This window comes from Triticum aestivum, chromosome 4B, assembly GCF_018294505.1.
Source record: "Triticum aestivum cultivar Chinese Spring chromosome 4B, IWGSC CS RefSeq v2.1, whole genome shotgun sequence".
Lineage (NCBI taxonomy): Eukaryota > Viridiplantae > Streptophyta > Magnoliopsida > Poales > Poaceae > Triticum > Triticum aestivum.
In genome coordinates, this window is record NC_057804.1 from 516,700,499 (window position 1) to 516,772,089 (window position 71,591).

Below are 71,591 nucleotides of genomic sequence, written 5' to 3' on the forward strand. Positions count from 1 at the left end.
CGAAGGCCAGTCTTCGGACGCCTTCTTTGGGGTTCCGGATAGATATCCTGTCCCGGCGATGCGCCATATTTCGGCTCCGCCCACTTGATATATCGACCCCTCATGCAAATGGGGTACGAGGCAGAATAATCTCTTCCACAACGCAAAATGGGCCTCGATGCCCAAGAACAGCTCGCAAAGGGCCACGAAGCCCGCGATATGCAGGATAGAGGCAGGCGTAAGATGATGAAGCTGGAGCCCATAGAACTCCAGGCGCCCCCGGAGAAATGGATGTATGGGAAATCCGAGTCCTCTTATTAGATAAGGGACGAAGCATACCCGCTCTCTTTTGGAGGGATTGGGGACGCTCTCCGCCTGCTTCCCGCCCTTGTAGGTGGTGAGTCCGGCTCGAACCGAAACCATGAAGGCTGGGGGAAGAAATCCCTCGGCTTGGAGCGTCACCAGCTCACTGTGCGGGACCGAGCATCTCCCCCAATCTCCTGGCTGAGGGCTGGGAGCGCCAGAGCAGGATCCGCGTCGACTATCCATGATGGAATGGATTTTTGGTCAGAGGCGCTCCGATGAATGCTCGTGGAAGGAGGACGATGTGATTCGGATCTAGATCCTCGCCTCTTTTTATAGGCAGCTTATTTGCGCAACTAGGGGGTAAAATGTAAAAATACCCTGGCCTTTCGCATTCGTACAACACGTGGAAGATGGCCATTATTGAACGTGGAAGCCGAGGAGCGCACCATTTATAAGAAGCCGGACACCATTCGGTGAGTACATGGAATTTGGAGAAGAACCCGCCTTGCAATGCCGAAGACAATATGCGCGCCGGACTCATCGTCATTGAAGCCTAGTTCGGGGGCTACTGAGGGAGTCCTGGACTAGGGGGTGTCTGGATAGCCGAACTATCATCGTTGGCCGGACTCCAAGACTATGAAGATACAAGATTGAAGACTTCGTCCCGTGTCCGGATGGGACTTTCCTTGGCGTGGAAGGCAAGGTTGGCGATATGGATATGTAGATCTCCTACCATTGTAACCGACTCTGTGTAACCCTAGCCCTCTCCGGTGTCTATATAAACCGGAGGGTTTTAGTCCGTAGGACAGACAACAATCATACCATAGGCTAGCTTCTAGGGTTTAGCCTCCTTGATCTCGTGGTAGATCTACTCTTGTACTACCCATATCATCAATATTAATCAAGCAGGAGTAGGGTTTTACCTCCATCGAGAGGGCCCGAACCTGGGTAAAAACATCGTGTCCCTTGTCTCCTGTTACCATCCGCCTAGACGCACAGTTCGGGACCCCCTATCCGAGATCCGCCGGTTTTGACACCGACAGAGATCTTCGGGAAGGATTGCATCTTGGATGATGAAGAGAGCACTCTCATTGAATTGATTATCCACGGCTTCTCGAGGGGTGAAGTTGCTTGGGTCATGGGGATAGAAACCTTCTTCAATGATTCTCCAAAGGTTAGTATTCACATGTTTTAAATGACGCTTGAAGCGATAAACCCAAGAATCAAAATCTTCATGTTTCTCATACTTAGGAGGAGTACCGGCATGATTTAAATGAGTAGAGGGAATCGGCCCTCCATAAATTGGAGGTTCCACATGGGCAAAGATGCCGGTGCCATTTTTACCACTAGAAAAAGGAGCTTTCTCACTAGTAGCTTCCCCTTTTTCGGGGTTAGCATCCGTCACCGTGTTGGCGGGATCACCCACTTTCACGGGTGCGGTGGAAAGTTTAAGCCCTTCTAAGAATTTGTTAAACATGTCCTTGACCTCGGTTGTCATGGAGGTTTTCAATGTGTCCAACGCCACATTGAATTCCTCACGTGAGATCGAGTTACCCCCATCTCCCGTAGATGATATCGGATTCGCACCGGAGTGCTCTCCCACATCATCTACGACGTCAACCATACTATTCAGACGGTAAAGTCCTTAAAAAGAGACGAGGCTCTGATACCAATTGAAAGTATCGATATGGTTGACTAGAGGGGGGGGATAGGCAACTAACAAATTTTAAGCTTTTCTTTAACAATTTAAACTTTGCAACAAAATAGGTTGTCTAGATGTGCAACTATGTGAGCAACCTATACGATGCAATAACAACTAACACATAAGCAAGCAAGGGATACAACACAAGTAGGCTTGCAAGAGTAAAGGCACGAAATAACCAAGAGTGGAGCCGGTGGAGACGAGGATGTGTTTCCGAAGTTCCTTCCTTTTAAGGGGAAGTACGTCTCCGTTAGAGCGGTGTGGAGGCACAATGCTCCCCAAGAAGCCACTAGGGCCACCGTATTCTCCTCAAGCCCTCACACAATGCGAGATGCCGTGATTCCACTATTGGTGCCCTTGAAGGCGGCTGTAAGTGTCAAAACCGTCGGATCTCGGGTAGGGGGTCCCGAACTGTGCGTCTAGGCGGATGGTAACAGGAGACAAGGGACACGATGTTTTTACCCAGGTTTGGGCCCTCTCGATGGAGGTAAAACCCTACTCCTGCTTGATTGATATTGATGATATGGGTAGTACAAGAGTGGATCTACCACGAGATCAAGGAGGCTAAACCTTAGAAGCTAGCCTATGGTATGATTGTTGTAATGGTTGTATGTCCTATGGACCTAAACCCTCCAGTTTATATAGACATCGGAGAGGGCTAGGGTTACACAGAGTCGGTTACAATGGTAGGAGATCCATATATCCGTATCGCCAAGCTTGCCTTCCACGCCAAGGAAAGTCCCATCCGGACACGGGACGAAGTCTTCAATCTTGTATCTTCATAGTCTTGGAGTCCGGCTGACGATGATAGTCCGGCTATCCGGACACCCCCTAGTCCAGGACTCCCTCAGTAGCCCCTGAACCAGGCTTCAATGACGATGAGTCCGGCGCGCATATTGTTCGGCATTGCAAGGCGGGTTCCTCCTCCGAATAATTCATAGAAGATTGTGAACACCAGGATAGTGTCCGGCTCTGCAAAATAAATTCCACATTCCACCGTAGAGAGAATAATATGTACACAAGTTCAATCTGCTGACGTATTTTGTGGCATGACGTCATACCACCACCAAGCCTTTACTTGAATCGTTTTTTATTATACCACCTCAGCGCGTTTAGCGAAGCGGTTTCCTTGGCACGTCTTGTCGAAGCAGAGATCGTGTTCCCCTTATTCCGGGATTCCCATCAATACGGACGTGGGTAACCCAACCGCGCCATTGATGGTGGCGCTTGGGAGATAAGCGAGTTTTACCAGGCCGGTGGGGACGCATAGTCTTCGTCCGCCTATATATAAGGGGATAAGGATCCACCTTTTACCTACGCCTTCTTCCTCCTTTGCTTATCCATCTCCGCGCACTCGAGCTCCAGCGCCCAAGTCCGCACATCTCGTCTCGACCTTCTCCAGCCATGTCTGGAGCTGGAGGCAAGTGGTTGGCCTCCTCCGTTACGGAGGAGCACATCGAAAAGCTGCGCGGCGCCGGATACCTTTCCAGCGACATCGCGCACCGGCTGCCCGACGAGGGGCAGCTCATCCCGACCCCCAGGCCCCATGAGAGGGTCGTATTCCTTCCCCACTTCCTCCGCGGACTGGGCTTCCCACTTCATCCCTTCGTCCGGGGGCTCATGTACTACTACGGCCTGGACTTCCACGATCTGGCGCCAAACTTCATCCTCAACATCTCGGCGTTTATCGTCGTGTGCGAGGCCTTCCTCTGCATCCGGCCCCACTTCGGCTTGTGGCTCAAGACCTTCAATGTCAAGCCGAAGGTGGTGAAGGGCGTCCAAGCGGAGTGCGGAGGCGCCATGGTGGGCAAAATACCCAACATCACCTGGCTCGAGGGGGCCTTCATGGAGTCCATCAAGGGATGGCAATCGGGGTGGTTCTACATCACCGAGCCGCGTGACCCTAAATGGGCAGCGGCCCCCGAGTTCAGATCTGGTATCCCTATGCAGCTCACCTCCTGGAAAGAGAAGGGCTTGCTAAGGGGAAGTTCGGAGGAGCTGACAGGACTCCAGTCCTGTCTCCAGACCTTGGTGAACAAGAAGCTTAGGCTTGTCAATGTGATCCAGGTCATGCTCGTCCGCCGGATTCTCCCCCGCCAATAGCGGGCCTTCAATTTGTGGGAGTTCGATCCGGCACAGCACCGGACCCTGAGCGGGCTCTTCGACACAACGTACGAAGCTGCCTGGAGGGTGCTGTTCAAGGGCGGAGAAGCCCCCGCATCCGCGACGGAAGACCGCGGATTCACCACCAAGCGCCCGGCCGGCGAGGTAAGCTTTGTTATCCTCTATGGGACACTTATTTTCTTTCATAGTTTAATTCTATGTGGGATTTGAAACCCCCAATGCCTTTGATAGGATTGGCAGAGGACGTCCGGACAGGTAGACTGTCCGGCTCCCCTTGCCGAAGACCCAGCGGACGCCCGTTTAACGGGGCAGCTAGTCCCGACACTTTATGTGGTGCCGGAGAAGAAGGCCAAGAAGAAGGCCACGGGAACTCGAAGAAGTTCCCGGCGCCAGGTGATATCGGACTCATCGTCCGATGGCTCCGAGGCGGACTCCTCCCCCGAAGACGAGGAGGAGAAAGAGGACTCTCTCCCAGAGGAGGGAGAGAGGAAGTGGAAGGCTTCCCCAACGGGGGAGGCCGAAGGGTCCAAGAGGGGAAGGACTCTTCCCCCGGACAGCTCCGCCAACACCAACGTTGGCGACGAAGAGTGGCCCTCAAGGGCCAGGCCTCCGGCAAGATCGTAAGTATCCAGATTCCTGAATGATTTATAATTTCTCTTTTGTGCCACATAGTGTCCTTCTAATGCCGCACACTACCTATAGTCCGGCCGATGATGATCTTCCCGCTTAATCGAGCGGGTCCTTGGCTCGGTCGGACGTGGATTCCATTCCGACCGCCTCCACCCCTCGTGATGCTAACGACGCCGAGGTGGGATCCCAGGAGGGGACCCATCAGGAGGAGGCTCCGGAGGTGCCGCAAGGCAGCCTCCCGGACTTTGCGCCGGACTCCATGCCGGAACCCGCAGTGGTTCCGGAGTCCGGCAGGTGGCCCCTTCGTAAGAAGGGCAAGACCGCGACGCCGGCAGCCTCCGTCCAACTGGAGGCACCGGACAACTTGTTGGAGGCGCTTAACGGCGCTTCCATCGAGGAAGAACACCGCACTATCATGAGTGCGGTGATTCAGAAGGTTCAGCTCGCCAAGAGCGGGCTGACCGAAGCCTGCAGTAGCCTTCTAACAGGCTTTGAGGTAAGAAGTTTAAAATATGTAATGTAATACCGCATAGACAGTAGCCCCTGATGCTCGGTTCGGTGTTCAGAAAGAAAAACCGGATTGAGGATCTAAAAAAGATATACGCAGGAGTGCTAAAAATTATGTCAATATGGGTTTGCAGGCTGCGCTGCTGACCTCTGCCGCACTGACTGCGGAGGTCGGTGCTTTGAAGCAGGACCTCGAGCGGTCCGAGCAAGAGCTCGGCCTTGCCAAGAAGCAGCTCGAGGACAAAGAAGGTGAGTAACACCACTTTTAAATTTGTACCTTACAGAAAAGGATTTTGGTTGCAATAGAAATAACAAGGATAACGTGGGTACTGAAGGGGCCACGAACAAGGTGGCGACCCTGAAGGAGGCCGTGTCCGCGGCCGAACGCAATGCGGCCGCGGAACGAGCGGAGCGAGAGAAGCAGGAGGCGCGGGTGGCGGAGGTGCGGCAAGAGCTCCAGGCTCTCATGGAAAAGCATGAGAGTTTGGAGCGCGACTCGAAGACTCGAGAGTCCGAGCTTGCCTCGGCTCTTGAAAGTGCCAAAGCCGCTAAGGCCGAGGCCCATAAGGCCCTCCAGGAGATTGAGGCGGTGAAGAAAATAGCGGCGGGTAAGGCATTTTTCATGCAAAGCAAGCATGTGAATGTAAATTACCTGTTACTTACCCGAATTCGGAGCTCTCCAGGGGCGTTTGCAGATCTGCCTCGCAGCGTGTCCGATGCCGCCGCATTCTACCGGGCCGAGGAGGGGAGCTCAACGGAGAAGGTCTTCTGGTCTCAGTACGCTGAGGCCGGACATCCGGTGCCCCCTAGCGACCAGCTGAAGCAGCTGGTCGAGCTCCACAAGGTAGCCGAGCAGGCCATGAAGGGCCTCATAGTCCGGCTGTGGCCTGGAGAGGCCATGCCTGGGAGCTACTTCGGCCTCGTGCGGCGGCTGGTGGATGCGTGCCCCTGGGTGGAAGTCATCAAGCGCTCCGCCTGCATTGAAGGTGCCCGTCGGGCCCTTGCCCGCGCAAAGGTGCACTGGGGCAGGCTGGATGCTGAGAGGCTTATCACGGACGCGCCGCCGGCGGGCAAGGAGTATCGTACGCCCGAAATGTACTATAAGAGTGTCCTGAAGGGTGCCCGCAAGATTGCGGATGAGTGCCCCAAAGATGTAATTATTGAGTAAACTCGCAATGTGTTATCCTGTGCGCTGAAAACTTTGTTCATATGCGCTAAGCAACGCTTATTGATTTAAAATATTACCTTCTGTGCGGCCGTTTATAAAATCTGAGAGATGGCAAGTCGTCGGCTTCAGCCCCCATGCCACGAGTGCTGGGGTGTTCGGGATAAACTTGAGCACTCTTGTTCCCATTTTTGGGTCCATCTAGGGAGGCGCTCAACACAACGAACAAGGCAACCGGACTTATAATGCTTGAACACTCTCACTTAGCCATAGAATTCTATAATTTTAAATTTCGGCGAAGCCCCTAGTATTCGGAAGACCGAGTTCGGGGCGCTATCCACGCCTGGGCCGGACACAGCCGGTTCCTCGCTCGAAGCGGCATAAGTCTTTAGGGACTCGAAAAGACCTCTCGAACAGCGACCAGTCTCTCGCCTTATCATGACAGTCAGTTTTAGCTTTCTCCACTGAGGCGCTCGCCCAGCTCAACCGGGGCGCAATCGCAGTGGTTCTCCCAGTGCTACCTTAGCCGACAGAACGGAACGTAAGGTACCAAAACATGGGAGCCGGGCAAACCCAACTATTGACCCAAGACATGATTCGGAGCCGATGCATATAATGATATAAGTTCAGGGTGCCGCACTTGTGAAAGTGTTCGGACTTGTCACACCATAATGCGGGGAACAGAAGCCCCTGGTGTATTCTGCCGTACCAAAATATACGGGTGCAAGATGTCATAAATGAACATATATGTAAAAAAAGGAATGCAATTATAGGCAAAAAGTGCTGCATTGTTTATTCAAGGAATTCTGCTATGAGTGCAGAACGATACAAATAGTGCGGTAAGCAAGAGATTGGACTAATTAAGCATGTCCCCCTCCAGGGGTGGGTTGCGGACTAGTGTATTTAACAAATTTAATGCTCATAATGGAGACCACCTGAGTGTTCGTCGTAGCCTTTGTCCCTCCCTGGCTGTTGCATCGTGAGTTCGGCAGATCTACTGCCGGACAGGACCTCTGGTGAACGGAGTCCTGTGGAAAAATAAAAAAGAAGAAAAAAAGAGTGACACACTTGGGAGCCCCTGGTGTGGTTAAGCCGCACTCTGGGCCTGTCGTGGTCGTGCCCCTCCCCCTATGCCCATGGTATCTCTAGGGCGTAATGATGTACGCGAAGAGCTGGTCTTGCAATCATGCAAGGGCTGGGGTTGGGGCCGCATTGCTACGCGTGCTCGGAACGTGCCAGGTGGTCTTGATTGATGTTACTCCGGGCGCGTTTGGCCATGTCCGGTCGTTTAACGGCCGGACTCGAAAATTGCCTCAAAAGGCTGCTCTGTACTTCTGCCGCGAGAGCCGCTGTGTGTTCCTCCGTTCGGAGGGAGTGTTCAGTATTTCCGTTGACCGTGATGACTCCACAAGGGCCTGGCATCTTGAGCTTGAGGTATGCATAATGCGGCACCGCGTTGAACTTTGCAAACGCGGTTCGTCCGAGCAGAGCGTGATAGCCGCTGCGGAACGGGACTATGTCGAAGATTAACTCCTCGCTTCGGAAATTATCCGGGGATCCGAAGACCACTTCCAGTGTGACTGAGCCTGTACAATTGGCCTCAACACCTGGTATGACGCCTTTGAAGGTCGTCTTTGTAGGTTTAATCCTTGAGGGGTCTATGCCCATCTTGCGCACTGTATCCTGATAAAGCAGGTTCAGGCTGCTGCCGCCGTCCATCAGGACTCTAGTGAGGTGAAATCCATCGACGATTGGGTCTAAGACCAATGCGGCGAACCCACCATGACGGATACTGGTAGGGTGGTCCCTTCGATCGAAAGTGATCGGGCAAGAGGACCATGGATTGAACTTCGGGGCGACTGGCTCCATCGCATATACGTCCCTAAGTGCACGCTTCCGCTCCCTCTTGGGTATATGGGTTGCGTATATCATGTTTACCGTCCGCACTTGTGGGGGAAACCCTTCTGTCCTCTACTGTTCGGCGGCCGAGTCTCTTCCTCGTCGTCGCTGTGCAGCCCCTTGTCATTGTTTTCGGCAATTAACTTGCCTGCCTGCTTGAATACCCAACAATCTCTGTTGGTGTGATTAGCTGGCTTTTCGGGGGTGCCATGTATCTGGCAAGAGCGGTCGAGTATTCGGTCCAAATTGGACGGACCCGGAGTAGTTCTTTTGAATGGCTTCTTCCGCTGACCGGGTTTAGAGCCTCTGAATCCGGCGTTGACTGCCGTATCCTCATTGTTATCGCCGTTAACGCGGCGTTTGTTTTTGTTTCGACGCGACCTGCCATTGTGGTCCTTAGTATCCGGACTGCCAGCATTTTTGCTGAGGTTGTTGCTGCGAGCTAGCCAGCTGTCCTCTCCCGCACAGAAGCGGGTCATGAGTGATGTGAGGGCTGCCATGGATTTCGGCTTTTCCTGTCCTAGGTGCCGGGCCAGCCACTCGTCGCGGATGTTATGTTTGAAGGCTGCGAGGGCCTCTGCATCCGGACAGTCGACGATTTGATTTTTCTTTGTTAAGAACCGTGTCCAGAACTGTCTGGCCGATTCGTCTGGCTGCTGAATTATGTGGCTTAGGTCATCGGCGTCTGGTGGTCGCACATATGTGCCCTGGAAGTTGTCGAGGAATGCGGCTTCCAGGTCCTCCCAACACCCAATTGACTCTGCGGGCAAGCTGTTAAGCCAATGCCGAGCTGGTCCTTTAAGCTTGAGTGGGAGATACTTGATGGCGTGGAGATCGTCGCCGCGGGCCATATGGATATGAAGGAGATAATCTTCGATCCAAACCGCGGGGTCTGTTGTGCCATCGTAGGATTCAATGTTCACGGGTTTAAACCCTTCAGGGATTTGATGATCCATTACTTCGTCAGTGAAGCATAGTGGGTGTGCGGCGCCTCTATATTGAGCAATATCACGACGTAGCTCAAGAGAGCGTTGTCTGCTGTGTTCGGCCCGGCCGGAGTTGCTGTATCCGGCGCGACGGTAGTCGTCGTGGGTCGTGGGGCGCCCACGTGATCCGTAGATAGATCTGGATTGTCTTGCCTTGTCCTCCAATATATCCCGCAAGTCCGGCGCATTCCCTCGTGGCTTCGTACTTTTCGAGCGGTGCCGGGGTACGGTCCTGATGGAGGGCCTAGATGCCTCTCTGTCGCGACCACGGGGTGGTCGGTCTGCCGTATTGTGCGCTGGTGATGAAGGTTTGTATGCTTCCTCCTCTAGTCGGGGGAGCAACTTGCGTTTTGGGTAGCTCTTGGAGGGGCGTTCGAGTTCATACTCTTCGGCCGCGAGGACCTCGGTCCATCTGTCGGCCAGCAGGTCTTGATCAGCTTGAAGCTGTTGCTGCTTTTTCTTTAGGCTATTTGCCGTGGCGATAAGCCTGCGTTTAAAACGCTCTTGTTCGACGGGATCCTCTGGCACGACGAATTCGTCGTCGTTGAGGCTTGCCTCGTCTCCGGAGGGAGGCATGTAGTTTTCATCCTCCTCGTCTGCCGCTCTCTCTCGAGGGCTGGCTTCCCCGTCCTCCTGTGCTGAATCTTGCTGGAGGGGGTTGTCTTCGGCACTCTCTGGGGTGTTATTATCTCCGGTGCCGGAATCTCCATTCTTATTGTGGCGGGATTTAGAGCGGCGCCGCAGACGTCGGCGCTTGGGCTGTTTCTTAGAAGAATCTGCCTCCGCTGCTTCTTCGCCGTCCCCATCCTTTGGGGTGTCCACCATGTATATGTCGTATGACGAGGTGGTCTTCCAGTGCCCTGTAGGCGCTGGTTCTTGATCGTCTCCGGCATCGTCATCCATACCGTCGATGTCTTCGGAGTCGTAGTCTAGCATGTTGGTTAGATCGTCGACAATGGCTACAAAGTGGGTGGTGGGTGGGGTTTGAATTTCTTCGTCGTCCGCATCCCAACCATCCTGACCGCAGTCTGGCCAGGGCTCTCCTGATAATGAGATATGCTTTAGCAAATTTAGGATGTCGCCAAAGGGTGAGTGCTGAAAGATGTCCGCGGCGGTGAACTCCATGATCGGCGCCCAATCGGATTCGATGGGCAGGGGTGCAGGAGGTTCGGAGTCCGGCGAGGAGTCCGGCGCCTCGGAGTCACGAGCTTTATAAGGGACAAGGTCAGTGTTCGGCTCCATCGCCGTAGAAGTTGCAGCTCCCGAGGCGGTGTCCAGCCACCTGTCCTCGATCTGCGTGGTCTGCTCCAAACCATGGGTCAGAGCGGACTCGTGTGCGGCCACCAGGGCACTGTCCGGCGGCAGAGCTAAATCGTGCCCATCGTGATAGCACGGCACGCTCGGCTGTGGCTCGAATCCGTCGAAGATCAAGTCTCCGTGGATGTCGGCCGTGAAGTTTAGGCTTCCAAATCTGACCCGATGTCCATGGGCATAGCTTTCGATCTGCTCCAGATGGCCAAGTGAATTGGCCCGCAGTGCAAAGCCACCGAATACGAAGATCTGTCCGGGGAGAAAAGTCTCACCCTGGACGGCGTTGTTGTTGATTGAAGAAGCCATCAAGCCTATCGGTGACGACACAAAGGAAGTCTCAATGAAAGCACCAATGTCGGTGTCAAAACCGGCGGATCTCGGTAGGGGGTCCCGAACTGTACGTCTAGGCGGATGGTAACAGGAGACAAGGGACACGATGTTTTTACCCAGGTTCGGGCCCTCTCGATAGAGGTAAAACCCTACTCCTGCTTGATTGATGTTGATGATATGGGTAGTACAAGAGTGGATCTACCACGAGATCAAGGAGGCTAAACCCTAGAAGCTAGCCTATGGTATGATTGTTGTAATGGTTGTATGTCCTACGGACCTAAACCCTCCGGTTTATATAGACACCGGAGAGGGCTAGGGTTACATAGAGTCGGTTACAATGGTAGAAGATCCATATATCCGTATCGCCAAGCTTGCCTTCCACGCCAAGGAAAGTCCCATCCGGACACGGGACGAAGTCTTCAATCTTGTATCTTCATAGTCTTGGAGTCCGGCCGATGATGATAGTCCGGCTATCCGGACACCCCCTAGTCCAGGACTCCCTCAGCGGCAACCGGACCTTTACAAACAAGGCTGGGGCAATCTCCACAACAATTGGAGGCTCCCAACGAAACCACAAAGCTTCACCACAATGGAATATGGCTTCGAGGTGACCTCAACCGTCTAGGGTGCTCAAGCACCCAAGAGTAACAAAATCCACACTAGAAAGTATGGGGGAAGCAAATATCCTTTTGTGGAAGTGTAGATCTAGGTCTCCTCCTTCAATCCCTAGCAAATCAACAAGTTTGAGTGGCTAGAGAGAGAGATCGGGCAAGAGAGCTTGAGAGCATTAATGGTGGAGTGAGAGAGGTAAGAGGTAAGAGTGGTAGGTGTAAGAACCACCTTATATAGCAACCCTAATAAATCCAACCGTTACTGCATTTTCAGTACTGCAGCGGTACAACCGCTCCTTGTCCCGGTACAACCGGGACTCACGATGTAACGGCAGAACCCTACCAGGCGGTACAACCGGGCCATCGGGCGGTAGTACCGGTTATTGGAAAATAACTGGACCAACCGCCCAGCCACCGCACAACTACCGCACCGAAACAGTACGGAGTCACCCTTGAGGGCGGTAGTTGGGCGGTGGAGGGCCGGTGCAACCGCTTGGCCTTGAGCGCTTGAGCGGCTAAGGTATGAGCGGAAGAACCGCTCGAACCTTCGGTTGTACCGGTTGATGAGGAACAACCGGACCAACCGGGCCACCACCGCCCAGCCACCGCATCAAAACAGAAGCCTGACCGGTACATGGGCGGTGCATGGCAGGAACAACCGCTCCTGGTTTTTGCAGAGCCTGGTGGCGGTACCACCGCCCGGAGGCAGCGGTACCACCGCTCGACAAAGACAGGGAAGCGCCAAGAGCCAGCGGTACAACCGCTCGGATGAGCGGTACAACCGCTGGGAAAACACAGCAAAGATTAAATCAAGAGGGAGGCACTCTCTCGACAAAAGAGGGGTGATGGAGGTGTACGTGAATGGATACCCCTATTCTTTCCAAAGTGGATTCCCTCTTGATAGTACGGGTTCCCTACGACCAAAGAGATAAAAAGCGTAGAGGATTCCGTCCTCAATCGTTTCCTTCGAGAGAGAACCACAAACCGATGTAAGCCTAATCATCGAGAACCTGAAACATTTAGCACAGGATTAGACCAACAAAGGGTTGTCATCATCATCCAAAACATAAAGTAGGGAAATGCCCTTTCAGGGTCGCTACATGATTAATCTCACAAACAATTAACCTGACTAGCCTCCGCCTTCACTGTTGAGTTTGCCTCGGTGAAGGCTTCAAAACAAGATCTCCTGTTGACATGTTTCAGTGAAGTTTTTTTTATTTTCATCATTTGCCAGATTATGTCACTGTACTTGTCATCTTAATAGAGAATGGTTTCATGAAGACTTGACACTAAGGGGCTACTGACGCGGGAACAAGGAGCAAAGGATGGGGCAGGCCTAGGAGATGAAGCACTAGAAGGAGGAGGAAGGCACTCATCGGCTCAGTCCACCTACCGTCCAACTTCTCGGGCCCGAGCTCCCTCAAGAGCTCGAGTGCAGATTAACCACCACATGAAACTTAAGAACCTGTCGTATATAAGGTGGACCGAGGGAGCCCCTTGGGTCAAGAAAAAGCCCTAGAAGCTTACTTGTCTTCCAAGAATCCCACCGCTCCGCTACCATAAAGGGTAGGTTGTACTACTTTAGGAAAGTCCTTGAAGGTGACCTCTGCCTCAAGGTCTCCGGCAACCACAATAATATCAAAAGGCAGAAGTAGAGTCTTTCTCCTCTCTGGAGGGCCGAACTAGGGTAAACTCACTGTGTCCTCGCCCTGACCCCTTGATCGAGTGTCATCTGTCCCTATCGAACAAACAACCGTCTCTCGATGACACAGTCGCACAGAAACACTAACATCTACATCTCAGCTAAAACCTTTATCTGGTCAAATGAGGTTTCGTAGAGCTGGAATTGATTGAGCCTTGGGTTTTTCTTGTTTCCTTCCTCTTTTCTTATTTCTTTTTTGGCTCTTTTGTACATATTTTATATTATTTAATGAAATTACTGTAAAACGATTGTTCTACGGTCCTTGCTTCAAAAAAAAAAAACCCGGAAGAAGTCCGTACAAACTTCGATGCTTCCTTACAGCCCAACTTTTGTAATAACTAAAACAGGGTAATGCTAACGCCTATCCCTCACTAGGTGATACTGTTTCCGTTTTAAGATATTTGAAGTGCTAAGTTTGTTTTAAGTCAAATTTTCGCAAGTTGACAAAATCTGGAGAACATTATACCAACATCTACTACACCAAATTAGCTTCATTAGATTCATCAAGTGTGTTTGGCTTTTGCGCCGGCTGTGTGGTTGCTCCCTTGGAAATGTAATCATTTTTGGCTCGCTTTCTCTAGGTTTGTAAATAACCATTGTACACCTTTTCTCCTTTTCCCATTTATATGAAATGGCAGAGCACCTGCCTTTCATGTGAAAAAGAATTCATCGTAACATATATTTTCATTCTATATATTTTTAATATTGTAGATATTTGAAAAAATAATATAAAATTGGTCAAACTTAAAATAGTTTGATCTAGGACAAACATAAAACTTCAATTATTTTAGAGCGGAGTGACTAAGTAGTTGATATGGCAAGCCACACATAGATTCCTGAGGCGCGTGTATGAATCTTTGCAGGTAAGGAAGGAACGTGGCAAGTCAGACTTCAAGTAGAAACACTGCCGAAGTTCCTAAACTTAGGCACATATAAAAAGGGCAGTGTGATACGCGCCGGTGCGCCGGCCGAAATTTCGGCCGGTCGCACCGCTCCCGTACGATTAGTTTAAGTTACAACCGCAGGATCTGCATGTAGCCTTTCGCTTCACTAACTGCTTCGTTAGAGTTATAAAAAAACTGCTTTGTTACGGAAACAAAGTAAAAGCCATGACGTTCCATCGCGTGTAGCCAGTAGCCTTAAGGCAGCAAGCTCGCCGGGCGTCCTGGCCGCTTGCCTTAACGCCTGTCGCCACCCTCATCGCCGATGCTCGCCCTCGTAACACCCGTCCTCACCGGTTCGAACAGTACGTCATCGCCCCTCGTAGCAATACTATGCCGCCTGACGTCTCTGTTATTGCAGCACCTAGCCATCATCGCCATAACACGTCCATCGAAGCACCACCGTACCGCCGGCCGCAGCTCTCAGCGTCACCACTCGCACCTCTGTTAGAAGCTTTTTCTCACGCCGTTGAAGCTTTTACGCACCCCGTCGTTGAAGCTTTTCCCTACACCGGTGAAGCTTTTATCCATGCCCGTTGAAGCTTTTTTTTTTTCGTCGACACTCGCTGCACGGGGTTGCACAAACGACGGCCACCAGTCAACGCCATGTAGCAAAAAACCTCACCGGTCGTAGCCAAAAACAACGACGGTTGCAGCAATAACCGTCGCCACCTCCCCGGGTCGCATCTCCGTCATGAATGGATGTAGCAAATTTCCTCGTCAGTTGTAGCAAAAGTAGAAGACGGTTGCAGCAAATCGTCGTCTCCACCGTTGCAGGTCGTAGCTCCGCCATGAGTGGATGTAGCAAAAATCGTCGCTGGTTCCAGCACGCCACAACGCTAGTTCCAGCACACAACCACTATGGTCGTAGCATGCAGCACCCCGCCGCCCCTCGAGCTTGCAGTGCCATGACAGTGTGATCATGGCCATGGTCGCACGGTCATAGCACCGCTGACAAACGGATGAAGCTTCGCCGAGCTGCGGTTGCAACTCCTTTTCCCATCCCATGTCGGAGTTCAGCGAGCGATTGTGAAGATGAAGGTTGAAGAAGACCGGGGGTGCCTCCTCACACGAGGAAGATATGAGAAAGGGTGAGGACGAGATGGGAAACAGCTCGTGATGGGTCAAGGGGACTTGGTGGGTCAAGAAAGAAAAACAACGAACGCAAAACGTGGATCGGGAGACTTGTCCCAGTTAGATTGCTGCGCGATGGAGCAGCGGGCGTGCGTCCGGCCGAAGCTTCGGCCGGTCCGCCGGCACGCAACGTTTTCCATATGAAAATTCACGAGGCACGTGTATGGATCCGTGCAGGTAAGGAAGGAATATGCAGTTCAATTTGCCAAAATTAGACGCTAGACAGGCAACAAGAAACACTGCTGAAGTTCCTAAAACCTCCCCGCTCCTCTAAAACTCTGTCGGCACTCAGCAGTTTGCAGCTGACCGCTCAACAGAGTGAGCAGAATACAGAACCATGGTTAAACACTCTCGTACTTACCTCAAAAGCGTCGTCTACCGCTCACTCGGATGCAATCCAGAAAGGTAGTGACACGTAAATGAATAAGCAAGTAGTACGAATACGAAATGGTATGCAGCTCTCGCTCTTCCTAAGATTCACTGCCGTCGTCTCCGGGCACCCGGAGTGCGAGGGCCAGGCAGAGAGGCACGACGGCGTAGGCCCCGAGCTTGAGCAGCTCCTCTGTGTCCTTGGAGATGGCGCCGATGCGGGACCAGTCGCCGCTGTACCTGCAAGCCAACGAGACTTCGTTTATCTATGATCCGTGCGAGCCGGCCGACGTGATGTGAGTTCACGTACCCGGCGTCGACGAAGCCGAGGGCGAAGAGAACCGCGCCGGCGCGCAGGAGCGCGGTCTTGCTGGGGAGCGCGCCGGCGAGGGCGTTCTTGGCGCTGCCCCCACTTGACTCTGCATCCTGGGGGGGCTTCTTTGCGCTGCTGCGCGGGCGGAGGAGGTGCTGGCGCCTGCCGCGGTGTGGCGGCGTGGCCGTGCGCGGAGAGGCGACCGTCCTGGCGCCGTGGCCGGCGCAGGAGCGCAGCATTGCTCTGCTTGTTGTGCGCTCTGTTTGCTCAGGTTTCTTTCTCGTCCACACGTGTGTTAGCGTCGAGAGGTGGAGCTGGATCTGACTGTGAACGCTTTCGAGAGTCTGGCTGGCTGGCAGCCCCGCATGAAAAGTACTCAGCTCCTTTGTATGACCTGCTGATTTGTTGCAGCAGCTGAAGTGAGATAATAATGCTTTCTTTAGCTTGTATGGCCCACAGGTTATTATTTTATGCATTGGATACAGGAACCTGGCAAATGAATCGACGAGCAGAGAACCAACTCGATCCGACGCTCACAAGTAAACTGAAGTAAAAATGATTTAAAAAATTGAAGTAAAAAATGATTTAAAAAATTGAAGCATATCTTACACAAAAAGAATAGCTAAAGCAAGGACCATATACCCCATAGCATACAACACGTTACCATATCATACACACCCAACGCACGATACAACGATGCTAAAGAACAGCTACACTACTCAAATCACTCCAAACAATCAAAAGATGGCAACCAACAAGAGTACTCCTTGAAGTCGTCAAAGTCCTCCATCGTGACCAAGTCCCCGCCAAACGAACCGTGAACTCCAAGGAAGCGCCTTCGGGAAGGTACGACACGAAACACCGCCATTGTCTGATCCAAAGGATCATTATTTTCACACGAAGCAACATGAAGACCAGAGAATAGCTGCAACAACGGCGTCTTCATGAAGGAGACGACGCCCACGAACGCTGCCGACACCAGTCTGGCCAAAGCCAAACATGGTTTATCCACCGGCGAGCACTCTCAGCCTCTCAACCAAGGTACGACTAGTCGCAAGGACACAGTCGTACCACCACCATCGAAAGCAGAACACCGACCACCATGCCGCCCGCATGGCCATGGTAAAGCGTGAGCTCCGTCATGAGCACTTAATAAAACAAAGGAAAAGAATAGAACATACCTCCATCTTTATATAAATATCCCACCACCAGGGTCGCCACCCTAGCCTCCGAGGTCACCCCCCAACCGCCGCCACAACACATGGATGCCGCCGACCGGTGAAGGGCAGAAGGCCCCTCCTTCCACCCCAAAATGAGCCCCTTAGCAGGAAGAGAGCCCAGTCAGCTAGATTCTGGAAGGTCGTCGGCCACATCACACCGCCCCACCTGGGACTAGGGTTATCGTCACAGCCAATTTGGTCTCACGATATGTCGGCAGCATGACCGGAAGCCCCCTGCCTCCCTCCTTGGAACGCTCTGGCATCACAGGCTGGCCACTGAAGCATCGCGCGTTGAGCTGTCGTCACCACCCATTAGGGTCTGCCATCGGCTGTACATCCAAGACATCATGAGTTGAGGAAGGAGGGGCAAGACCACCACTACCGCGCCACCATCCGTACCGGCTAACTGCTACGGTAGAGACGTTTGTCCGCGGTCTGCGTTTCCCTCGGTCCGCACCGCTCGAGGGGCCATATCGGTTCGAGCTGTTGCCATATCCAGCCGAAGCCGCTGTCCCTTCCGAGCATGCCCACCTCCACGATGCCTGTCCATGGTTTAAAATTTCGTCAATCCCAAAATTTCCAAATTTTCGACAATTTCAAGGGTGATCAAATTTTTTGCCTTTCATTCAAAAAAATTCGGTTGGTTTGAATTTCTATGTAAAAAAGGACATAGATCAGTTTTTATTAACGTTGGTTTCAGTGGCGTAGTGGTAGGACAATCATGTTGCTGAAACATTTTGTTTATTTTTGTACCGAATATTTTTAGCAAAAATATGGGCCAGCCAAGATTCGAACCACGAGCAGCTGACTGCTACCCAACGGACTAACCATCAGGTTATAGATGCAATTTAGTTCGCTATGTGCTACATATTCTTTAATTTACATGTTTAAATTTAAAATTATTTAAATTCAAGCAAAAATTTCGGTGTCCGAAACAATTTTCAATTTTTTCGAAATTTCTGAAATTCGTCCACTTGCCTGTCGCCGACGTGCTCCGGTGCACCACCGTCAACACCATACCCAGGCCCGGCCGCCATGACCCGCGCCAAAGCTCCCGCGCAAGGAGACGTGAAAACTCCGCCGCCGACCGGTCGCTGCGAGGAAGGGGGGGGGGGGGGGGGGCTGCTGCTGCTAGGGTTTGCAGGTGGAAGGTAGGCACGGGGGAGCGGCCTCTACCCTCTAGTAGAGCTTGCAGAGGGGGGCAAGCCTCGGCTGAATTACTGGAGGGCCGCCGTGCAACTCATCAAACTTTGGCCCGTGGGATGGGGCTGCGATTGCTAATTTGCTGATTCCTCTGTTCTGCAATTATGGCGCTTGCCATTTTGTTTGAAAAAGGAAAAATGATGCATGCCATATTCTATCCCGAGCAGTGAAAATGAGCAGAGCTGGCTAGCACACCGCCAGTAGGACAGTATCACTTGCAAGTGATAAGTCATCAATCTTCCTCTCGAAACATGAGCCATGGGCCTCTCCTAACAATGCATGTGAAGAAACATATATATGTACTACAACTCGATTCCCCTAAAACAAAAAAGAATGGACTACACCGTCATTTGCTCAAAATTCAGGAGCAGAGAACAGATTAAAGTGCATGCTGCAGTGCCCAAAACGACAGGCTGCAGTATCCAGGGATCGAGAGAAAAAACGGGAAGGAGCAGACCAGTTTTCTGTGCATAGAAGTCAGAAGATCATAAACACACAAAAATTAGGGTATAAGCAGCTGTTGATCATCACCGCAATAGCTTGACACTGCTTTGACCATAAGAGGGGTCAAAATAATATCCTATCACTATCAATATATGCACAGTAGGCACGCTGCCACTGCCATTACACCGGCATCCCCACCGCCATCGTTGAGCCAAGAATGGGAGAAAAATGGGTGCTGCCTATTTACGTGAAAAGAGACCAGATCGGTGCAATGATTTATTGCCTCCCGTCCCTTTCTCTGCCCGAGCCCATAGCAGTGCGGCATGTGCGAGCCCATTGCCGTCCGGCCCTTTCTCACATCTGCATTTCTCGGTGGAGGGGTCAAGAAGTCTATCCTGGAGGAGGAATCCAGAGAAGCAAAGCTTAGTATATATCACCGCTGCACATTTGAGAGGAGAGGCAGATGAAGGAGGAGGAAGGAGGAAGAAGAGGGTTTTGCTACGTGGCATGGAATTCATGGCATAGTTGGTTCTTTCTTCTTCCTCTTCCTACCTCTGCCTCTTGCTCTTCCTTCTTCGCAAGCAGCAGCCTCTCCGCCCTCGCAGCCAGCCGCTGTCGATAGGGGGGAGGTCGCCACCGCCGGCTGCTCTCTGCCACGCCGCTTCGACCAGGCAAATCCATCTGTTCTTCGAAACACCACCTCTGTTCTTCCCCAATTCTCAGCCTGTTGTGTTGCTCGTGTCCTAGATATTTCTTGCAATTTCGATTCGAATCCTTGCATCTAAGCTATCTATTCATGCATGCAGAGACAGGTGAGATGGAAGGTTTCGAGTTCTTCCAGATCGTACTTGACAACTCCTCGAGCAGGCTGGTATATACATGATCTCTCTTTATCGCTCTGCTGTGCTGCCTAGTGTTTGATCGGCTCAATCACTGCTTGACCCTCGCTGCAGAGGCTGCCTGACAAGTTTACCATGGTGCTACTAGACGGCGGCAAGCCCCAGGAAGTGAAGCTGCGGGAGGCCGGCCATGGGCGTCGCTTCTGGGACGTGAAGGTGGTGTTGGACGCCGACGGCCACATGTACCTAGAGCGCGGCTGGGAGCAGTTCGCCCGTGCGCACGACCTGCGGCTCGGGTACTTCCTCGTGTTCAGCTACGACGGCGACGCCGTGCTCACCGTCAAGGTGTTCGACGTGAGCATGTGCCGCAGGCACTACAAGCACGACGGTGACACCAGTACGCGCCTCTTCTTGGTTCTTGCTCTTCGTTTCAGTTGGGTGGTTGTAAGTTGTAACTTGTAGGAATTAAAGAAGGTGTGGTTTTTGCATTTGGCCAGGCAGTGAGAGCAGCAGCGACGGTGACAGTGGGAGCAGCAACACCAGCGACGGCGGCAGTGGTGGCAACAACAGGAGCCTGGTGGAGATGGACGTCGAGGATGGGCCGACGGGGCAGTTCAGCGCCATGCTGAGGAAATGCAACCTAGGCATGAAGCAGGAACAGTACCTGGTGAGTGCGTTCATGCTCGAGCATGCCTAGTCAAGTGTGTTCATATACATGTATCCATGAGGTGCTATCTGGGTACTGATTCCATCCGCTGCTCGCCGGCCGTGCGCAGAACGTGCCGGTGGATTTCCAGCTCGCGCACGGGTACGCCGAGAGGAGCAAGGTGGAGCTGCGGATGCGCGGCAAGTCGTGGCTCGTGCACCTGAAGCACAACCCCAAGACGGGTGGCAGGTCCCGCGCGTCGTTTAGGTACGGGTGGCACCAGTTCTGCGTCGACAACGCCCTCGGCGAGGGCGACACCTGCTTCTTCCGAGCGCTCCGGCAAGGCAGCGCCGGCGGCGGCGGCGAGGACCACCTACTCAAGGTGGAGGTGAGGAGGCGAGACGGCAGCTTCCTGGTCTGAGGCGAGGGCGGTGGCAGCCGGCCTCCCGTTGCACCAGCCTGGTTGGCCGGCGTAGCCTCGTCCGTGGCCATCGGCCGGCACGACTCAGTGCGTTATTATGCTTGCTTAATAATGATTGTAAGACCTTAATTCTCGGTAGTCCACTGCCGATGGTACTAGCAGGAGCGTGAGTAACTAGAGAGTGGAGTCTAAACCTGGCTGTGTTTATCCGTGTGCAAATGATTATTGCTGAGCATCTTGTCAATCGCTCAGCACGACAGTTACGCTGAGTGGTGCTCTGCTGCATTGCCATTCCAAGCAAACGCGACGACGCCGGCCCTGAGCTGAAGAACGTGGGGGTGCTCACGAGCTTTGCGAGCCTTGCATGGTTTTGCCTAGTCCGTCCCTCATGGGCTTGCCGAGCAACTTTCTTCCCCTGTGATTAGAGTCCTGTACATGTACCATGCTGTTCGGTGGAGTGGTATCCACGTGCCAACCAGTTGCGCGGCACCGGCCGTGAGTAACTCAGAATCTCAGATACTAAACCCATTTTCAATGAAGCCATGCACCATGACCTGATTTATTTAAAAAAATTGAAGCAACGACCGTACAACCATTTTTCTACGGTAATCTATCTATTAAAACAAACAATTTGATTAAGTCACATCTAGATGAGATATAACTACCTCGCATCTAAGTCTTTCATCGTTGGATCGTTTGTCTTTAGGATTCATGCAAACCGTTGATATGCTCCATGTCGTCTTTTTTTAGATAAAAGGTCAGAGCCCGACTTTATAAATAAAGCCACCATGCAGAGTCATAAACATCGACAGCGGACACCACACAAAGCACGCAGAGTATCAACCAGACCTCACAGGCAAAAGTAGAATGTACATGGCTCCCGGGCCAGTACACGGCACGCAGGCCGGAGAGACTAAGGACAGCAACATTAGGGGCCAGCAACACCTAATTGCCGGCATGAACTGGAGAAAGGGAGATAGCAGAAGCCTGGATCTTGGATATCATCATATCGAGCGTATCCATGTCCTCCTCAATCAATAATCTCCACTGCTGCAAGAATAGGCAAGTTTTAAATAAGCAATCAGCAGGCTTAGCAGGAAAAACATGTTCAATAGTAAATTTGTTTCTTGTCGTCCAAAGAGACCAGCACATCGCTGCAAAGCCCACCCAAAAAATTCTCCTTTGGGCCCCAACCAGATTGTTAGCCAAAAGTCGAAGGTCTGAGAAGGAGGACGGCCTCCAGGCTACATTCAACCAAGATCTGATACAACACCAGAAGAGTTTAGCCAGAGCACAAGAAAAGAAAACATGCATCGTGTCTTCTCTTAACCCATAGTGGACGCAGCGGTCAGACCCAGGGCCATTACGTTTGCGGATCTGTCACCAGTCGGCAACCGCCCGCGAGAAGCTTGCCAGAGGAAGATCTTGATCTTAGGAGGAATACGAGCCCTCCAGATCCACTTGAATTTGGAAGTGGTTGAACCCGAGATCAGCTTACCATAAAGCGATTTCACAGAAAAATGACTAGACGGGGAATGGGGCCACACCACCGAGTCCTCCTCCTTCGAGAGCACATGGAAGAAGGCAACAAGGCGCTGCCAGTCAACCAACTCTTCAGGAGAAAGAGAGCGACGAAGTTGCAGATCCCAATTATTGGAAGAGAGCTCAAAGATTGAGATCTCAGGGTCGGGACAGTAGGAAAAAAGTACAGGAAAAGAGTTTGCCAACGTAGTCGAGCCACACCACCAATCAAGCCAAAATCTAGTGGATCGTCATTGTGAACAACAAACTTGACGAGGCTTTAGAAAATAGGCCTAAGTTTAACAAGGTCTTTCCAGAACTGGGAAGCTCCCGAGGCACGAGCAAACATAGGGCTAGAGGAAGGGAAATACTTAGCTTTGAGAATGTTGAACCAAAGAGGTTTATCCGAGGTGGTGGTCATGATCTTCCACCACCACTTGATGATCAAGCATTTGTTCATGACAAGGGTATTAATGATACCCAGCCCCCCAAGGCTTTTTGGTCTGCAAATAATGTCCCATTTGATCATGCGATATTTGCGTTTGTTGTCAGCCGCGTTCCAGAAAAAGGCACCTCTATGTTTGTCAAACCCAGCATGAGTGCCGATCGTAAGAAGATAAAATCCCATAAGGAACATTTGGAGGGAAGAAAGGCATGCATTAATCAAGGCAACTTTACCAGCCTGGGTATTATATCTACCCCTCCAGGGCATGACACGATTGCCAACTTTGGCCACCGTAGGAGCAAAGTCTTTAGCCAAGAGTTCGTCAGACGTAATAGGGTGACCCAGATACTTGAGAGGGAAGGAGCCAAGGGAGAAATTCAGAAGGCGGGCAACATGCAACGCCTCGGTTTCCAGGCCCCTAGTAACAATGACTTTGCTTTTGGAGAAGTTGATCTTAAGACCAGAAAGGGCCTCGAAGCATAGCAGAAGAAATTTGAGGTGGGCAAGGCAATGATCATTAAGTTCCACCATAATAATCGTGTCATCAGCATACTGAAGGTGGGTAATCCCTTGAGGGATAAGATGGGAGCTAACAGGAGTAATGTGGCCGGCCCCCGCAGCCCTAGATAGAATATTAGAGAGGGTGTCCGCCACAAAATTGAAAGGATGGGAGAGGCCGGGTCACCTTGTCTCAGGCCTCTAGAATTCTTAAAAAAAATTGCTAACTTTCCCATTAACAGAGATAGCAGTATGGCCACCCATGACCAACTGCATGATTCGATGAACCACACCACCATCAAAGCCATTAGCCAGCAAAACTTTTCTTAAGAAGCCCCAACTCATAGAATCATAAGCTTTTTCAAAATCCAGTTTAAGAATAACAGCCTTGCTGCCTGATTTGTGAATATCATGGACGATCTCATGTAAACATAGGACCCCATCAAGGATAAAACGCCCCTTGACAAATGCAGATTGGGTAGGAGAAAGGGTACGATGAGACACAGGAGTAAGACGCGTGGCCAAGCATTTGGCGGGGAATTTGGCAAAGTTATTGATAAGCGCAATAGGCCTAAACTAAGAAATGAGCTCCGGACCCTTAATCTTAGGAATGAGAGAAATAACCATAACCGAGCCTAGAAATGTCCATCGTCTCCAAACAAAACCCTTGAATAATCGCACAAATGAGATTCTTGAGTTGGGGCCAGAAAGTTTTGAAGAAAGGAATAGAAAATCCATCCGGGCTGGATGCAGAATTAGAATTAGCTTTGTTAATAGAATTAAAAATCTCCTCTTCAGAAAAAGGAACCATAAGATCGAGGTTTTCCTCCGGGGACACCCCGTCCCCTTGGTCCCAAAAGGAAGAAGATATCCTGAACCCCTGATCAGGTTTGGCAGAAAGGAGGGAGGAAAAGAATTCGACTATGTGCTTCATGATGATGCCTTGGTCCGAAACCCTGACCCCATCGATCAATAAGCTGTCAATCAAGCATCTACGCCGCCTCCCACTGGCAATGGAAATAAGCAGTGGGGGAGTATCCTTTAAGCATTCAGTTTATCGTGCCCCTGTGGCGCCAGTAAACTTCCGCGAGACGATGCAGCTGCACCAGAGATTGCTCAAGGGAAAAGCGCAAAGTCCATTCCGAATCAGATAAGCCAGAAGAATCAGCCCGAGAGTCTAAAGCATCAATCTGAGCCACGAGGAGGGATTTATCTCTGCGATCATGTGCCGCGTGATTACGAGACCAGCCCTGCAGAAATTTGCGCAGAGAGTACGAGCAATAGTGTCAATCATCCATGGGGCCGAAGGCGCGACGGCCAGACGAGAGGAGATCATAAATTCTAGAGTCGAGGAGGTCACGAAAGCCTTCGACAAGGAGCCAGGAAGCATCAAACTAGGACAAAGGGGGAGTGGACGCGCAGTGAAGCCCCACATCAAGAATAAGTGGAGCATGGTCCGATCCTACGATAGCCTTAGTTTTGAGAGTGGCAAGCGGAAAAAGGGAGTCCCCACTTGGGCAGATCAAAACATGATCCAAGATAGAGCGAATAGGAGAAACCTGATGATTAGTCCAAGTAAACCTAGATCCCACCCTTGGCATTTCACGAAGAGCAGAAGAGCTAATAAACTCGTTAAAAGCATCAGCCAGCGCCTAGGAAAAGTTATTGGTGTTCTTATCGGTCGGATATCGAAGCAGGTTGAAATCACCACCAATTAGAAGGGGAAGGGTGTAGGATTCGACCTTATTAGAAATTTCGTCCAGGAAAAAGGGGGAAAGAGAATGATCCGCCGGACCGTACACTACCATTACTTCCTAGAGAGTATTAAGTTGGCGGTGAAACACAACAGAACTAGCTCAAAAAATACCATGGTCGAAGGTAACAAAATAAAAAATGTCACGTTTAGAGCCAATAAGAATACCACCCGAGTGGCCCGATGAGGGAAGATAATTCCAGTCAAAACGATCGACACCCGCAACTGCAAAAAGTTCGTGAGGAGAGAAGGAGGGTTTAAAGGTCTGAACTAGACCAATCAGATCAATACTATAGCCCCTGACGATGTCTTTGATTTGGTCCCGACGCCTCCGAGCCCCGAAACTTTTAACATTACAGAAAAGTGCTTCCATTTGAAGGACAAGTTCTTAATGCGCAAGCTCGACCTGCAGGGTGCCAAGCAGGTTTTAGCATGTTTAGGGGCACCCTTCTTCTTAGAGACTTGGGGGGTAGCAGAACTAGCATATTCCTCCCCCCCCCTCGAAACCCCTCCAGCCACAACCGGAGGAGCAGGAGGAGCCGCCACAATCTCTTTAGCTTTGGCGATCGCAGCCTAGGCCACCTCATTGGCCCTAATTAAAGCAAGCAGGGAGGTGGGAGACCCAACATTATGATGAAGCGATATACCAACATCCGTAAGAACCTTTGTCAGATGATTATCCGAATACGAAGGCAGAACAAGCCTAATAGGGGAGGCGGAAGGAATAGAAGGAACTGACTAAGGGTGCGCTAGAAGAGTACCTGAAGCTGGAAGATCACGAGCCGCCGCACGACGAGCGGCCTTGTCAGCCACCTGCATACCACTGTCACGGAGCTGACCACTCTTTCACGTCGTAGAAGAAGGGGAATGGATCGAAGTAGAGTGCGGCACCAACGGAGAAGCCTGGCCCGCCACATCACCCATATCATCATCCAGGCGACGACAGAGCCCTGCCGTAGAGAGCTTGGTGCCCGAGGAGGCCCGTCTACAAGCCGAGAACTTCCGGACAGAGGATTTGCGCTTGGGGATGGAGCCAGCCATAGCACGCGGAGGAGAGGCGGGGAGGTCTTCAATGCCCGACAGAGATGGAGAGCCCGGACGGACCGGCAGGATGGAGCAGACCCTAGAGGCAGGAGTACCAGCTGGGGAGGCAACCGGGGCAGCCTGATTAGATACTTTCTCAACCATGACATCCTTTCCAACATCTTTGCCCTGCGGTGCACTGTCCTTGAAGAGTTCCCTGGATTCCGAGCCCATAACATCCCATTCCGAGGACGTAAAGCGAGGGCACGAGTCCCCACTCTGGTTGGCAGCATCATTGCCCCTCCGTCACGATTCTCAGCTGGAGGCGGAGGAGGGGGAGGGATGTTAGGATTGGCGCCTCCCTCCATGCAGACCCACAACCTGAAGCCGTCAGACGAGGGGAAGACATCAATAGGTCCATGAATACATAGGGGGTCCACCTCCCAGAGCTTGAGACGAACGGGGCCAAGGACAGAGAGGGAGTCCAGGTCCACCATGATGGGCTTGCCGATTAGAACACCAAAAGCCATCACGAATTCAGCAGAGCTTAGAGTGGGGGGAATGTCATCGATGAGGACCCAGGTTTTCGAAAGGGAGGGGATAGGTTTAGCACCATTGGAAGCGGCCTTCGCAGACACAACGAGCTGGTTGAGGGGTAGAGTGAAGCTAGTGCAAGAGGAGATCATCTTGAGGCTACTCTTGGAGGGGAAGACCACTGCAAAATCGAAATTAGAGAGCTGTCGGATCTGCCAATCCCAGCCTCCATCATCCCACAATTTGAGTTCGTCCAGAAGGGTCTGGGAGGAGATTTTGTGATCTTTGATGGAGATAATAGCAGCATTAGAGAGTGCAGGGGCCACAGCTACCTGAGGGATCTCTCTATCGAGAGCAAAAAAAAGAACATCCAGGGAGGCCTTGACCATAGAGCATAAAAGAGGCAGGCTTGCGACGGTTCTGACAGTCGACCGTGAGGTGGCCATCTTCTCTACGGATGAGGCAGAAGGGTGGATTGAAGCAGCGGGATTGGAAATGGTCTGGCTGGTGGCATGCGAAGCAAGTAAGGTTAGGGTTTGGTGGTTGGGAAAGCGGAGGGGGCGGACGAGCCGACAGAGGAGGGGGAGGGGGCAAGTCCCATCGCCCAAGGCAGCAGAAGACGAGCCAGGACCAGACACCGGAGAACGACGCCCAAAAGGACTAGATCCAGTGCTCCCACGCCCCATCTGGCGGCCGCCAGGCCACGACAAGGAGTCGGCATCCCGACCTCCACCATGAGCCAGAGGGAACGGGCCGCGCTGAGGAGGAGGACGACGAGCACCAGGACCAGAGCCGCCAGCAGCCGTCGTGGCCTCCTAGGGGTCGGCCCTAGATCCGCCCGATCCGGGGGCCTCCGACCCTGACGTTGCTGCAGACGCTGCCGCCGACCGAGCGTGCTCATCCTTCTGGAGCCACTCAGGCCTCGCTGCCCAGGCCTCGCGGTCACTGGCCACTTGCGACTGAGCCGCCTGCTCGGCCTCAAGCTTCGAGCGGAGGGACGCCTCGAGCTCCAGATCCACCGCCCCGTCGCCCGAGTCCTCCCGCCGCCGCTTCTGCCCCGACACGGCCTCGCTCGAGGAACCACGGGATCGATCCATGGCCACCACAGCTGCGAAGGAGAGGGAGAGAGGTGGAGGGGTGAGATCTGCGGTAGGTGGGGATACAGAGACGAGAGCGGCGTAGATCGAAATGAGAGGTAGGAAATCCTAGAAATGGGGGGACCGAGCCCTTGCGGACCCACAAATAGCCTGAGCTGGGCTCAACACAGGGGGAGGGGGCAACTGGGCCAAGATAAGCCCAGGGCCCAGAATGGATAAGGGGGAAAATCACACGTAGACGACAACGAAGGCGGCCCAAAAGGGAGGGATGGCCCAGAAGGGGGCAAAATAGGTCGAGCAGAGGGCCCTCAAGCCTCGTGAACAAGATTCCAATCTAGGGTTAGAGGAGAGGGAGGAGCGGCCGTCGCCGCCGGCCGCGGCATCGGGCCCAGCCTGCCCCTGGCGACGAGGACGGAGAGGAGCAAGGCGAACGTGCCCGACCGCCAGCCCGTGAATCAGCAGCCTCAAGAGTGGCACGGACCGGCGAGGAAGTCGTCCCCGAACGACCCCGTCGACAACCATGCCCAACCTGAATCCAGCCAGATCCGACCACAACGTCCGAGCAAACCGGCCGGCCGCGCCCACCCAGGGCAAATTTCTGGGCACACCCCGTCGGCTCCGACCTCAGCAGCGGTGCCACGGCAGGTAGAGAGGCCGAGGCAAGAGGGGAAGGTCGGAATCGAAGTCAGAGTCCTCCTCGCCCCCATCCAATGAGAGAGCCCAGAACTTGTTGCCAGATCCAGATCCAAAGGAAAGAGGACGAGGAGGGGAGCCATGGGGCGAAGGAGGGGGGCGATGAGCGGAGAGGTCGGCGCCGGAGACGTAGGGGAATCACGGGGGAGGGCATAAGCCATGGCAGACCGTGGTTGCCGGAAGGAGCAGGACACAGGGGAGGAGGAGGGGGAGGAGCGCGGGGGAGGAGGAGGAGAGGAGAGGGGAGCCATCACCAGCCTCTGGTTACTGGGTGCCATATGCTCCATGTCGTTGTGTCCTTGTCAATTTTTCGCCTGCCTGTGTCGGCCTTATAGACAGAGGCAGAGGCAGGGGTGCCAACAGAGGCCACGGCCCAGGCCAACATGCAGATTTTTTTTATTACATCAATGATTACCTGCTGCTAATATTGTGTATTACAGTGATTTGGTTGCCTTTGGCCCTCCCCAACATGATTTAACAGCAGTTGGCCCCCTTATTAAGTTGTTCTAGCTCCGCCGTTGCATGTAGGCCTGTGTTTCACATGGTTGTCTCGCGTTTGTTTGGCTGTTGGTTTATATATGGGAAACTAGCATCCGCATAGATCTTTTTCTGTTCTTTTTTGTTTGGGCGTTGGCCTTTTTCTGATCGTTTTTACGTGGGTTATGAACAAAGTAGGAAGAGGCGGATATGCATTTTCTTCGGGTCCTTTCATCTTGTTCCTCGCTCTCTTCTCACTCATTTTCCCCGATTACAAAGAGAGCGATGGCGAGCACTTGAAGGGAATTATGTGTTTCATGTTTATAATTTTAACACATATAAACTTGTTTGGAATTCATTTGTATGTCTATCTTTGGCTCATGACTTGCTCCATTTCAACCTAGTTGCATGTGCATCCTTAATACACACTTTGTCCGATCCCGGTCCAGCTACATGTCTATTAGGACCGAGAGTATATCGACCAGAGGGGGAGGGGGTGAATGAGAGATTCAAATTTTCTTTCGAAAGCTTTGAAACAAATCCCACTCACAGCAGCGGAATAGAGTACTGAGGGAAACAGACTGATTCAATCTTCCTCATCAGAAGCATATTCATCTATGAAAAAGCATTGACAATAGAACAAGCTTGTTAGGTCATAGGTTTAACTACAATGAGAGTAATGCATCATGCAAACAGATGTAACAGAATGAGGCACAACATGACCGGTACTAAACGAAATGCTATAAAACGAATTCACAAGTGAATCATATGAACTAGATGGTAACAAAAGAATACAGACAATGATAATGAACAAGAATAACACTGATACACAAGATGATGACAACAATACAAGATGATCAAGTAATCTATCGGCATAGAGCACGAATAATAACTGCTGAATGAAATGCAGTAGAGTAGAGATAACCAGAGGTGCTCGAAGGCGACAGAGAGATTTGGTAGACCAGTTCACCCTTCTGCCAAAGGGCTATGTCTAGTTGGAGGGGCTGGACTTAACACCAAAGATAAACTCTCTTCACCCTATTCACCTTCAACGCAGAGCTGATCAGACTCAGGTTGATTTCACTCATGGTAGATCCTTGTCGGCGATCTCCAAACCTTCGGTCGACCTTCGCGAACCACAATCACTCTTGGTTGTTGAAGATCAAGCTCGGTGAAGACAACAACTCTTCAACACTCGAAGCCAAAACCTATATGGATAGAGAGTGCGCAGCTCTCAAGATTAATAGGTGCAAGAACTCTCCCTTAGAACTACTGTGATGCTAAGCCACTGTCTAAGTTTGGGCTCTTGTTTTTTCTCTCGGTGTATTTTAAACTCAAATCACTCGGAGAGGGGTTGCTCAAAACAATCTTCTCAGAAATATTAAGCGGAGAAGCCAAAGGACAAAGTTGTAGCGGGGTGGCTATTTATAGCCGCAGCCTTCCCAGATGGGAAATGACCAAATTAGACATCGGGCTCAGCCAATGGCCGAACAACACAATTCCAACGGTCGGATTTGAGCATAATGGTAGCATTTCTTGCAGAGCAAGAAATGCTAAATCCTCAGTCCGAGGCAAATCTCTTGCAGTGAATAAGATCACAGTCTCTTGATGGCAAGTATTTGCTCGGAGCATAAAGAGATTTCTCTCGCATCTTTCATAGGTTATGGCTAAGCATCACAGCGGATCTAAGCATCAAGAACCCATACCCCTCTTTATAGTATGGAGGTCCTATGACTCGAAAGAATGAAAGAAGAACAACGAAATGAATACTACGTCTTCACTTTGTTTTTTACTTCCATTGCTGCAGTCAATTTCATCGGACAACAGTACCGAAATAAGAGCTTCGCTTCAGCAGTAATCTTTCGAGGGGTCGATTTCTTCACATCAATCTTCTTGACTTTATCACTTCAACAAATGTAGCCCGTGCTTCTCTACAACGCATATGTACTTCGGTGAAGTTCCTCGAACTCAGCACCGGAGACAACATTATCTTTGGTTGTGTATGGACTTTTTCTCTCTGTATCCACTAGCAAACGTATCAGTCCATACCTGTTTCTGTCAACAATCACCAAAACACAAGGTAGGCAGATATTGCACCAACAATGTCCATCCTAGACACGCAATCCATCTGGCCCCAACTCATTTGTATGTCCATCCTACATATCCATCCTAGGCACACATATCCACCCTTAACTCGCAACTAGACCCGTAGATTGTTCTATGCGAGTTGCAAGTTGACCCTTGACTTGCAACTGGGCTTTTAGTTTTGTAGTTGTCCTAATTGCAAGTCCACCACCGACTCGCAAGTGGGATCACAGTTATCTGAGTTGCAAGCCCATCCTCGACTTGCAACTGGAGCCTATGTTTCTATTTTTTATCCAGTTGCAAGTCCATCCTCCACTCGTGGTTGGGCCCATAGTTTGTTTCGTCCCAGTTGCACATCGACCCCTCACTCATAGTTTGGCTCGTAGTTTCGTAGCTGTCCCACTTGCAAGTCTGCTCTCAACTCGCAAATGGACTCGTATTGTCGCAGTTGCAAGTCCTTGCTCGACTCACAACTAGGCATATGTTTTTTCATCCCGATTACAAGTTTGCGCTTGACTCGCAACTGGGCTCGCAGTTTGTTATTGTCCCAGTTTCAAATCCACCCTCGACAAGCAAATGGTATCGTAGTTTTGTGTAGTTGTCCCAGTTGCAAGTCCTCCCTTACCTCACAACTAGGCTCATAGTTTGTTTCAACCTAGTGGCAACTCCACCCTTGACTCGCAATTGAGATCATTTGTAGTTGTCCCAATTACAGGTCTATCCTTGACTCGCAACTGGGCTCGCAGTTTTGTTATTGTCCCAGTTGCAAGTCCACGCTTTGACTCACAACTGGTATCGTAATTTTGTACAGTTGTCCCAGTTGCAAGTCCACCATCGACTGGAAACTAGGTCCATAGTTTATTTTTCATCTGAATTGCAAGTCCACCCTCGACTCGCAATTGGGACTGTAGTTTGTTTTTCTTCCTAGCTGCGAGTTCACCCTCGACTTGTAACTAAGCTTGTAGTTGTCCCTATTGCAAGCCCACCCTCGACCCATGAATGGTCTCATAGTTCTGTGTAGTTGTCCCAGTTGCAAAAGTCCGCCCTTGCCTTACAGCTAGGATCGTTGTTTATTTCATCTCAGTTGCAAGTACACCCTTAACTCACAACTAGGCTCATTCTTAGTTCTAGCAGTTACAAGCCCACCCTCGACTCGCAACTATGTCCATAGTTTTGTTCTTGTCCCAGTTGCAAGTCCACCCTATGACTCGCAGCGGGGCCCGTAATTTCTTTTCATCCTAGTTGCAAGTACACATGTGACTTGCGACTAGTATTGTAATTTTGTGTACTTGTCCTAGATGCAAGTCCACCATCACCTTGCAACTAGGCCCGTAGTTTGTTTTCCATGCCAGTTGCAAGTCCACCCTCGACTGACAAGTGGGAATGCAGTTTTTTTTCATCCTAGTGGCGAGTCAACCCTCAACTCACAACTAGGCTTATAATTGTCCCAGTTGCAAGTCAACCTTCAACCCACAACTAGTATCATAGTTTTGTGTAGTTGTCCCACACTACCACAAGATGGTGCTAAAGCAACACGTGTATCAGAGACTCTTCAACCAAACTATGTCCAATGCATGAATCACAAACTGTATCGTAACAAAACCATCACCAATAAAACAAGATGTGTGCAATGGCGGGGACATTAAGCATGATTCAGATTAGAGTCACGTGTGCAATACATGGCATATAGTTGATCCATACAAACTGTTTGCGCCGAGCGAAACAACAAAAACAGTTAGCCAAATTAAGGTGTGTGCGATAAATGTCATACAGTTCACTCAGATGAACTGTTTGCGATGAGCGAAAACAACTAAATGGTTAGCCAGATCAAATTGTGTGCGATAGACGGCATACAGTTCACTCATGAACTATTTGGGATGAGCCAAGACAACAAAAACAGACAGCCATACCAAGGTGTGTGTGATAGAAGGCATACATGTCACTCGGATGAACTGTTTGCGATGAGCCAAAACAACTAAAACGACTTGGCTTAACAAGAAGTGTGTGATACCGACAAACAAGTCAGCAATCAGAATTGTGTGGGAAGACTGATAATAACACAAACGATTGCTCCAGATAAGTCGTGTGTGTTGTGGGAAAACGGTTGGTGGTAAACAAATGTCAACGATTGATGATCCGACGGGTTCCGTGGTTTAATCCATATGCGATGTGATTTGCTTATTCTGCACAACATCTATGCTCTGTCTATAGAACAAGAATTTAATAACCAAATTAAACATCCATTTACATAAGTGACAACACACATAACATTACACACCAATGTAAACAATTACATGCATGATAAACTAGGATAAACGATCATCTAATCATCATCTACTTCTTCTTGTGACGCTTGCCGCCGCTGCTCTGCGCGTGGCTCGATCCCTCGTCGATTATAGGAAGGAGGCACTCCCTCATGTCAATGATCGGCATGTGCGTCTCGTAGCATGTGTACACGTTCTTGGCCGCGAACTTGAGGTGAGCTTCATCTAGTCTCCGCATCCAGGCCCCATGCCAGGCTGCAGGATTTTTCTTGGCGTCGTTCTTCATGTTACCATAGTACGGGTCGATGATGGCCGCGGCGAGGTCAATGAGGAAATCATTTTTCTTTGTGCTGCCCCAGACCCTGTAGTGGCCATGGATGTCGACAAGCTTCTGGTGGGGCAAGCCCAGAATCTCAAGCGCTTTTACATCGTTGGTGGTGTCCATCATAGCTAACTGGTAGTTGGGGCTACTGACAAACCTGGTGAAATGCTCACAAGGCCTTGTGACCAGGCAGTAGTGGTAGACGAGGACATGATGGCGCACACACAACTGGGCAATGGCAACTTTCTGATCTTTCCTGGAAGGACTACCGGTGTACTGGAGATGGAATCCGGCCACTTTGTACTTCTCATCCTCAACAAGCAACTGCTCCATGGTGTTTATGGAGTCCTCCACCATGGTCGGTTCGATGGTGTACACCACCGAGAGGTCCTTCTCCCTCACGTCGGTGTTCACATGATGCATGCCGAACTCCATTGGAGCGCCGCTAGATATCCTCTCTGTATGTGTCATCGTGGGTGTGCTTGTTGTGTTGTGGAGCGCAATCAAAAGGTTGAAGAGACTAAGGTTATAATGGCTACGGAAATTAGTGGGGAGGCTTGGCCTGGATATCGGCATGCCCAGATGGTAGTTTTGCAGTGCGTAACTCCATCATGCCGCACATAACTGCATCATGGCAAAGCGCGCGGCGTAACTGCATGCATATCCCCCCCAACGTGATAGTGCATCGACCCCAACCGCTGGCAGAGCGCGCATAGAGGGACACGAGAGCAGAGCGCGTGAAGTGACATGGGCAGAGCATGCACCAGCCGCATCAACGCCGAGCAGAGCGTGTGGAGGGATGCGTGCAGAGCGCGAGGATGGACACGAGAGCAGAGCGCATGGAGGGACGCAAGCAGAGCACACCACGGCCGCCTCAATGGCGAGCAACCACATGCATAATTATTGCAAATATCAGCTGTGAAAGTGCAATTAATCCCCGGGTGGTTTTGGTAATTCATAACAATGTATGGCTCATTGAACTAATATCCATTCAAGATAAATATTTCAGGAATTTTGATGAATGGATGGCATGGACTAGCGATGTGGACCTCTCAAAATACTAAGGACATACATTGGCAAAAGCTTAAGACTCCTCATCTTTGTTTTAGTGATCCAAGATCACGTTGAGTCCATGGGAAAGCCAATACTATTAAAAGGGGATGAGGTGTTGCTTAATGGCTTGCTTGCTCAAATGCTTAGTGATATTACTCCAAATCCCTCAACCACTTTCTCCATCCAAATATTGTCCAAAATCTAAACTCCAACTCGGCCCCACCAATTCTTTCTATCCGGAGCCATCGAGTTCACATGACATAGCCACTGCCAGAAACCCTAGCAATTCGGTCTCACCAATACGGATCTCAGTCTCACCGAGATGGCCTTGCAAACTCTTTGTTGCCTGTTGTAGTTATTTTGGTCTCACCGAAATGTGCAATCGGTCCCACCGAGTTTGCTTGACAAACTCTCTGTTGCTCAATTGCTTCACTTCGGTCTCACCGAGATGATGCAATCGGTGCCACCGAGATGATGTTTTGCCCTAAGCCCTAGCACATCAGTCCCACCAAGTTGTTCTAGTCGGTCCCACCGAGATTCTTAACGTTCACATTTTTTAACTGATCGGTGCCACCGAGTTTAACCATTTGGTCTCACCGAGTTGAGTCAAATGTGTGTAACGATTGGATTTTGTGTGAAGGCTATATATACCCCCACCCCTTCTCCATTTGTGACAGAGCCACCAGAACGTGCCTACACTACTACTCATTTTCTGAGGGAGAACCACCTACTCATGTGTTGAGATCAAGACATTCCATTCCTACCACAAGATTCTTGATTTCTAGCCTTCCCCAAGTTGCTTTCCACTTAAATCTTCTTTCCACCATATCCAAATTTGTGTGAGAGAGAGTTGAGTGTTGGGGAAACTATCATTTGAAGCACAAGAGCAAGGAGTTCATCATCAACACACCATCTATTACCTTTTGGAGAGTGGTGTCTCCTAGATTGGTTAGGGCTCACTTGGGAGCCTCCGACATATTGTGGAGTTGAACCAAGAAGTTTGTAAGGGCAAGGATATCGCCTACTTTGTGAAGATCTACCCGAGTGAGGCAAGTCCTTCATGGGGGTGGCCATGGTGGGATAGACAAGGTTGGTTCATCGTGGACCCTTCAGGGGTGGAGTCCTCCGTGGACTTGCATAGCCATTACCCTTCGTGGGTTGAAGTCTCCATCAACGTGGACGTACGATAGCACCACCTATCGGAACTACGCAAAAAATATCCGTGTCTCCATTGCATTTGCCTTCTCCAAACCCTTCCCTTTACCTTCATATGCAATGTTTTACTTTCCGCAGCTATACTCTTAGAATTGAATGTGTAGGTTCATTGCTTGACTTGTTCTAGTTGCTAAAATCTGCCCACAAGTAAAATTAGGAAAATGATATATTTTTATTTGGTCAAGTAATCTAGCTAATCACCCCCCCCCCCTCTAGACATACTTTTGATCCTACAATTTCTATCAGAGCTTTGGTCTCCATTAGCCTCGATTTCCATAGCTTTGGTGATCATAACCTTGGTTTCACAACCTAGGAGAGTATGGCATCTAGCGAGGGAAATTACCATTGTAGAGGTCCTTACTTTGATGGTACTAATTTTGCTAGTTGGAAGCATAAGATGAAAATGCATATTCTTGGTCATAACGCCACTATTTGGGTTGTTGTTCGTATTGGCTTGAAGGTGAATACTTTGAAGATGGTAGAGAACAGATTGTGAAGCCACCGCGGATGAATCGAAGATGGTGCAATACAATGCTCAAACTTGTGATATTTGTTTGCACATGAACACATCACCATGTACCCTCGACACCGGGGGTGATGCACCGCAGCTCACGTCGAAGGAGACCCGGCCGGAAGCATGGTACGCAAGCAATCCGGTGGGTGCTTTTGTAGACCCGAAACCACATGCTCGGGAGGGACCCCGTCTAGACGCGCGATGGCTATGGGCTTCCCTAGGTCGACCTAATCGCCCCTAAGGCCTCGTGGATCGCTGCCCTCCTTCACAAAGAACGAGAAAGAAGAAGAACCAGGGAGAGGGATAAAAATAAAGGTAAAAACATGGTAAATGAATTGATCGATTGTTTGTTGTTCAATCGGCCGTCACCTCTCATATATTTATGAGGCGGCTGGACTTCCTGTACAAGAAAAGGACTAAAAATTCCGTCGAAAACATCAAAAACCTAACTCGGATAGGAATCTTAGGCAATTTTCCGGATCAACTCGGTCACACCGCTTGGCTTGCTTCGGTCAACCGAGTGAATGTTTCCAACTCTCTATATCCTTCTATGATTTCCTGGATCAACTCGGTCTCACCGATTGGTTTGTTTTGGTCCACCGAGTGAACGTTGCCAACTCTCTGTCTCCTTCTATAATTTTCCAGATCAACTCGGTCTCACTGAGTCAATCAACTCGGTCAGTCCGAATTGACTCTGCTGTTGGGGAACATAGCATGCAATTTCAAAATAAATCCTACGCTCACGCAAGATCTATCTAGGAGATGCATAGAAACTAGGGGGAGAGTGTGTCCACATACCATCGTAGACCGAAAGCGGTAGCATTTGACAACGCGGTTGATGTAGTCGAACTTCTTCTTGTTCCGACCGATCAAGCACCGAATGTACGTCACCTCTGAGTTCTGCACACGTTCAGCTTGATGACGTCTCCTCCTTCTTGATCCAGCAAGCAGGAGAGGAGAAATTGATGGGATGACAACCAACACGACAGCATGGTGGTGATGGTGGTGGTGGAGCGCCGACAGCGCTTCGCTAAGCGTCGCTGGGACGAGGCGATGGAACTATGGAGTAACTGGAGAGAGAGAGAGGCTCCAAGGGCTTTGTGTGTCCTCTTGGGGTGTCCCTCCCTTCTATATATAGGTGGAGGGGCGTGCCAACAGCCCATCCAAAGTCCAAGGCGCAGCCAAGGGGGAGGAGGACTTGGAATCCAAGTCCAATCCTATTCCTACTAGGACTCCTTCCTTTTTTTCCTTTCCCTAGCCACATGGGCTTTTGAGGACTTGGTGCGCCTAGCCCAATAAGGCTAGGGCACCTCCCTGCAGCCCATGCTAGCCCTTGGGTCGTGGTGAACCCACTTTTGGACTTCCGGACTCCTCCAAAATCCTCCGGAACCTTCTAGAAGCTTCCCGGTACAATACCGAAAAACTGCACCTTTTTCCAGAACCCAAAATATGACTTCCTATATATAAATCTTTACCTCTCGACCATTCCGAGGCTCCTCGTGACGTCCGGAATCTCATCCGGGACTCTGAACAACATTTGGTTACCACTCATCAAATACCCCAATACTACTCTAGCGTCAACGAACGTTAAGCGTGCGGACCCTACGGGTTCGAGAACTTTGTAGACATGACCGATACACCTCTCTGGTCAATAACCAATAGCAGAACCTGGATGCTCATATTGGCTCCCACATGTTCTAGGAAGATCTTTATCGGTCGAACCGTTATGACAACATACACAATTCCCTTTGGCATCGGTATGTTACTTGCCCGAGATTCGATCGTCGGTATCTTTATACCTAGTTCAATCTCGTTACCAGCCACTCTCTTTACTTGTTCCGTAATACATCATCCCGCAACTAACTCATCAGTCACTATGCTTGCAAGGCTTCTTATCATGTGTATTACCGAGAGGGCCCAGAGATACCTCTCTGATACTCGGAGTGACAAATCCTAATCTCGATCTATGCTAACCCAACAAACACCTTCGGAGATACCTCTAGAGCATCTTTATAATCACCCGGTTACGTTGTGACATTTGATAGCACATAAGGCATTCCTCCGGTATCCGGGAGTTGCATAATCTCATAGTCGAAGGAATACGTATTTGACATGAAGAAAGTAGTAAATAAAACTGAACGATCATAATGCTAAGCTAAAGAATGAGTCTTGTCCATCACATCATTATCCTAATGATGTGATCCCGTTTATCAAATGACAACACATGTCTATGGTTAGGAAACTTAACCATTTTTTATCAACGAGCTAGTCCAGTAGAGGCTTACTAGGGACGCGGTATTTTGTATATGTATCCACACATGTATCAAGTTTCCGGTTAATACAATTCTAGCTTGAGTAATAAACATTTATCATGAAATAAGGAAATATAAAATAACAACTTTATTATTGCCTCTAGGGCATATTTCCTTCATTTGCAATTGTTGTTTCTGACCTTGTTTTGCCTCCACAAGTTGCATACGACCTCGGATTAAGATGATTTTTATACCAAAACCGATCGTTTCTATGTTACAAAGACAATTTGTGCAGATAAGTTTTCCATACGAGGCCGTCTCGAGGGCATAATCATCCAAGCGGTGTCCTGGACACAAAATCTCAGTATTTCGGACACAACTTCGGCCTTAGAAATGAGGTCGGATGGCTATGGCCCAAATATCAAAGTTTCTCCTTTTGACGATACATGACTTTCTAACTTTGAGGACTTTTCCATTTGAGGCCTTCTTAATTATGTTTTTGATTATGCCAAAATCTGGTGTCAACACATGCCCTCCTATTTTTCGGCAAAACTTGTGTGCCGAAATATAACTTGCACGAAGTTTCTTCTAAGCGCGATGTCAACACTCCATCGGACATTTTGTACATGCTTAGGACGATAAGTATATATCGGCCATTTAGGTTAGCAACAAAAGTGAAGCTAATCGAACATATGATGATTTGGTAATACCCTTTCATGATCTAAGAAATTATATTGCATCCATGGATTAAAATAAGCCCATTGAGGGTAACCAATCATACCTAATGACGAATTCCATGGCATAGGCATTACCGACATAGTTGAAGAATATGGATAATGTGTGGACCAAAGATGTTGAAACCTTCGGCTTGGTCCTTCATAGTTTTCACTCTTTTCCTTCTTCACCTTTGCCGCACTTCTTATAATGGAAGTTTGCACATCATCCTTATTTTTAGTACTTCCTTTGGGAACCCATGCCATGTTTCTTTCTTCAAGTTCTTGTGCACTAAGTTTTTGTACTTTCTTCTTTTACCAATATGATAAGCTGAGTGAGCACCCCGTATGTGATTTTGTTCTAAGCAATGGCAATTCTTGTTTTACCTTGTGCACTCTCAACTTCTTCCGTTCAGATTTGGCACTTGATTGACTTGCCTCACTGCCTTTACTATCCAATGTCAACACTTTAATTGGCTCTTTTTCATTTGAGATCATATCTGAAGTGGCAATTTTACGATCATCTCTTTTGACGCGGTAGACTTGCTCAACCACCTCCTTATTCTTCCTTGTGCTACGAACTGATTCCTTTTATTGAAATGGTCTTGAACATATGATTGATCACTGAACGTTGGTCTTCTTGGAGCTGCATAATATTGGTGAGATGGTTTCACTACAAAAAAAGACACATCCGTGACATTTTGGGCCGAACGGAATTTTTTTTCTGCATGCTTATGACACTTCTATGATGATACTTATGACAAAACCCGGTATCATCATAGATGTGGTGGACTCCTACTTCTATGAAAAAAAATCATGATAGAAAATGGGCTTTTCATCCTGGGCGGGCCAAAGACGCTACTGCATGACATTCTTTAGGCCGTCCATGATGGAAAAAACCGTGGTAGAAGCGAGGGCGAGGAAAATATCGGGGAGTTCCCGGTTACGGTGGGTGGTCGGGGCCAGGAGATCCACGGAGGTTTCCGCGTTTCTCTCGTGTATGCATGTCTGTTGGAGGCATTGGCTAAATCAATCTGAGCGATCGATCCCTTGGCTGTTAACTGAACCCGAGTGATTCATTCGCTGCTGACTGAACCCAAGAGATTCCTTCGCTGCGCTGCTAACTGAACTCGAGCGATTGATCATTGTTGCTGCTTACTGAAACCGATCGAGCCCCCGTGCGAGACGTAGCCAGCCGGTGTTGGGTTGCCTCTCGATGAACAGTGACTGTTGCTACCGTGCGTGCGATACGTAGAACTAGTCAAGACGTGGTGAGTTGAGCCGGTTGGTTGGCTGTGGATGAACAGTTCCCGGTGGGGGTTGGATGAAATGGACCCCGTGGTAGTAGGCTGTTGCCGCTGGATGAACAGGACCCCGAGGAGGCCGCCGCACTCCAGACGGCTGGGGGTGGAGAACAGGACTCCCTGGAGGATCTATGAACAGCAGCCGGTGGAGGCTGGATGAACAGTAGTTGTGGATGAATAGTAGCCCGTGGAGGCTGGAGGAGGTCGACGGTGGATGAACAGTAGCCCCGTGGAGGCTGGAGCGAGCAGTAGACGGTGGATGAATAGGACCCCGTTTCGACCGTAGGTGCTCCAACACAAGTCTGTTTCCTCCATTTTGCGGTACGCCACACCTCTCCCGATCAACAGGACCCCGTTTCGACCGTAGGAACTACAACACAAGTCCGTTTCCTCTATTTTGCGGTACACCAGACCCTTCTGATACGTCTCCGTCGTATCTACTTTTCCAAACACTTTTGCCCTTGTTTTGGACTCTAACTTGTATGATTTGAATGGAACTAACCCGGACTGACACTGTTTTCAGCAGAATTGCCATGATGTTGTTTTATGTGCAGAAAACAAAAGTTCTCGGAATGACCTGAAACTCCACGGAATATCTTAGAATAAATAATAAAAAATCCTCGCCAATGATGAAGACCAGGGGGCCCACACCCTGTCCACGAGGGTGGGGGCACCCCCCCCCCTCCTGGGCGCGCCCCCTACCTCGTGGTCCCCCTGGAAGCCCTCCAACGCCAACTCCAACTCCATATATTGGCTTTTGGGGAGAAAAAAATCAGAGAGAAGAAATCATCGTGTTTTTACGATACGGAGCCGCCGCCAAGCCCTAATCTCTCTCGGGAGGGCTGATCTGGAGTCCGTTCGGGGCTCCGGAGAGGGGGATTCGTCGCAGTCGCCATCATCAACCATCCTCCATCACCAATTTCATGATGCTCACCGCCGTGCGTGAGTAATTCCATTGTAGGCTTGCTGGACGGTGATGGGTTGCATGAGATTTATCATGTAATCGAGTTAGTTTTGTTAGGGTTTGATCCCTAGTATCCACTATGTTCTGAGATTGATGTTGCTATGACTTTGCTATGCTTAATGCTTGTCACTAGGGCCCGAGTGCCATGATTTCAGATCTGAACCTATTATGTTTTCATGAATATATGTGTGTTCTTGATGCTATCTTGCAAGGCTATAGTCACCTACTATGTGTTATGATCCGGCAACCCCGAAGTGACAATAATCGGGACCACTCCCGGTGATGACCATAGTTTGAGGAGTTCATGTATTCACTATGTGCTAATGCTTTGTTCCGATTCTCTATTAAAAGGAGGCCTTAATATCCCTTACTTTCCAATAGGACACCGCTACCACGGGAGAGTAGGACAAAAGATGTCATGCAAGTTCTTTTCCATAAGCACTGTCGGATTTCGGGTTCCGGCAGACCCTTGAGGTTCGAACACTGGGGTGTGCGTGGAGATTTAACCCTCTACCGGCTTGCTCCTCGCCGAATCGCTAGGATCTAAACTACCAAATAGAACAACACAAGAGACACAAGGTTTATACTGGTTCAGGCCACCATTGTGGTGTAATACCCTACTCCAGTGTGTGGTGTGGTGGATTGCCTCTTGGGCTGATGATGAACAATACAAGGAAGAACAGCCTCGCGAGGGTCTGTTCTTGGCTGGTGCTACTTGGTTCTGGCTCTTGGATTCTCGATGCCTCTACCCTAGGGGTGGCTAGTCCTATTTATAGGCAAAGGCCCTGGGCCTCTTCCCAAATATTGAGCGGGAAGGGCGCCAACAATCGGCCATTTTGAAGGGGAACATCCGGTACACTTATCCTGACTAAAGTTGGTCCTCGCCTGTCAAAGGCTCTGGTGGTGACGCCTGCTTGGGCTCCACAATGACTTCCTTCCGGCCGTTGGGCTGGTCTTGGTCTTGTTGCACCGAAACGGATGCCTTTGCTTGACGCTCTCGCCTGCGCTTGCCCCCTTTACACCAAATAGGAAAGGAGGACACTGCGCGGGCTGGCGCCCGACTAGCGCCCTTGGTCGTCATGGCTTGCGTCATGGGCACCTCGCGAGGTACCCCGCCTTGAACTCTCCGCCTCCTCATGAGCCAGCCTGACGAGGCCGTGCCTGAGGAAGCTCCTTGTCGTCCGCCCCGCGAGGCTTGGCCCCTCGTGAGGGTCTTGAGCTTGTGTTAATGAAGATGGGCCGCGCTGGGCCCCCTTTTGAGCCACGCCGCAGGCCGCAGACAGGCAAGTCTGGGGACCCCCGTTCCCAGAACCCCGACAGTAGCCCCCGGGCCCACGGCGCGCCCGAACTTGGCTGAGCAGAGAGGCGAAAGGGCAAGTGCGAAGCGTCGCGGGCCCTAACAGCATGTGCCCTTGGGCGCCGCGTGGCGATTGATTGGACATGGGCGCCTCCGCTTCCCTACGACGCCTCGGTAACCGCACGGACTCGACAAGTCCCTGCATGCAAAGCGGGTCATGATTACCTGCGATCGTGGAGGTCGACGGTTGGCCTTCGTCGGCTATAAGTACGGAACGGCGCGCGTCTTTCCAGTCTATCCCCTCTTGCTTCTCCTTCTTCATGGCTCCCCCAAGGAAGTTCTCGGCCGCAGAGAAAGGAAAGGCGCGCCAGGTCGAGTCTACCTCTCCCCCGTCCAAGCACGGTCGTGGTTGCCCTCGCAAACATCCTGTGGCCTCCACGGCGGCCCCCCGTGGTCGCGGAGGTGGCTCTCTGCGCAGCGATGAGCGGCTGGCCATGGTCGGGGGGTGCGTTCCGGCCGTGGGACCCCGAGGCCGCGCCTCCATACTACGGAGGTGCTGCCGGAGTTCATTGTGTGGGCGGTGGAGCCAACTGTCGCCCGGCTTCAGCTCCCTCGCTTCCTCCTAGGTGAGCTCCCAGCTGGCGCCTTGGGTGGCCTCTGGCTCCAGGCTGATGGCTACTGCAGCCGGGCCTCGTGGGCTTCGCTGGAGGTCTCCGCGGCCGGGAGCCTGGCCCTGACCCGCAGCTGGCAGACATTTGCTCGCACGCGTGGCCTCTGCCGCCGGTGCTCTCTACACTTCAAGTTCGACAGCGACGCCACCCTCTATGTGAGGGTGTTTGGGGAAGATGGTCGCCATGCAGGGTGCTGCCCTGAAGATGACGACCGCGGCCGGGGACTCAGCCCCGGCGAGGATGGAGAGGACAGCGCGCGTGCGGTTGGCGGTGCCCGTGACTCCTCAAGCTTCACCAGCTCTTCTTCGGGTAGCGACCCTTCCAGCAGCGGGCACGGTCAACCCCCTCGCCGTCGCGCCTGCTTGGAGGGCGGCAGCGGGTCTGCCCACCGTCGCGCCCCGGTGAAGCGCGAGAGGGAGTCCGCCTGAGCTCCGGAGGCGGCTCGAGTCTTCCATGAGGGCCGGCACAGGACGAGCTTCGCTTGCTTTGTTCTTTCCTTTCTTTTCTCCTACGCAAAAAGACAGCAATGTGTGGCCCCTTGGGGGCGTGTTTGGGTTAACGTCATCAATCGTCGTACTGTTTCTGTTATTCCGGTATTGTTCCTTTCTATTGCATGCCCATTCGCAAGCAATCTCCAGTCTCAACCGTGGGGGCGACCGACCCAGGCCATGTATTCGTGTCGTGGTGCCCGTGAGGCATGGCCTGGAGGGACGCTCCTGTAGTGGACCTTGGCCATGAAAACTTGAGTGATAGGGGCAGGAATGCTCGCGAGGGCTCCCAGGGCTTCCGCCTCACGAGCCCCCGCGCAAGAGAAATCGAGGCAGGAGAGCGAAAAAGTCGAAGAACCATAGGTCAAAAGGCGGCGATAGTTTCGATAAAACTCCAAATGAGGATGAACTAGCCAACTGCAGAAAGCAAATGAAAAAGCCGCATCCGGCACCTAGTCTAGTCTTGGACGTCTTCTCACCAGCGCGAAGCTAAGTGCTGCCACTGGGCGTGGGAGGGAGCCCCAGGGCCTGAGGCCGGCACCCTTGAGACTCCGGGGCGTGTACAGCCCCAACTAATTATTACGTGAGAGTGTCACGGGCGGCGAGCATCACAGGCATTGGCCTTCTTCACAGGCTCCGGGCCTTTCTTCGGGGAGGCAAGCTTCACGGGCATTGGCCCTCTTCACAGGCTCCGGGCCTTTTCCAAAATGCGACAGCTTCGCAGGCGTTTGCCTTCTTCACAGGCTCTGGGCCTTTTCCAAAAAGATGAGCTTCACAGGCATTCGCCTTCTTCACTGGCTCTAGGCCTTTTCCAAAAAGATGAGCTTCACAGGCATTCGCCTTCTTCACAGGCTCTGGGCCTTTTCCAAAAATATGAGCTTCACAGGCATTCGCCTTCTTCACAGGCTCTGGGCCTTTTCTGGAGTGTGTTCCTGCAAATTTGGCCAGATGCCGGTGCTCTACGTCTTCGGGTACCGGCTCTCGAGCTGGTCTCAGCCGTCGCTAGCATTCCAGGTCGCGATGCCATGGACAAGACCAGGGGGTGAGGGCCGAAGAGCCGGTAGGAGCCCTGAGTCGCGATGCTCAGGCACCCCCCTTTAACGCGCAAGCTGGGTTAGATGTCGAAACTCTACGTCCTCGGGTCCCGGCTCTCGAGCTGGTGTCAGCCATCGCTGGCATGCCAGGTCGCGATGCCATGGACAAGACCAGAGGGTGAGGGCTGGAGAGCCGGTAGGAGCCCTGAGTCGCGATGCTCAGGCACCCCCCTTTAACGCCCAAGATTCTGACACCCATGAGGAAAAGGCACCAAATAACAAGCATGATGGGTCAAAAGCATATCCCTAAGGTAAACGCAAGAAGGGTACACGCCGCTGGGTCAGGCCCGAGCGACTTGGGGATGATGTAGCCCGAGGGGCGCCCCCAATAAGGTAAGCCAAGAACATAAAATAAAAGGGATACACGCCGCAGGGACAGACCCACGCGGCCTGGGAATAATGCAGCCCTGAGGGCGCTCCCAGCCGGAAATGAAACTTGAAAGATGTCACCTCATGATGTTGGGGACGAAGGGGTGTTGGTGTAGCAGACTCGGCGGGTTGCGGGAGCCGATCCTCATGAGCCCCCAGGCCCAGGGGCCTCAGGAGGCTTCGGAAGCGCTGGTGGCTCCTCACGGGCCATCTCCATCTCCACCAGGGCTGCGGAACGCCTAACTTCTTGAGCCTCCAGGATGGCCCTCATGAGGCGCTGGTGCGCAGCAGCCGTGTTCGGCAAGCCATAAGGCATGCGCACGTAGCTGTGGGGCGGACCCTCGCAGCGTCCCACTCGCGAGGGCCAGAGGCACTCCTGAGACGCGGCTCGGTTGAGCCCCGGTATGTCGATGCAGACGCGCAGCCCACCATCCTCGCCTGGATGGGGGGCCACAGTGGGTAGGCGGCGGCTGCCTCTCATGACCCTTGACTCCTGTAGCTCCTGAATGGCCTTGCTGACGAACTCCTGAGGGTTGGGCCCTCCTTGCCTTGCTCCTTCTTGAGGGAAACGTGCTTCGAAACATGCCTCCACGTGGTGCCCAAGCGCCTCCCTCATGACCTTGGCGAGGTCGGCGACCCTCCAGGGGAGAGCCCCTGAGCCCTGTCTGAGGAGGGCGCCAAGCACGCTTCCCTATGCTATGGAAGGAGGTTCCCCCTGAGCAGGCGCGGGCCCTGAGGGGCCTGCCTCCTGAGGGGCCGGGCTGGACGATGACTTCTTCTTCTTGGGGTGGCCTCGGGAGGCCTCCTGCTTCCGCGGTCTGGGTCTTCCAGTGATGCGGCCTGAAAAGCTCGCTCCAGGGAGCACACTGCGTCTCTCTCTTCGTAGGGCACCGTGATGACCCCGCCACTTCCTGGCGTCTTGAGGATGTTGTAGCCGTGGTGGGTTACGGCCATGAACTTGGCCAGCGCCGGGTACCCAAGGATGGCGTTGTACGGTAGGCGAATGTGGGCGACGTCGAAGTCGATGAGCTTGGTGTGATAGTTGTCGCGTTCCCCGAAGGTGACAGGAAGGCGGACCTGCCCAATCGGGACCGTGGAGCCGTCGGTGACTCCGGAGAAGGGCTTGGTTGGCTGAAGCTGACTGTAGGGCACTTGGAGATTGTTGAACGTTTCCACGGACAGGACGTTGAGCCCTGCTCCACCGTCGACGAGGGTCCTGGTGACTAGCACGTTGCTGATGATTGGAGAACAAAGCATCGGGAGGACTCCGGCCGGGGCCGCGCACTTGAGATGATCCGCTGAGCTGAACGTGATGGCGCATGCTGACCACCTGAGAGGGCGCGTGGCCTCGAGCTCGGGGAGGACTGCATTCACTTCGCGGGCAAACTGCTCGAAGATGCGTTGAGAGGCTAGAGCTTGAGCTCCGCCCAGGATGCAGGCGATCGCACGCGGTTCCTAGAAGCCCCCAGCCCCCTCGTCCTGATGATGGTCTTCATTTCTCCTTGGCTACGGCGGTAGCGGAGGGAGGCCCACGTTCCCTTACGGGCAATCCTCACGAGGCTGATCCCTTCAGCCTCCCTCGCGAGGCGGGTCCTGCCAGCGATCCTCGCGAGGTTGGTCGCGCCACCCTTGGCCCGGGCCGCGGTCTTCCCAATGTCCCGCGTTCCTTCCTCCTCCTCGGCCGTAGCCCCGGTCGCTGCGGTCGGGACGTCTACCAACCCTTCCTTCACGCACGGCCCGGAGCTCTTGGCATTCATTGGTGTTGTGGGTGTGGAGGTCGTGGTACACGCAGTACCGACTGCCCTTGGAGGATTCGGGCTGATCTCTGCCCCGCTTGGTGTCTGGCTCTGCCGCGAGTACGGCAGCCCCCTTGCGCTTCACGTCCTTGGCCTTGGGCTTCTTCTCTTCTGGGTCCGCGGCAGGCAGCTCGAGGAGGGAGAGGCGTCCCTCCTTAGCCCTGGCGCACTTGGTCGCCAAGTTGAATAGCTCCAAGGAGGTGCACAGGTCTTCATGCATCGCCAGCTCCTCCTTCATCTTGACGTCGCGCACACCGTCGGAGAAGGCTGAGATGATGGCCTCCTCCATCACCTTGGGGATCTTGAGGCGCGCGTTATTGAAGCGCTGGATGTACTTCTGCAGGGTTTCCCTGGTTGCTGCTTGATACGGCGCATGTCGTTCACGGCGGGTGGCCGGTCACGAGTACCCTGGAAGTTGGCGATGAAGCGGGTGCGCATCTCGTCCCAGGAGGAGATCGTGCCTGGAGCCAGGTTCAGGTGCCAGGTGCGGGCCCCGTCCTTGAGCGCCATGGGAAACCAGTTGGCCATGACCTTCTCGTCCCCGTTGGCAGCCTCGATGCCCAACTCATAAAGCTGGAGGAACTCTGCAGGGTCAGCCGTGCCGTCGTAGCGAGGAGGCAGGTCTGGCTTGAACTTGCCGGGCCACGCGACGCTGCGTAGCTCGGAGGTGAAGGCGCGACAGCCCGCTGCCACAGGGGGCCTTGGGCGATGGAGAGCTTGGTCCTGCGGGTCCCCATGCGCCGCGGCTGGGGGCAGCGCAGGGTCTTGATGTGCTGGAGCAGGGAGCGCTCGGGCAGCTTCTCGAGGGCGAGGGACTTCTTGGCAGCTCTGCTCTTGTCGCGCTGGCGCCTGACGGAGCGGGTTCCGTCCAGGGGCCGCGCGCCTTGGGGCCAGGGCGCCTTCTTGAGGAGGAGCAGCTGAGACGCCCCAGGAGCTTCATTGCCCGCGCAGGGCGGGGCGCGGTGTAGCGAGAAGGATGGCGCGGGGGAGCCCCCGGCGGCGCGGACGAGCTCGGCGACTCGGTCGAGCCACTCTTCGTAGACATTGTCAATGGGGCGGTAGCGCAGGAGCTCGTTTGCCGCGATGAGCGCAGCTCGGGCCTCCATGGCCGCGCGGGGTGCGCGTGACGAAGAACCAGTGGGGGTGAGCGAGGGTGTGGCCGTGCGGCCGTCCCGCCTCATGGATGGATGCTGGGACGATGCTTGTTGTTCGTTCCCCGCCGGGCCGGTGGCGGCGTTGACGGCAGGTGACAGGGAATGACGAGGGCGCCCACTGACGGGAGCCGTCTGGGCGACATGGGAAGCGAGGGCGGCTCGGCGCTCGGCGCGAGCCCGACGAGCGTCAGACATGGATGCGATGGTCGGAGAACAACGAGACGACGGAAGGCAAATTTCGGCGCACCCCTACCTGGCGTGCCAAATGTCGGATTTCGGGTTCCGGCAGACCCTTCAGGTTCGAACACTCGGGTGCGCGCGGAGATTTAACCCTCTACCGGCTTGCTCCTCGCCGAATTGCTAGGATCGAAACTACCAAATAGAACAACACAAGAGACACAAGGTTTATACTGGTTCAGGCCGCCATTGTGGTGTAATACCCTACTCCAGTGTGTGGTGTGGTGGATTGCCTCTTGGGCTGATGATGAACAATACAAGGAAGAACAGCCTCACAAGGGTCTGTTCTTGGCTGGTGCTACTTGGTTCTGGCTCTTGGATTCTCGATGCCTCTACCCTGGGGGTGGCTAGTCCTATTTATAGGCAAAGGCCCTGGGCCTCTTCCCAAATATTGAGTGGGAAGGGCGCCAACAATCGGCCATTTTGAAGGGGAACATCCGGTACACTTATCCTGACTAAAGTTGGTCCTCGCCTGTCAAAGGCTCTGGTGGTGACGCCTGCTTGGGCTCCACAATGACTTCCTTCCGGCCGTTGGGCTGGTCGTGGTCTTGTTGCACCGAAACGGATGCCTTTTCTTGACGCTCTTGCATGCGCTTGCCCCCTTTACACCAAAGAGGAAAGGAGGACACTGCACGGGCTGGCGCCCGACTGGCGCCCTTGGTCGTCATGGGCACCTCGTGAGGTACCCCGCCTTGAACTCTCCGCTTCCTCGTGAGCCAGCCTGACGAGGCCGTGCCTGAGGAAGCTCCTTGTCATCCGCCCCGCGAGGCTTGTCCCCTCGCGAGGGTCTTGAGCTTGTGTTGATGAAGATGGGCCGCGCTGGGCCCCCTTTTGAGCCACGCCGCAGGCCGCAGGCAGGCAAGTCTGGGGACCCCCGTTCCCAGAACGCCAACAAGAACGTATGACTATATTCGGAATACATGCCTACATTACATTGATGAATTGGAGCTAGTTCTGTGTCACCCTATGTTATGACTATTACATGACAAACCGCCTCCGCCATAATTATCCATCATTAATCCGGTGCCTACGAGTTTTCCATATACTGGTTCTCGCTTATTTACTTTTCCGTTGCTGCTGTTACAATCACTGCAAAATACCCAAAAAACATTACTTTTGCTGGCTTTACTTTTGTTACTGTTACCACCACTATCATATTACTTTGCTGCTAAACACTTCAGATACTAAGTTTCCAGGTGTGGTTGAATTGACAACTCAGCTGCTAATACTTGAGAATATTCTTTGGCTCCCCTTGTGTCGAATCAATAAATTTGGGTTGAATACTCTACCCTCGAAAACTGTTGCGATCCCCTATACTTGTGGGTTATCAAGACCTTTTTCTGGCTCCGTTGCCGGGGAGCATAGCTCTATTATTTGAGTCACTTGGGATTTATATCTGCTGGACACTATGAAGAACTTGAAAGACGCTAAGAGAACAATTTATCCCTCAACTACGAGGGGAGGTAAGGAACTGCCATCTAGCTATGCACTTGATTCACCTTCAGTTATGAGTAAGCTAGCGGCACCTAAACCTGCTTCTGCTATTCGTTCTGATATGTCACATGTTATTGATGATGCCACTTCTGCTATGCATGATACTTATGATGAAACTACTTCTATGCTTGATACTACTGTGCCCCTTGGTGAATTTCTTGAGGAACAAATTTGTAAGTCTAGAGAAAGAGAAATTATTGAATCTGAATACGATGATGAGAGTGATGATGAGAATATGCCTGCTATTCCTGAGGGTTATCTTTTTGATGCAGAATCTTCTGCAGCTATTTTTGCTTTCCAGGATAGATACAAACTTAAGAGGCTGCTAGTTAAATGGTGTAAAGAATCTCTTAGAGATAGAATGAAACCCGACCCTGCTTTTGCTACTTCACCTATATGTGTTCCCGATAAGGATTATTATGAATTTTCTGTTGATCCAGATATAATTACTTTGGTTGAATCTAATCCTTTCTATGGCTATGAATCTGAAACTGTTGTGGCACATCTTACTAAGTTAAATGATATAGCTGCCCTGTTTCCTAATGATGAGAGATCGCGCTACCTTTATATACTCAAAATATTTCCGTTCTCATTAAAGGGTGATGCTAAGATATGGTTTAATTCTCTTGATCCTGGTTGTGTGCGTAGTCCCCAGGATATGATTTATTACTTCTCTGCTAAATATTTCCCTGCTCATAAGAAACAAGCAGCTTTGAGGGAAATATACAACTTCGTGCAAATTAAAGAAGAGAGTCTCCCACAAGCTTGGGGGAGGCTTCTCAAGTTACTTAATGCTTTGCCTGATCATCCTCTTAAGAAACCTGAAATACTTGATATCTTTTATAATGGACTAACTGATGCTTCCAGAGATTACCTGGATAGTTGTGCTGGTTCTCTTTTCAGGGAAAGAACACCGGATGAAGCTGAAATTCTATTGAATAATATGTTGACAAATGAAAATAATTGGGCACCTCCTGAGCCACCTCCCGAGCCAGCTCCAGAGCCAATTACTGAGCCTATTCCTAAACCAACTCCGAAGAAGAGAGGTGTTCTATTTCTCAGTCCCGAAGATATGCAAGAGGCAAAGAAATCTATGAAAGAAAAAGGTATTAAAGCTGAAGATGTTAAGAATTTACCTCCTATTGAAGAAATACACGGTCTTAATTTACCGCCTGTTGAAGAAGTATATGATCTCAATTCCTTATTCACTGAAGAACCTCCTGATCCCGATATCCCGACACAGGTAGTAAAGGTAAATTCTCTCTATAGATATGATAAAGCTGAAGTCCCTCCTACTAAAATTGCTAGTCAGTGCTTGGATGAGTTTGATGACTTTATGTTTAAGCAAGATGACTTTAATGCTTATTTTGGTAGACAATTAAAACAGAATACCTTTATGATTAAACGCTTGGGTGATTATATGGCTAATATTAGAGGTGAACTTAAACTTGTTAGCAAACATGCTTCTATGGTTACCACTCAAGTAGAACAAGTACTTAAAGCTCAAAAAGAAGTGCTTGATGAAATGAATAGTAAGAAAAATGATTATGCTGCTAGAGTGGCTACTAGAACTGGTAGAATGACTCAGGAACCTTTGTATCCTGAAGGCCACCCTAAGAGAATCGAGCAAGATTCTCAGAGAAATAATATTGATGTACCTAGTTCTTCTAAAAGGAAGAAAAAGAAAAATGATAGGACTTTGCAAACTTCTAGTGAACCTATTGTTGAACCACCTGAGAATCCAAATGATATCTCTATGTCTGATGCTGAAACACAATCTGGTAATGAACATGAACCTAGTGATAATGTTAATGATAATGTTCATGATGATGCTCAACCTAGTAAGGATAATTATGTAGAGATTGAACCTGCTGTTGATCTTGATAACCCACAATCAAGGAATCAACGTTATGATAAAAGAGACTTCGTTGCTAGGAAACATGGTAAAGAAAGGGAACCATGGGTTCAGAAACCCATGCCTTTTCCTCCGAAACCATCCAAGAAAAAGGATGATGAGGATTTTGAGCGCTTTGCTGAAATGATTAGACCCATCTTTTTGCGTATGCGATTAACTGATGTGCTCAAAACAAATCCTTATGCTAAGTATATGAAGGATATCATTACTAATAAAAGAAAGATACCGGAAGCTGAAATTTCCACCATGCTTGCTAATTATACTTTTAAGGGTGGAATACCAAAGAAACTTGGAGATCCAGGAGTACCTACTATACCATGCTCCATTAAGAGAAATTATGTTAAAACTGCTTTATGTGATCTTGGAGCCGGTGTTAGTGTTATGCCTCTCTCTTTATATCGTAGACTTGACTTGAATAAGTTGACACCTACTGAAATATCTTTGCAAATGGCTGATAAATCAACTGCTATACCTGTCGGTATTTGTGAGGATGTGCCTGTTGTAGTTGCGAACGTTACTATTTTAACGGACTTTGTTATTCTTGATATTCCCGAGGATGATAGTATGTCTATTATTCTTGGAAGACCTTTCCTTAATACTGCAGGGGCTGTTATTGATTGCAACAAAGGCAATGTCACTTTTCATGTTAATGGCAATGAGCACACGGTACACTTTCCGAGGAAACAACCTCAAGTTTATAGTATCAACTCTATTGGAAAAATTCCATCGATTATATTTGGAGGTTTTGAATTTCCTCTCCCTACTGTCAAGAAAAAGTATGATATTCTTATTGTTGGGGATTTTCATATCCCCGTTGAGGTAACTTAGTGTTATTCGAAATTTCTCCGGTTCCGTGATTATTCGGAATGAGTTTGTTAACAAGACTTGATCAACCTTGTTAGTGGGTTCATTTTGATGATCACGAGATGGATGAAACTAGAAGCACAACCTTCTGTACCCTCTTTATATTTTCTGTTATTTAGTAGAAATAAAGTAAAATAGTATTTTTTCTGTCTGTTTCCTGACTTATCCGTGCAATATAAAAATATCCCGAAAATAAAAGTCCTCAGAATGCCATGCCAATTTAATATGATTTTTTCGGGAATATTTGAGGATTTACTGTGCAAAAATTACCGCGGGGGGAGCTGCCACCTGGCCACGAGGGTGGAGGGCGCGCCCTACCCCCCTGGGCGCGCCCCCTGCCTCGTGGGCCCACGGTGGCCCTCCTCCACTTATCCCTGCACCCATCTTCTTCCTCTGCCTCACACAAACACGAAAAACCAACTCAAGCACGAGTTCCAGCCCCTGTTGCTGTGATTTTCGATCTCCTTGCTCAAAGCACCTCTCGCAAAACTGCTTGGGGAGATTGTTCCTTGGTATGTGACTCCTCCATTGGTCCAATTAGTTTTTGTTCTAGTGCTTTATTCATTGCAAATTTGTGCTGCATAGGTGACCATGTTCTTGAGCTTGCATGTCAAATTTATATGGTTCCAAGTAGTTCTAATGCTTGATATAGGCTCTAGGCACTTGTGGGAGTTGTTGCTATCAATTTTATTGAAGTTGGTTCACTTTTATTTGAAGTTACTAAAAATTTCAGATTATTTCAGAAAATAATGAAGAGACTTTTAAGGGGCTCGTCGAGCCGAAGCTCGAAGGAAAAACAAAAGGAAGAAGAGCAGAAGCCCAAATTTAATTTGCCTCGCACCGCGGAGGTCCAGCCGTGTGAATGGCCTTCCGATGATTTCCTGAGGAGAGCCGGGATTTATGAGTATTTCTATTTATTGATTGAGAATGTTGGCCTCACCGACTTCCTCCGCGACCAACGTCATCAGTATCTCTTACTCACAAATACTTTTGTGCAAAACTTCTACTTTTTCCCTAAGAAATCACCTCCATCAGTAGAGTTTCATTTATATGACGTTGTTAAGGAGATGCCATTAGCTGAATTTTGCGAGGTTTGCAAAATACCGTTTGAGGGCACCTTGGATGAACCACACTGTAACGAAGTAGAAGCTTTTATTAATACTATCACTGTGGGAGAAACCAGGAAGGTTTCTGATGCAAGGATTACTAGCATACATTTTCCTGTTTTACGCTACTTTGCCTTATTTGCTAGTCGTTGCTTGATTGGACGCGGGAACTGTGGAAACCTTAGTGTTCCTGATATTATTATTTTGTTCCATGGTTTATACCGCAATAACTCTGTTAGTATGGGTGGAATTGTTGCTAGACGGTTAAGTCTGAACCGTACTAAGGGCCCTATCTTTGGAGGCATTTATGCTTCGCGCCTAGCTGAATATTTTGAAATACCTATTAGGCATGAGGAGAAAGAAGAAACATCATTGCCCCGTGCTTATTTAGATTATAAGAGTATGCTAGCGCATGACTTTCTTGTTAAGAGTCGTGAAGGGGAGCTCAAATATAAATTATACTTTGATAAACATCACCCTGAGACTATTACCTTGCCTGCTCCTTCTTTGTTTAACTTGTCTGCAGGTCCTCACATTGTTCCGTGGGCGGCCGTTCAAGCCAATCGGAATCCTACACCAGCCCCGGAACCGGAGCCACAAGATGAGCCTCCACGACAGTCTGTTTATTCTTGGGATCCAGAGGTGGTTGCCAGCCAGTGGCAGTCAGAGTCTTCTTCACCGCAGTACGACCCCAGCTTCACCTACGGGTATCCGCCAGGCTATCCCTGGCAATAGACCAACTTAGGCCAAAAGCCTAAGCTTGGGGGAGTACGTATTTCCCACCGACATTACATTCATGTTCACACACACTCATTGCTAGATGTCGGTGCTCATACTCTTTCACTGTAATATACATGGTAGTTTATTTTCTTTTTCCTGCTTTCTTCTTGTGTGTTTAATAAACCTTAAGAAAAAAAACAAAAAGAAATTGTTAGTAGTAGTTTATTTCTTTGCTGTAGTAATTAAAAAGAAAACCCAAAAATATTTCCCGTTCTTCTTTTGCTTGTTGGGAGCTTTCCCGTGTAAATAGTTTTTATTTCTTTTCTTTTCTTTGGGGGTCAGTAGGAGAAGACTACGATTAAATTGTTGAAGTGGCTCTTATATGCATCATTGTTGATTTAACCAAGAGCCCATATTGCTTGTCTTCTCTCTTGAGTTGAATGCTTGCAGATTCCAGCTTAGTCCAATGCACGTGCACTCTTATTATTATACACTTCGTTCGGTCGTGCAAGTGAAAGGCAATAATGATGATATATGATGGACTTATTGGGATGAGAAAAGCTGGTATGAACTCGACCTCTTTTGTTTTTGTAAATATGATGATTCATCGTTCCTTAGTCAGCTATTATGAAGTAAACATATTTGTAATGACATTTAGAGATTATAGTTGCTTGTGCCATGCTTGATTAGCTATGAGTTATAATGGTTTACCTTGCGTGCCAACATGCTATTAGAATGATTATGATGTGGTTTGATGGGATGGTATCCTCCTTTAAATGAATTGAGTGACTAGACTTGGCACATGTTCACGCATGTAGTTGAATCAAATCAACATAGCCTTCATGATATTTATGTTCATGGCAGATTATATCCTACTCATGCTTGTACTCGGTGTGAATTAATTTTAATGCATGTTTACGACTGTTGTCGCTCTCTCAGTTGGTCACTTCCCAGTCTTTTGCTAGCCTTCACCTGTACTAAGCAGGAATACTGCTTGTGCATCCAAACTCCTTAAATCCCAAAGTTGTTCCATATGAGTCCACTATACCTACCTATATGCGGTATTTACCTGCCGTTCCAAGTAAATTTGTATGTGCCAAACTCTAAACCTTCAAATGAAATTCTGTTTTGTATGCTCGAGCAGCTCATGTTTCAACTAGGGCTGCCTATATCTTCCATGCTAGGTGGGTTATTCTCAAGAGGAGTGGACTCCGCTCCTCATTCACGAGAAGGGGCCGGTAACTGGGATGCCCAGTCCCATGATCCAAAAAGATCAAAGCAAATCAAAATAATTAAACAAAACTCCCCCAGGGCTGTTGTATGTTGGAGGCACTCGTTGTTTCGAGCAAGCCATGGATTGATGCTTGTTGGTCGTTGGGGGAGTATAAACCTTTACCATTCTGTTTAGGAACTGCCTATAATGCATGTAGTATGGAAGATACAGCCATCTCATAGTTGTTGCTTTGACAGCAAAAGTATACCACTCAAAATGTTATTCAATATCTATTTTCAAAATCGAGCTCTGGCACCTCTACAAATCCCCGCTTCCCTCTGCGAAGGGCCTATCTATTTACTTTTATGTTGAGTCATCACCCTTCTTATTAAAAGCACCCGCTGGAGAGCACACTGTCATTTGCATTCATTATTATTGGTTTATATTGGGTATGACTTGACTGGATCTCTTTTACCATGAATTGCAATGTTTAGTCAGTCCTTGATCTTTAAAGGTGCTCTGCATTTATGTTTTGCGATCTCAGAAAGGGCTAGCGAGATACCATTTTGTTATATCATGTTATGATTATTTTGAGAAAGTGTTGTCATCCAAGTTTTATTATTATGGCTCGCTAGCTGATTATGCTATTGATATGAGTAATTGTGAGACCTATGTGTTATTGTTAGTATGGTTAGTTCATAATATTTGCTGAAACTTGAATGCTGGCTTTTCATGTTACAACAACAAGAGCAAACAGAGTTTGTAAAAGTTTTTCTTTTTCTCTTTCAGTTTGTCAACTGAATTGCTTGAGGACAAGCAAGGGTTTAAGCTTGGGGGAGTTGATACGTCTCCGTCGTATCTACTTTTCCAAACACTTTTGCCCTTGTTTTGGACTCTAACTTGTATGATTTGAATGGAACTAACCCGGACTGACGCTGTTTTCAGCAGAATTGCCATGATGTTGTTTTATGTGCAGAAAACAAAAGTTCTCGGAATGACCTGAAACTCCACGGAATATCTTAGAAAAATAATAAAAAATCCTCGCCAAAGATGAAGACCAGGGGGCCCACACCCTGTCCACGAGGGTGGGGGGCGCCCCCCCCTCCTGGGCACGCCCCCCTACCTTGTGGGCCCCCTGGAGCCCTCCGACGCCAACTCCAACTCCATATATTGGCTTTCGGGGAGAAAAAAATCAGAGAGAAGAAATCATCGCGTTTTACGATACGGAGCCGCCGCCAAGCCCTAATCTCTCTCGGGAGGGCTGATCTGGAGTCCGTTCGGGGCTCCGGAGAGGGGGATTCGTCGCCGTCGTCATCATCAACCATCCTCCATCACCAATTTCATGATGCTCACCGCCGTGCGTGAGTAATTCCATCGTAGGCTTGCTGGACGGTGATGGGTTGGATGAGATTTATCATGTAATCGAGTTAGTTTTGTTAGGGTTTGATCCCTAGTATCCACTATGTTCTGAGATTGATGTTGCTATGACTTTGCTATGCTTAATGCTTGTCACTAGGGCCCGAGTGCCATGATTTCAGATCTGAACCTATTATGTTTTCATGAATATATGTGTGTTCTTGATCCTATCTTGCAAGTCTATAGTCACCTACTATGTGTTATGATCCGGCAACCCCGAAGTGACAATAATCGGGACCACTCCCGGTGATGACCATAGTTTGAGGAGTTCATGTATTCACTATGTGCTAATGCTTTGTTCCGGTTCTCTATTAAAAAGAGGCCTTAATATCCCTTAGTTTCCAATAGGACCCCGCTGCCATGGGAGGGTAGGACAAAAGATGTCATGCAAGTTCTTTTCCATAAGCATGTATGACTATATTCGGAATACATGCCTACATTACATTGATGAATTGGAGCTAGTTCTCTGTCACCCTATGTTATGACTATTACATGACGAACCGCATCCAGCATAATTATCGATCACTAATCCGGTGCCTACGAGTTTTCCATATACTGGTTCTCGCTTATTTACTTTTCCGTTGCTGCTTTTACAATCACTACAAAATACCCAAAAACATTACTTTTGTTGTCTTTACTTTTGTTACTGTTACCACCACTATCATATTACTTTGCTACTAAACACTTTGATGCAGATACTAAGTTTCCAGGTGTGGTTGAATTGACAACTCAGCTGCTAATACTTGATAATATTCTTTGGCTCCCCTTGTGTCGAATCAATAAATTTCGGTTGAATACTCTACCCTCGAAAACTGTTGCGATCCCCTATACTTGTGGGTTATCACCTTCCCGCTGAACAGGACCCCGTTTCGACCGTACGCGGTCGAACACAAGTCCATTTCCTCCATTCTGTAGTACGCCAGATCCTTCTCGATGAACAGGACCCCGTTTCGACCATACGCGGTCGAACAGAAGGCCCGTTTCCTCCGTTCTGTAGTACGCCAGACCTCATTTCGGCTGTTCCGTCCAAGTCGGTTGGCTCCTGATGAACACGATGTCGTTGCTGCCATCTACTACCTCTCCATGTACACGAGCCCTGGCCGTACGTATGCACGAGTAGGCATTTGAGACCCCGCCTGTCGTGGAATTAACACGTCAGATGTCCTAGTGAGAGGACTTAGTCGTGGAGCCATCGCAACGAGATTAACTTAAAGGGGTTAAACCGGACAAAGGACACGTGGAGTTTATACTGGTTTGGCCCCTTGCGGTGAAGGTAAAAGCCTACGATCCAGTTGTGGTGGAATTGATGGGGTTTCGATGAGCAGGGAGCGAATCCGCTTTACCTATCTCTAGAGTTGTTGTTTCTTGTCCCTGAACCGCCACCGGGTCACCCCTTTATATACACAGGTTGACGCCCGGCGGTTTACAAAATACCGAGGCCGACTCATACATGTGTCCGTCTCGGTTTCTACCTTTCCCTAACTTACAACTCAAGTTACATAACTCATGGCGGTTTATGTCTATGGGCCTTAATCCGCCCTTGGGTTCCAGGCCTCTAAGCTTTAATAGTAAAGTGCCATAATCCTTGTCTTCATGGGCTCAATACGGATGAGCATAACCCGGCCCTCCTGGGCGGTTTATGCTCAATAGTTATATCCCCAACATTAGGCCCCAGATTGATTTGAACCTATTCATGTCAATCTTCAATCCTTAGAAAAACTCCTTGATCTTCAAAGAATCTTGTAAACCGCCATGATATCATTTCCATATGCACTTGGTAAACCGTCGTGACGTCATCTTTTAAGATTGTAGTGAATCGTCATGACATCATCTCCATACAAAACCCTGTAAACGCTTTTTTCTTATTAATAACCCTCCGAAAATCAAGGCGACAGCTGTGTCAGATATCCATTTTTTGGGTTCCTCGATTCCCGCGCCTGTCACTTATCCCTTCACTTTATAAATAGGGAAAAGGGTCGTTCTTTCCTTTACTCTTCGTGCCCCTTCACCTCATTGTCTTCCTCACATCGCCTCGGAGCTCGAGCGCAGCCGCCGCTGTCGACCTTCGCTTCTGCACCACCAACGGCCGCTGCATCAACCTGATCTGACCAGAGAAACGCGACGCCTCTCCGCCTCTCCTGCAACCTCTATAAGCTTTCTTCGTCTTCTCCTCAGATCCACCATTAGGGTTTCGTTGTTCTTTGGTATTCTTCCGTACCCATTGATGTCACACGGATCTTTTAATAAGAATATAACCTCTGTTTCTGTGCGGCCATAACTAGATCTCATTATTCTTCATCATAACATCTTTGTTATCAGTGAACAGATTCCATCTGGCCTTTAGCTATTTCATTGATACCGCCTAGGGTTTTGAATTTTTCCTTCTTTTTAAGACTGCGGTAGATCCAAAACTATAGCCTCAACTTGCAAAACCTGTTTCTGCAATACTTAGAGATTTTTCAGATGTCTAACTTCTGCACTAGTGTAGGCGATTTAACTTTTTACAAGATGACAACCTGCCAGGCACCATTAGCCCTCTCTTAAACCGCCACTCATCCTCAATATAAAACTCCGGCTTATCATGCGCATATGTTTTAATTTTTTTTTCCTGTCTTTAAACCGGATTATCTGCATCAATTAAAACCTTAAACCGACCTTGATCCTCTTTTCCAGCTTCCTGTTCAAATGGCCAAATCATTTTATGCTTGCAATTGGGTCCCTTCCCGGGTTACTAAAGAGCAACTGACTGGGTATGTTGTGACTGGCGCTTTAGCGAGCAAGGAAACCATCCACTGGAGAGTCCCCGGTTTAGAAAATCCTCCCGAGCCTCAGAATGGAGAAGTGATTGTTTTTACTGATCATCTGAATCAAGGGTTCAGCCCTCCCGGATCAAAGTTCTTTCGTGATGTTCTTGCCAGCTTCCAGATCCATCCTCAAGATATTGGACCGAACTATGTGTCCAACATATGCAATTTTCAAGTATTTTGCGAAGTCTATCTGCAAGAGGAACCCACTGTGGAACTATTCCGGGACTTCTTTTACTTAAACTGTCATACTGAATTTACGAACAGGCCCAACACTGAACTCGGGGGCGTTTCAATCCAGAAGAGAAAGGATGTCGACTTCCCTCACGCCAAACATCATAGCCACCCCAAGGACTAGAATCAGACTTGGTTTTACTGCCGCAATACAGCTCCAGACAACGAAAATCCTCTGCCGGGTTATCGTGCATATCGGCTTACCAAAACTCGTCTGATTCCTCAACGACTCACTGCCAAGGAAAGATCAAAATATGCCCCTCAACTAGCAAAACTCAGGGCATTTGTTGCCAATGGCCTGACAGGCATTGATTTCGTCCCCTACTGGGTGTCTTGGAATATTTTACCTTTAAGCCGGTGCCCCGGTTTAATGTGTGAATATACAGGGGATCTAAAATACCCTCAGCGTCATGTTGACATCGAGCTCATAGATGATGAAGTCACCGAAGCCGTCAAGAAAATGCTTGATGAACCGGTGGCTGCCTGTAGCAGAGTAGGGCTTAGTCCCTTCTATGCATCTAACAAACCGCCAGCTGTAAGAGTTATCTTATTTTTGCTTTGATCCATTTCTCCTTAATTATTTATTTATAACTTTGTTGTCCATCTACGCAGAGCGATGATACGTTTTGGAAAAGGAAATCGCAGGATAAACCGGCGAGGGCACCCCGCATCAAGACCAGGCTTACCAAGAGGCCAGCAAAGAAGAAAACCACCAAGGCTGCTGATCTGCCCAATGATGAAGAGCTTGATGATCCGGAGTCAGAGGTAGAAATTGATTCTCTTGGTTCTTTTTTCATACACCTCATTGACAATGATTGTTATCAGGATGATGCAGAAGCTAGCCACGCTGGTGATGTAGAGGTAATTGTTCTATCCTCCGACTCAAATCATGTGCCAGTACCAAAACTTCGTCGAGCAGTCCGGAAAGTAAAACGTTCACACCCTCTTGCTTCTTTGGATCCGCACTTTTCTTTGAAGACACAACAGCATGAAACTCGCCGCACCACTTGGCATAGCGGTCAACAAGTTACATCCTCCGGTTTACCATATTCTCCGGTTCGCAAACATCGACAAGAGGTCTCTTGTTCTTTTAATACACTATATCCCAAGGCGGGTTACTTCCGATATCCTCTTAATCCATCTGATTCGAATTATCAGGGAACCTCCCATTCATCCTCCGGCTATTCATCGACCACACAGATGCCTCCACTGAAGACCGTTCCTGGGTAAGCATAATAGACTTAGTTTTTATGCCTTGCACCGGTTTATTATAGTAACCTCTGCATTTGTTCTTTTTAGTGCCAAAGCCAGACTTAGCAAAAAAGCCAAGCTGACTACACCAAGTGATGATAATCCGGCCATTGAACCGGAGAGGACCTGAGAGGCTCTTGATCAAAATACTGACATTGCTCTGGATGACTCGGTACCTCAGGGTCAGGATACTTTTGTTGATCCACCAGAAATAAATCCAACAAGCCAGCCTGCTGATCTGCCAAGCCCAGCTGCCGATCCACCAAGCCCTGCAAAAGCATCTGCTAAACCGCCAAGCCCAGATAAGACTATTGAAGGCAAGATGGATGATGTTGTGATTACTGGCTTTGGCCATACTGCTCCTGGCAATCCTGTCGCTTTATCAAAACATAGTGCAAAAGAAGAATTTTCCGCTGTGGACAAGGGAAAATGGAAAACATATTTGTCAAGCTATGCCCATCTCTCTGCTCAGGACATCCACTCTGGATATCTAAACCATCTATATACCAGCCGCGATTACGAAGCCGGTTTAGTAAACCTGATGAAAGAGCGATATGTGGTAAATATATGTTCCTTTGAATAACTTCTTTTTCCCTTATAACCTGCTTCAATTATCAACTCTAGTAGCCCCCAAGGGCCGGTTCATCAATATGAATGTGAATCAGGACTTGTAGTAGGAGAAGATTTGATTTTGCTTGTGTAGCCCCTATAGACCGGTTTATACATCAGAATTCCTTTCAGTCATTAACATGACCCGGTTCATGCAATAAAACTTGATAACCTTGAACTGATCCGATATGCATTAGCCCCCAAGTGCCAAGTATATAACATGTTGTATGCTTGGAACTTAAAATATCATTTGAGAAAAAAGCAATCCGCATTAGCCCCCAAGTGCCAAGTGTATAACTTGTTATGTGCTTGGGACTTTGAAAAAAGTATTGCCAACTTATTGTCTATCTTTTGCAGGCTGACTTAACCAACAAAGATTCTCAAATCGCCGATCTCCAGGAAAACATCAAGTCCCAGGAAGCCTAAACTTCAAAGGCCAAAGAAGAGTTGAAGGGCGCTTTAACAGCCGTGGAGCAATTGAAGGATGGCTTCAAAGGCGAGCGAGCAGATTGGGAGGCTGAAAAAGCCACTTTGCTAAAGCAGGCGGAGGATGCTGAAGCGGCCCTTAAACCGGTGGCAGAAGAGCTGGGCTAAAGCGGCAAATCAACGCTATGACTTCTGCTATTCTTGGTAAATATCCTTGTAATGAACTGTACTTAATCATCCTTGAAACTGTCGGTTTAACAATAATATTGTAACAATTGCAGGTAGTCGTGTCGCCCATCTCGGCTCAGACATGTGCAAGAAACTGAGGGCTGCCTATAGCTTGATAGAGTAGTTATATACTGGCGCTCAACGAGTCATCTGCACTGCTTCGTACAATAAACCACCGCCAACTTTAATCAAGGATACATTGGCCAAACTATCCATGACACCTGCCCAGCTAGAGGAAGTGAAGAGATCTGCTGCAAGGGCTAGCGCTTTGTCTGCACTAACTCGGGCTAAGGCTTGGATAGCTGATCTTGATCCGGAAGACATTGGGAATGGCTATCCTAGCCAAAAAGAAGATGGGTTGGATTTTGACAATGATGCCCTTAGATCTTTGACAAAGGAGATGCGCCCGCTTGCAAGTAAACTGGCCGAAGATACTGATTTATCTTTCCACCGGTCCATCTATGATGCAGAGAACAAATGGATTGACCCGTCGGTTTATGAAGCACAAAATCTAATCCCGCCAATCCGTAAGCATACTTATGCCCCTGATGTTGAACCGTCAGATCTTATAAGCGATGAAGCTGTCTTTCGAGCTTTGTCTGGAATTGACTGGGCAACCATTGACTTCCAGCCACTGGGTGGGGAGGCGGAGGGTGAACCGGCGTAGGATGATCTGCAATCTTCACATCAAGCTGAAGAAGAATCATAATTCGGAAGCCGATTTATCATCTGCGCACTGTCCTCTTTATGAGAAACAATTATCCTTTTAGGCAGTTAAAATACCTTGTAATAGGCTAGCTTAAACACTTGGTCTGTTATGCCATCGTGCATAGCCACTTTGCCTGATACTGTCAATCTGTCATGATATGTAATGTTTGCTTATGATCTTTAACAGCTTGATGCAATCCTATTTTCTGCATGTGATAAACTTAAAACTGCCCTGGCGGTTTACCGCCGGACGGGTTATGATACCCAATATAAAGCCAGAGTTTATAACCAAGGCTATAAAATAACGAAATATGAAATATATCATACCTGTGATATTGAATCACATTGTTGGTTTACCAACTTTTTGTAGTAAGGGTGATAACCCAAATCTTGAGTGTTGATAACTCCCACCATGTTGTGCTGGTTTATAATAAGCCATGCCGGGTTATGATAAACACTGGATGATCCTCCTGGCGACTTACACTTAATGCCAGGCCGGGTTTTAACAAACACCGGTTTATAATAGGTGGTGTACTAACAACTTATAGTTGAAAATCACGCCGGGTTAACCAACACCGGGTTATATTGTTGACTTATAGTCAGGCCGGGTCAATAGACGTCGGTTTACCTCAAAACCTTATCAAAGGAGAAAAACTTTGGCAAATAAAAGCAAATGAAAACTTGTAGTCGAGGCTTTTCAAGGGCTGCCAGGCCCAAATTCGAGGCTTTTCATGGGCTGCCAGGCCACTGAGTTAAACCACTTTACAAAGCCTTTTAAGATGGGCCTCACATTAACCAATCGTCGTTTTAACTTTGACAAGTTCAGGGTCTGTATAAGATTGACTTGACAAACGTTCGGCGGGTCATACCAGGATTACCTGGACGGAGTGACTTACTTGATGAAGGCAGGTTAACCCGGGGTTTTAGGTGAATACACCTGGCTTCCAAGCCTGGCTTGATAGCCTATTACAAGGGTCCTTTAAAACTCTTTGTTGCTGTGCACAAAGAGCCCCCAGGTAACATTGTGAGCTGTGCTCAGTGGGTACCTATGTTTGAGCTGTGCGTGGCAACAGACTCTCTTTGGTCCCTTGGGTGTGAAGCCCCCAAGCTTTTTTTTATGGATTTATAAGCCAGTTTAATGGGTAATTAGGACTCCGCTATACATGCAGGACCCCCATGTAACCAAGAAGACATATAAGACGAAATGGCAGAGGCACCACTTTAGCAAGGATGCCAGTTTATTTATTGATCATAATATGTACATTGTCAAAAATATATACATAGTAGGAGCATGTGGCTCAGGTGTAGTAACGCCGAAGATGAGCTATATTCCACGGCCGGCGGGTCTCCTCCTCCGATTTGCGTGAGTCTTTGTGCTCTCGAACATCGATAAGGTAGTATGACCCGTTGTTCAGATTCTTGCTGACCACAAAGGGCCCTTCCCAAGGTGGGGACAAGTTGTGCATGTCAGTCTGATCTTGGATAAGCCGGAGCACTAAGTCGCCTTCTTGAGAAGCCCTGGTTTTAACCCGGTGGCTATGATAACACCGCAGGTCTTGCTGGTAAATCGCCGAACGAGCTGCCGCAATATCCTGTTTTTCATCTAACAGGTCCAATGCATCTTGGCATGCTCTTTCATTGTCCGCTTCAACATAAGCTGCCACTCGGGGCGAGTCATGGCGAATATCACTTGGGAGAACTGCTTCTGCTCCATAAACCATGAAGAAGGGTGTGTAACCCGTAGATCTATTGGGGTGGTGTTAATGCTCCATAAAACGGAAGGTAACTCTTCCACCCAACAACCCGGTGTCCTCTGTAAAGGGACCATAAGCCGGGGCTTGATACCCTTCAGGATTTCCTGATTAGCTCACTCTGCTTGACCATTAGACTGGGGGTGAGCCACTGAAGACACATCAAGCCGGATGTGTTCACATTGACAGAACTCTTCCATAACACCTTTGGATAGATTCGTGCCATTATCTATTATAATGTTGTGTGGAAAACCAAAGCGGAAGATCACCTTTTTCATGAATTGAACCGCCGTGGACGCATCACACTTGCTCACTGGCTCTGCCTCTACCCACTTGGTGAATTTATCAATCGCCACTAGAAGGTGGGTCTTCTTATCCTTGGACCTCTTAAAAGGCCCAACCATATCCAGCCCCCAAATTGCAAACGGCCAGGTGATTGGAATCATCCTCAATTCCTGGGCCGGAACATGAGCTCGGCGTGAAAACTTCTGATAGCCATCACACTTTCTGACCAGATCTTCCGCATCAGCATGAGCTGTTAACCAGTAAAAACCGTGCCGGAAAGCTTTAGCCACCAAGGATTTTGAACCGGCATGATGACCACAATCTCCTTTGTGGATTTCACGCAAGATCTCACAGCCTTCTTTAGGAGAAACACAATGTTGAAACGCCCCTGAGACACTGCAATGATGTAACTCGCCATTGATAATAGTCATGGACTTGGACCGCCGGATTATCTGCCTGGCCAAAACTTCATCCTCTGGTAACTCGCCCCAGGTCATATACGCCAGGTATGGCACTGTCCAGTCAGGGATAGCATGAAGAACTGCCACCAATTGAGCTTCCGAGTCAGGAATAGCCAGATCCTCCTCCGTTGGTATATTGACCGACGGATTATGCAGAACATCAAGAAAAACATTAGGAGGCACCGGTTTACGCTGGGATCCGAGCCGGCTTAGAGCGTCCGCCGCTTCATTCTTGTGCCGATCAATGTTCTCGACCTGGTAACCCTTGAAGTGGCTGGCAATGATATCCACCTCAAGTCGATAAGCCACCATAAGTGGATCCTTGGAGTCCCACGTACTAGATACTTGCTGAGCCACTAAATCGGAGTCGCCAAAGCAATGTACCCGGATTAAGTTCATCTCCTTAGCCATCCAAAGACCTTGGAGCAAAGCCTCATACTCAGCTGCATTGTTAGTACAGGGAAACATTATACAGAGAACATAACAAAATTTGTCACCTCGAGGGGAAGTAAGAAACCACTCCCACCCCCGAGCCCTCCAATTGTCTGGATCCATTGAAATGAATAGTCCAGTATGCGTTATCCGGTTTAACCTCTGGTGCCTGTAACTCTGTTCAGTCATTGATGAAATCCACGAGCGCTTGGGACTTGATAGCAGTGCGAGGCATATATTTTATCCCGTGAGGTCCAAGGTCAATAGCCCACTTAGCAACCCGGCCAGTCGCCTCCCTATTCTGAATGATATCTCCCAATGGAGCAGAACTGACCACAGTGATGGGATGGCCTTGAAAGTATTGCTTAAGCTTCCGGCTCGCCATAAACACTCCATAGACCAGCTTCTGCCAATGGGGATATCTCTGTTTGGACTCGATAAGTACCTCGCTGATATAATAAACTGGTCGTTGAACCGGATACTCCTTACCAGCCTCCTTGCGCTCCACCACAATAGCCATGCTAACAGCCCGGGCGTTAGCGGCCACGTATAACAGCAATGGTTCCTTATCAATGGGGGCAGCAAGAACTTGCGGTTCGGCCAACTGTTTCTTCAAATCCTCAAATGTCTCATTAGCAGCATCACTCCAGACAAAGTTGTCTGTTTTCTTCATCATCTGATATAGAGGGATCGCCTTCTCCCCCAACCGGCTGATAAACTGGCTTAGTGAAAGTGCGTTATATCGACTAGAGGGGGGTGAATAGGTGATTTTTATGAATTCTTCACTGAGGAATTTGCCGGTGAGGAAATTCCTTAGCGAAGAACTACTTGCAGCGGAATAAGTACTCAGAAGTAAGCATGACAGAATACACACATGGTCATCATGATGAAATGAAGACAAACACAGAGTACAGAAAGCGTAAACACATGATAACACAAGATGAAGACAAACAGACTGAAGAAATTGAACTGAGGAAATTGAGAAAGTCTTCAATCAAAGTCTTCAAACACAGATATGAACAATCACTCAACACAGTAATGAAGAAATGAAAGAGTTGAGGAAATAGAACTAGTAGGGTTGGTGAAGACAATGATTTGGTAGACCAGTTCCAACTGCTGTCTCAGTTGTACGTCTGGTTGGAGCGGCTGAGTATTTAAACTCGAGGACACACAGTCCTGGACACCAAGTCGCTGAGCACGCAGCTCAGGACACCAAGTCCTCACCGTATTCTCCTTGAACTAAGGTCACACAGACCTCGTCCAATCACTCGTGGTAAGTCTTCAGGCGACTTCCGAACCTTCACAGACTTCGGTCACTCGGCGATCCACAATTCCTCTTGGATGCTCTAGACCATGACGCCTAACCGTCTGGAAGAAGCACAGTCTTCAAAGGTAACAAGCATCAGATCCACGCAGGATCAATCTCTTCAGTGATGCTCAATCACTTTGGGTTTGTGGGTGTTTGGGTTTGGGTTTTTCCTCACTCGATGATTTTCGCTCAAAGTCCTCGGAGGATGGGTTGCTCTCAATGACAAGTGTCAGTTTCTCTCGAAGCAGCCAACCAGCTACTGGTTGTAGGGGGCGGCTATTTATAGCCTAGGGAGCAGCCCGACATGATAAGGCATAAATGCCCTTCGATGATATGACCGTTAGGTGGATAAGATATTTTGGGACAGCTGGCGCGCAGCACAGCAACGGTCGGAATTTTGACTCTCAAATTCCTCAGGGCTATCATGTTCCTCACTGTGTAGGCAATCCGCACTGGTGAATTCCTAACTCCTCAGTCAGAACAAATTCCTCAGCGACCAGAAGAACTTCGTCTCTGTCACTGAAGAAATTGACTGAACTGTATGAGATTTCCAATGGCTTCACTCGAAGGGATTGGTAGGTGTAGGATTTTGAGTTGAGCATCACATGGAAATTTTTCCTTAGTATTTCCTCGACCCCCTTTACCAGTACGGTGTTTCCTATGACTCAAGAAGGAGAAAAACAAAACTATGAAAATGAAAGTCTTCAAGCTTCATATTCCTTGCATGAATATCAAGTCTTCACGGACACACCAATTTCTTCACTTTCAAGGTCTTCATGAAAGTCTTCAGGAATACCAAAATCTTTAGTCGAAGATATTCATTTTTAGGGGTTGACTTTCTCTGTAAATATCAAACTCCTCATAGACTTATAGACCTGTGTACATTCATAAACACATTAGTCCCTTAACCTATAAGTCTTCAATACACCAAAATCACTAAGGGGCACTAGATGCACTTACAATCTCCCCCTTTTTGGTGATTGATGACAATATAGGTTAAGTTTTCAACGGGGATAAACATATGAAGTGTAAGTACTGATATTGAGGAATTTGATTGCAAGATATAGAAGAACTTCCCCTGAAGATGTGCATAGTGAGGAATTTGCTTTTGAAGCAATGCACACTTGAAGAGTTGAATCATGGAGATCTCCTATATCTTGTAATTCATACATGCATTTGACATATAATATGAAGAATTTGAAATGCATGATGAGATATGGTGCCTGAAGAAATTCAGCATGCGTGCAATACGACCCGCCAGCTATTGAACATCATTGATACATGCCAGTTTAGCCAGGGATGTAATAGCCTTGATCTTTTCCGGATTAGCTTCAATGCCCCTGTTAGACACCAAAAAACCCAAGAGCTTGCCAGCTGGTACACCAAAAACACACTTGGCCGGATTAAGCATCATCTTATAAACCCTCAGATTATCAAAAGTTTCCTGCAAGTCAGCTATTAGTGTTTCCGCTTTCCTAGATTTCACCATGATATCGTCCACATAAGCATGAACATTGCGCCCAATCTGATTATGAAGACAATTTTGCACACACCGCTGATAAGTCGCCTGGGCACTTATGAGCCCAAAAGGCATAGATACATAGCAGAAGGCTCCAAAGGGAGTTATAAAAGCCGTCTTCTCCTGGTCCTTAACTGCCATTTTGATCTGATGATAACCCGAATAAGCATCCAAAAAGCTCAATCGCTCACAACCCGCCGTAGCATCAATAATCTGATCAATATGGGGGAGGGCAAAGGGATCAGCTGGGCAAGCCTTGTTCAAATCTGTGTAGTCCACACACATATGCCAAGTGCCATTCTTCTTGAGTACCAGCACCGGGTTAGCCAACCACTCAGGGTGAAAGACCTCCACAATAAACCATGCTGCCAAGAGCCGGGCTACCTCCTCACCAATGGCCTTGCATCTTTCTTCATTAAAGCGGCGAAGAAACTGTTTGACCGGTTTAAACTTGAGATCAATATTAAGAGTGTGCTCAGCGAGTTCCCTCGGTACACCTGGCATGTGAGAAGGTTTCCATGCAAAGATGTCCTGGTTCTCACGGATGAACTCGATTAGCGCGCTTTCCTATTTCGGATCCAAGTTAACGCTGATGCTAAACTGCTTGGATGAATCGCCGGGAACAAAATCAACCAACTTAGTCTCGTCAGCCGATTTAAACTTCAAAGCCGGATCATGCTCTGTAGTGGGTTTCTTCAGAGAAGTCATATCCGCCGGATCAACATTGTCTTTATAGAATTTTAACTCCTTTGTTGCACAAACCGACTCAGCATAAGCCGCATCACCTTCCTCGCACTCCAAAGAAATCTTGAGGCTGCCAAGAACCGTGACGATCCCCTTATGACCCGGCATCTTGAGCTACAGATAAACATAACACGGCCTTGCCATGAACTTAGCATAGACCGGCCATCCAAACAGGGCATGGTACGGGCTTCTGATTTTTACCACTTCAAAGGTCAATGTCTCTGATCTTGAATTATGGTCATCTCCAAAAACCACCTCCAGAGCTATCTTACCGACTGGGTAGGCCAATTTACTAGGCACCACATCGTGAAAAACAATGTTCGACGGCTTAAGATTCTTATCCGTTAACCCCATACACCAGAAGGTTTCATAATACAAGATGTTGATACTACTCCCTCCATCCATGAGCACCTTGGTGAACTTATAACCTCCAACCTACGGTGCGACCACCAACGCCAGATGACCCGGATTATCAATCCGGGGCGGAAGATCTTCTCGACTCCACATAATAGGCTGTTCAGACCAGCGCAAATAACAGGGCACTGCCGGTTCAATGGAGTTCACTGCCCTCTTATGAAGCTTCTGATCGCGCTTGCACAGACTAGTAGTGAAGACATGATATTGTCCACCATTTAACTGCTTTGGGTTACTCTGATAACCCGACTGCTACTGTTGTTGATTCCCCTGTTGATTATAACCACCTTGGTTACCCTGATTGCCTTGATTGCCCTGTCCACCTTGATTACCTTGCAAAACCTGAACCGGAGCTACCTCCACCATAACTCGGCCCGTGAAACCCGGGTCTTGAACTGCCAGATGGTCCATGATCATACCGGAAGAGATCTGAGTTTTTGAACTCTCGCATAATAAAGCAATCCTTCCATAAGTGTGTAGCTAGCTTCTCTTGCGTCCCTTCCTTTGGGCAGGGCTGGTTCAACAGGCGCTCCAGATTCATACCTGATCCTCCGCCCCGCGGGGGCGGTTTACCCTTACGGCACTGATTATTACCATGTACGTTGGTGTTGGCCACAAAATCGGAATTATTGTCCGCTTTGCGCTTACCGTTATTCCCATGGCTTGCCTAGTTATGTTGTTGTCCTTTTGCGCCGACATTCTTCTTTCCCTTCTCCGGCTTCTCATCGTCAAACTCGGGATCCTTGGTACTATCGGAGTCGGCATACTTAACCAAAGCTGCCATAAGTGTTCCCATGTCATTACAGTGACGCTTGAGCCATCCCAACTTCAACTTCAGTGGCTTAAATCGGCAATTTCCCTCCAATGTTATGATTGCCGAATCAGCATTGATGTGGTCCGACGAATGCAGGACTTCCGAAACCCGATGAGGGAGTCCTGGACTAGGGGGTGTCCGGACTGCCGGACTATCATCGTCCGCCGGACTCCAAGACTACGAAGATACAAGATTGAAGACTCTGTCCTGTGTCCGGATGGGACTTTCCTTGGCGTGGAAGGCAAGCTTGGCGATATAG

The 71,591-nt window shown here is 49.4% G+C and overlaps 2 protein-coding genes across 3 annotated transcripts; one reads left to right on the top strand and one right to left on the bottom strand.

Moving 5' to 3' along the window:
- Nucleotides 1-15,491: 15,491 nt before the first annotated feature.
- On the bottom strand, nucleotides 15,492-16,358 carry LOC123095080 (uncharacterized). The gene is made up of 2 exons (XM_044516907.1): nucleotides 16,007-16,358; nucleotides 15,492-15,936 (listed from the first exon to the last, which is right to left on the bottom strand). The coding sequence occupies exons 1-2, from the start codon at nucleotides 16,246-16,248 to the stop codon at nucleotides 15,798-15,800; spliced, it is 381 nt and encodes a 126-aa protein (XP_044372842.1). The 5' UTR covers nucleotides 16,249-16,358; the 3' UTR covers nucleotides 15,492-15,797.
- Nucleotides 16,359-19,253: 2,895 nt separating this feature from the next.
- Nucleotides 19,254-21,026, top strand: LOC123095081 (B3 domain-containing protein Os03g0212300). Of its 2 annotated transcripts, XM_044516908.1 has the most exons (5): nucleotides 19,254-19,547; nucleotides 19,683-19,747; nucleotides 19,830-20,112; nucleotides 20,213-20,382; nucleotides 20,492-21,026. In XM_044516908.1, exons 2-5 carry the CDS (start codon nucleotides 19,694-19,696, stop codon nucleotides 20,780-20,782), a joined length of 798 nt encoding a protein of 265 aa, XP_044372843.1. In that variant the 5' UTR covers nucleotides 19,254-19,547; nucleotides 19,683-19,693; the 3' UTR covers nucleotides 20,783-21,026. The 2 variants fall into 2 exon arrangements, with proteins under 2 accessions (XP_044372843.1, XP_044372844.1); XM_044516909.1 differs by lacking the exon at nucleotides 19,254-19,547 and having other exon boundaries at nucleotides 19,733-19,747; nucleotides 19,864-20,112.
- The last annotated feature ends 50,565 nt before the right edge of the window (nucleotides 21,027-71,591 follow it).

Bases quoted from the DNA above. Each gene is read 5' to 3' on its own strand.
- LOC123095081 (XM_044516908.1), top strand. From the start codon at position 19,694: ATGGAAGGTTTCGAGTTCTTCCAGATCGTACTTGACAACTCCTCGAGC. The intron at 19,748-19,829 runs GTATATACATGA...CCCTCGCTGCAG, and splicing joins ACAACTCCTCGAGCAGGCTG to AGGCTGCCTGACAAGTTTAC. The intron at 20,383-20,491 runs GTGAGTGCGTTC...GGCCGTGCGCAG, and splicing joins TGAAGCAGGAACAGTACCTG to AACGTGCCGGTGGATTTCCA.
- LOC123095080 (XM_044516907.1), bottom strand. From the start codon at position 16,248: ATGCTGCGCTCCTGCGCCGGCCACGGCGCCAGGACGGTCGCCTCTCCG. The intron at 15,937-16,006 runs GTACGTGAACTC...GTTGGCTTGCAG, and splicing joins CTCGGCTTCGTCGACGCCGG to GTACAGCGGCGACTGGTCCC.